Source organism: Coregonus clupeaformis, unplaced genomic scaffold (assembly GCF_020615455.1).
Source record: "Coregonus clupeaformis isolate EN_2021a unplaced genomic scaffold, ASM2061545v1 scaf2607, whole genome shotgun sequence".
Lineage (NCBI taxonomy): Eukaryota > Metazoa > Chordata > Actinopteri > Salmoniformes > Salmonidae > Coregonus > Coregonus clupeaformis.
Window position 1 is genome coordinate 1 of NW_025536061.1, and position 70,288 is coordinate 70,288.

General features: G+C 41.6%; 2 protein-coding genes and 1 long non-coding RNA gene across 4 annotated transcripts; 2 read left to right on the forward strand and 1 right to left on the reverse strand.

The window, feature by feature from the left end:
• Positions 1-9,043: 9,043 nt before the first annotated feature.
• On the reverse strand, positions 9,044-20,817 carry LOC121566108. Of its 2 annotated transcripts, XR_006000789.2 has the most exons (6): positions 20,727-20,817; positions 20,369-20,425; positions 10,043-10,111; positions 9,536-9,602; positions 9,315-9,452; positions 9,044-9,229 (listed from the first exon to the last, which is right to left on the reverse strand). It is a non-coding gene; the product is annotated as an uncharacterized LOC121566108 (long non-coding RNA). The 2 variants fall into 2 exon arrangements; XR_006000790.2 differs by lacking the exon at positions 9,536-9,602.
• LOC121566106 (myosin heavy chain, fast skeletal muscle-like) lies at positions 9,380-32,129 on the forward strand. The gene is made up of 39 exons (XM_045219672.1): positions 9,380-9,610; positions 9,956-10,102; positions 12,893-13,049; positions 13,273-13,300; positions 13,572-13,680; positions 13,847-13,939; positions 14,098-14,158; positions 14,291-14,389; positions 15,629-15,732; positions 16,049-16,187; positions 16,595-16,713; positions 16,883-17,032; positions 17,127-17,297; positions 18,917-19,220; positions 19,580-19,644; positions 19,736-19,823; positions 19,910-20,027; positions 20,179-20,302; positions 20,738-20,874; positions 21,320-21,575; positions 21,771-22,013; positions 22,363-22,539; positions 22,636-22,781; positions 22,950-23,040; positions 24,856-25,245; positions 25,367-25,493; positions 25,684-25,802; positions 26,367-26,563; positions 26,702-26,885; positions 27,002-27,167; positions 27,416-27,540; positions 27,702-28,010; positions 28,213-28,416; positions 28,574-28,699; positions 28,838-29,008; positions 30,314-30,418; positions 30,515-30,610; positions 31,059-31,190; positions 32,013-32,129. The coding sequence occupies exons 1-39, from the start codon at positions 9,395-9,397 to the stop codon at positions 32,031-32,033; spliced, it is 5,814 nt and encodes a 1,937-aa protein (XP_045075607.1). The 5' UTR covers positions 9,380-9,394; the 3' UTR covers positions 32,034-32,129.
• An 11,032-nt stretch (positions 32,130-43,161) lies between these two features.
• Positions 43,162-68,379, forward strand: LOC121562429 (myosin heavy chain, fast skeletal muscle-like). Its single transcript, XM_045219671.1, has 41 exons — positions 43,162-43,177; positions 43,726-43,771; positions 43,903-44,130; positions 44,484-44,630; positions 45,958-46,114; positions 46,338-46,365; positions 46,636-46,744; positions 46,902-46,994; positions 47,153-47,213; positions 47,364-47,462; positions 50,327-50,430; positions 50,715-50,853; positions 52,391-52,509; positions 52,661-52,810; positions 52,905-53,075; positions 54,883-55,186; positions 56,860-56,924; positions 57,018-57,105; positions 57,222-57,339; positions 57,712-57,835; positions 58,276-58,412; positions 58,712-58,967; positions 59,180-59,422; positions 59,772-59,948; positions 60,045-60,190; positions 60,359-60,449; positions 60,777-61,166; positions 61,288-61,414; positions 61,594-61,712; positions 62,148-62,344; positions 62,475-62,658; positions 62,765-62,930; positions 63,100-63,224; positions 63,392-63,700; positions 63,922-64,125; positions 64,283-64,408; positions 64,502-64,672; positions 66,956-67,060; positions 67,157-67,252; positions 67,698-67,829; positions 68,263-68,379. Exons 3-41 carry the CDS (start codon positions 43,915-43,917, stop codon positions 68,281-68,283), a joined length of 5,814 nt encoding a protein of 1,937 aa, XP_045075606.1. The 5' UTR covers positions 43,162-43,177; positions 43,726-43,771; positions 43,903-43,914; the 3' UTR covers positions 68,284-68,379.
• The last annotated feature ends 1,909 nt before the right edge of the window (positions 68,380-70,288 follow it).

The following is a 70,288-nucleotide window of genomic DNA, read 5'->3' on the forward strand; positions in this document are numbered from 1 at the left end:
AGATACCTGTATGGTAACACAACATAGACACTAAGATACCTGTATGGTAACACAACATAGATAATAAAATACCTGTATGGTAACACAACATAGACACTAAGATACCTGCATGGTAACACAACATAGACACTAAGATACCTGTATGGTAACACAACATAGACAATAAGATACCTGTATGGTAACACAACACACAACATAGACAATAAGATACCTGTTTGGAAACATAACATAGACACTAAGATACCTGTATAGTAACACAACACACAATATAGACAATAAGATACCTATATGGTAACACAACATAGACACTAAGATACCTGTATGGTAACACAACATAGACAATAAGATACCTGTATGGTAACACAACATAGATACATGTATGGTAACACAACATAGACACTAAGATACCTGTATGGTAACACAACATAGACACTAAGATACCTGTATGGTAACACAACATAGACAATAAGATACCTGTATGGTAACACAACACACAACATAGACAATAAGATACCTGTATGGAAACACAACATAGACACTAAGATACCTGTATAGTAACACAACACACAATATAGACAATAAGATACCTGTATGGTAACACAACATAGACACTAAGATACCTGTATGGTAACACAACATAGACAATAAGATACCTGTATGGTAACACAACATAGATACCTGTATGGTAACACAACATAGACACTAAGATACCTGTATGGTAACACAACATAGACACTAAGATACCTGTATAGTAACACAACACACAATATAGACACTAAGATACCTGTATGGTAACACAACATAGACACTAAGATACCTGTATGGAAACACAACATAGACACTAAGATACCTGTATGGTAACACATCATAGACAATAAGATACCTGTATGGTAACACAACATAGACACTAAGATACCTGTATGGTAACACAACATAGACACTAAGATACCTGTATGGTAACACAACATAGATACCTGTATGGTAACACAACATAGACACTAAGATACCTGTATGGTAACACAACATAGATACCTGTATGGTAACACAACATAGACACTAAGATACCTGTATGGTAACACAACACAAAACATAGACAATAAGATACCTGTATGGTAACACAACATAGACAATAAGATACCTGTATGGTAACACAACATAGACAACAAGATACCTCTATGATAACACAACATAGACACTAAGATACCTGTATGGTAACACAACATAGACACTAAGATACCTGTATGGTAACACAACATAGACACTAAGATACCTGTATGGTAACACAACACAGACAATAAGATACCTGTATGGTAACACAACATAGACAATAAGATACCTGTATGGTAACACAACATAGACAATAAGATACCTGTATGGTAACACAACATAGACAATAAGATACCTGTATGGTAACACAACATAGATACCTGTATGGTAACACAACATAGACACTAAGATACCTGTATGGTAACACAACACACAACATAGACAATAAGATACCTGTATGGTAACACAACATAGACACTAAGATACCTGTATGGTAACACAACATAGACAATAAGATACCTGTATGGTAACACAACATAGACACTAAAATACCTGCATGGTAACACAACATAGACACTAAGATACCTGTATGGTAACACAACATAGACAATAAGATACCTGTATGGTAACACAACATAGATACCTGTATGGTAACACAACATAGACACTAAGATACCTGTATGGTAACACAACATAGACAATAAGATACCTGTATGGTAACACAACATAGATACCTGTATGGTAACACAACATAGACACTAAGATACCTGTATGGTAACACAACACACAACATAGACAATAAGATACATGTATGGTAACACAACATAGACAATAAGATACCTGTATGGTAACACAACATAGACAATAAGATACCTCTATGGTAACACAACATAGATACCTGTATGGTAACACAACATAGACACTAAGATACCTGTATGGTAACACAACATAGACACTAAGATACCTGTATGGTAACACAAAATAGACACTAAGATACCTGTATGGTAACACAACACAGACAATAAGATACCTGTATGGTAACACAACATAGACAATAAGATACCTGTATGGTAACACAACATAGACAATAAGATACCTGTATGGTAACACAACATAGACAATAAGATACCTGTATGGTAACACAACATAGATACCTGTATGGTAACACAACATAGACACTAAGTTACCTGTATGGTAACACAACACACAACATAGACAATAAGATACCTGTATGGTAACACAACATAGACACTAAGATACCTGTATGGTAACACAACATAGACACTAAGATACCTGTATGGTAACACAACATAGACACTAAGATACCTTTATGGTAACACAACATAGACACTAAGATACCTGTATGTTAACACAACATAGACACTAAGATACCTGTATGGTAACACAACATAGACACTAAGATACCTGTATGGTATCACAACACAACATGATTTGATTCTGGACCAGTCGACCTCCGATATCCTCTGGAGCAGCAGGTTCCCTGTGGTTTTCTACTCTGATCCTGCACTCTGGCTCAATCATGGGATGGGGCAGCCTCTTCTCCCAGCAAATGTTTTGCAAAACCACCATGGCTTAGATAACGGTGCAGGTCCTTTTGAGTGTCATCCTTGTAGGCAGTGGAACCTAGGGCCCTATTCAATTTGTATTGCTGAAGCATTACAGATTGACAAATAGAAATTCAAAGGTAATTTCCTATTGAGCCAACATAAGCAGAGAACTATATATTCCAGAGAACTCGGATCCGTAGCCACTCCGATAATAATAAGAGTATGTAAGAAATCTAGAGTGGACTTGCTTTCTAATTATTGGTGTCCATTGCAAAATGATTGAAGATGTGTTCTGTTGCATGACCTAATGAACATGACCTACCTCATGGGCCTTATTTAGGTCAGTGCTATCCGGGATCCTTGGGACTTCCCTAACCTAAACCCTGACCTTGACCCCTACCGTAACCCTGACCTTGACCCCTATCCTAAACCCTAACCCTGACCTTGACCCCTATCCTAAACCTGACCTTGACCCCTACCCTTACCCTGACCTTAAAGGGATACTTCAGGATTTGGGCTATGAAGCCCTTCATCTACTTCCCCAGAGTCAGATGACTCATGGATACCATTTATATGTATCTGCATCCAGTATAAAGGAATTAGAGTTTCGCAAGACAATGCTAACTAGCATTAGCACAATGACTGGATATCTATGGTATCTACTAGCATGCCATTTATTGCAAATCTCCAACAACTGTAGTATAACTATTCTCCAATAGAAGGCACTAAATGCCAAGATTAGAAGGAGCTACATGAGGGGCGTTTTTTTGCCTGCCACTGCAAAGTTGGCTGAAACAGATCCTGGGGGGGAATCGGAGGAGCCTAATTCATTGGGGAATCGGAGGAGCCTAAAGCATTGGGGAATCGGAGGAGCCTAAAGCATTGGGGAATCGGAGGAGCCTAAAGCATTGGGGAATCGGAGGAGCCTAATTCATTGGGGAATCGGAGGAGCCTAAAGCATTGGGGAATCGGAGGAGCCTAAAGCATTGGGGAATCGGAGGAGCCTAAAGCATTGCCAAAACAAACAGTTAATAATAACCACAGTTAACCTCTCCACCCTCATCATCTGTGAGTCAGCATGTAGTGAGGGCTTTCCCTGACAGTTGGTTGGCTAGCATATTTATAGACAACGTGTGAGTGTTTTAGGAAACGGGGATCACGGCTGTACTCAGCAAGGGCTTCCCCTGGGCTGGCTGGCAGGAAGTAGATATGGACTACCATGGTGTGTGTGTATGTGTGTGCTCCTTATGAAACAGGCAGGGGATCACTGCAGTAGATATTTGTATGTAGAAGGAATTGCAAGGATTTTTCCCCCAAAATGTTTAGGTCTTAATTAGCATGAGCAGTGCAACGTTGTAATAATAATAATAATTTATTAATAATAATGTATTAAACTTCTATAGCGCTTTTCATAACATAAATAGGCTAGGTCAACCAATGCATCATCATGTGTAGCTTAGCTATAGTTAGCTAGGTCAACCAATACATCATCATGAGTAGCTTAGCAGTAGCTAGCTAGGTTAACCTATACATCATCATAAGTAGCTTAGCAATATCTAGCTAGGTTAACCAATAGAGGCCAAGTCTTTGAGTGCATGCATCCTTCAAAAATGGAGACGGACAGTTCATGGCTTGATCAGAGGAAGGTTGTCAGAGAGATGGTTGATGAAGATGGAGTCTAGTGATGATCTTGTAGAGGGTTACACTGGGAACCAGCCTGTGTTGTGGAGCCACTGGAATTCTCCTCCTTCACAATGTAATGCACCCACTTGGGTGATTCCTCAGCAGCTCTGGGCTCAGCACCAAGAATTTCTCACAGAGGGTGGTTTGGTCGTTGCGTAGGGGTGCTTGCAATAATTCAATAATATATTATGCCACAAGCAATAACAAGCCTTATTCCAGTTTAGAAAAAAAGCATTTCATGTATTCGTTAATGTTACACTTATCCACATTTACCAGAGGGTTCAAATTGCAATGAGTTGGAGGCTGGATAGCTTTGTCAGCATAGGCCTACCAAACACATAACAGAGGCTTCACACTTTTATGAGAAGGCTATAAATATAATCTACAGTGGTGATAGAGATTGGTGGGGTCATCTAATGTTTTGGGTTGTCACTTGTCCTTTCTCTTCCAAAAGGCTTGGCTAGGACGAGTCTCCTGCTCCCCCAGAGACGCTTGTGTTCCAACAGCTGCAGCTGAAGGGAGGGTGTGGGATTCCCAGTTTTATTGATGTTCTCTGTTATGGACTTCACTTTTCTTGTCCTTGACTGTGTCTTTCTGCAACCTCTGTGGTTTTACATTTGAAAGTCTAAAAATAAAGCTGTCCAAAAAAAAGCAGGTATTTGACCGGTCCGTTGAATAATGGCCATGGAATAAGTCTGTTAAAATGGCAGGAGATCTGCCAATAAAGCAAAGCCAAATTACCTTAGATATGTTGCTGTGGAAGCTGCATGTATTTCTGACACACCCGTTTCTGAACATGGCCATATTAGACTTGTAAATGATCTGTTGCTTTGGTTCGCTTCTTGTAACTTTGCCATGGACTGTATGGGATCAAATTTTAGTTTCAAGAACAGCTCAGCAGATATGAAGCAATGCCAGAGGGTCATAAAGCATTCCCAAATAACTTTAGGGTGCGTGTATTTCTGATACCCAGTTTTGGATCATGGCCATGGTTGGAGGTCACTGAAAGGGGGTAATAATTTTAATAATTTGGACTACTTGTTTGTCCGATCTGTAAACCTTGCTGAAAAACACAACAGCTGCCCATTTGATACAAGTGTTTAGCCCTCAATTAACTTCACACTGCATGCTGAAAAGTGAAGACCTCATACCTATACTGTAGAACACAGAGAGATCCGATACAGGCCAGCACATTATTCTGACCTTATGAGTCGACCATGAGGTCCTCACATTGCTGACACCGTAATAGATTTACAGCAAGATATGTGACCTGGAAAATAAGATCTGAATTAACCGAGCCAAGATTGGTTGTTTTGTGGATCCATGCCACAGCATCTGACATTTCATTTCCAGATTTAGATTTTTACTGGCTGTGACATTTTAATGGCTTGAATCATGGGGGGGAATGCTGACTAGAGCCAAGGCCTGGGGTGTCTCATCCAAACTCCTGTCTGTGGTGATAAAACTACATTGCGAGCACAGACTGAGTCATTTTTAAGCACCCTTAAAATGTATTGGATCAAGAGTTACTATTCGATTCCCCGATGGGCCCAAAACAGTTTGATAATGACAGTTACTCAACTGCTTAATGACATCTGACAGTTAATAACAGTATATCAGGGGCCTGCAACTCGTTATGGACGGCCCATCCACATGGTTTGCAGGCTCTTGTTCCATCCCAGCACTAACACAGCGGCTTCAGCAAAATCAACTTGTTGTAAAGGGTCATCCCACTGGGCACATCACATCATTTCAACGTGGATAATTAGGTAATATTTGGTTGAGATGTTGATCAATGATATTACAACCTATATTCACCCACTCAAAAAGACAGCCAAAAGAAAGTTCAAATGTTTGTTTATTCCCCGGAGGGTAACTTCTGCCCAGAGAAAGTTTGGAACTTATGCCGGGTGTACACGACAGGTCATATATCATGCAAGATCTTTGCACATTAAAATAACTTAATGTCATAAACATTTAGTCTGCATGGTGTTAATGTTCTCTCCACCCACAAACACGGCAAGTAAATATCTCATCTAATAACAGTGGCATCTGTGCCAGAATTAGGTTCTGTTGGCAGATATACCAAACAATAAACCTTGGCTACGGTGAAGATGAGAGCACAGTCCAAGAAATGAAAACGCCTTGATGGGGTCCTTCCGGATGGTCAGCCCCCTAGCTCAACTAGTGCATCCAGTAGCTTCCCCCTTTGGGGCTTCTTGTAGGGGAGACCAGGGTTGGTTGTCTCACGGGTTTGTTGTCACAGTGCTAATTATTCCCAATCTAAATGGCGCTGTGTAATATTTTTAAGGTTAAAATGTTTGAATTCTCAGAGCTTTAGTAGCATTAAGATCATCTTGAGAACCTCTTTAGTAGCTGAGGTGTTTCCCAGAGCCTTCGTTAGTAACGTGTCTCTTAAAAACCTTTGCACATCTAGGAGTGATCCAGACCACTCGTAGAGCAGCCAAAGTGCATCGTTATTCACAGATCTCTGCTGAACATAGAATCAAGAAGTTTGGGCTATCTGTCTGACTGTGACTGCCGATTACTTCATAACAAAGTTGACTACAATTACAAAGTTGCCAAGGAATTTTCAATTGTTACAAACAAGTGCAGGATAAAATGATCATATTGAAATAAGTGTCATGTTCAATCAATTGAGGTCTATTTTGCGACCAGGCTACTATCTGTAATTTTTGCCTCTGTGTTTCATGATGTGCAACAGCATGTGTGCAAATGATGTTCCCAATCTGTGATTTAGTGCATTATTATAGGGTAAGCATAGTAAGTCGCCTCAATTGCCTATTAGCAGCCACAGGTGATAATATCTCTCTAGGAGCTGATCCGTCGTCAGTATTGTGGAATAATTATAATGTTAAGGTAAGATTTGAATGGAGAAAGCAGATCCTATAAGTATTGACAAATGGTCTAACGATGCACTTAGCGAACGCTTTCTCTACGTGCTTGTTTGAGAAAGGTTGGCTCGTAAATAACGATGCATCTGGTACGGTCATCGTAATGCTTAAGTTACATCGCAACTGGGAAACGAGGCCCTGATAAATTCATGTCAGCATGACAAAACATTGATGTGAGGGGAATTTATGTTTCTTTGTAAATGTTTGAACTATTACATTTTTTTTACATTTTAGTCATTTAGCACACGCTCTTATCCAGAGCGACTTACAGTTAGTGAATACATTTGTTTTTTTATACTGGCCCCCCGTTGGAATCGAACCCACAACCCTGGCGTTGCAAACGCCATGCTCTATCAACTGAGCTACATCCCTGCTGGCCATTCCCTCCCCTACCCTGGACGACACTGGCCCAATTGTGCGCCGCCCATGAGTCTCCCGGTCGCGGCCGGCTGCGACAGAGCCTGGATTCGAACCAGGATCTCTAGTGGCACAGTTAGCACTGCGATGCAGTGCCTTAGACCACTGCGCCACTCAGGAGTACGGGAGTATCCATGAATTCTGTTTGTTGAAAAGAGGAAAGGGAGCGCTATATTTCAAACCTATTTTCTGACTTCCTAGGTCAAGCCATGGGGGGTATACAGTAATGTATAGAGTATACCCCCAGTATACATTAAATGCCAAGATCAAAATGTAATATGCTTTCTTAAAGACAAAAATTCTGAATTTTGTTAGGAATATTGTTCATCAAAGAAAGACTTGGCTATTGCTAAGATTCTGTTTGCTCTATTGCATCACTTCCTCTTACCAAAATAATAACCCCACACTGTGTGACATCAGACCCTGTGATGGGGCTGGTTGTCACAACTGGACAGAGTTTGTTTGATGGCTCATAACTCCATGTTGGAATAATATATGAGGATAAAAAGGGTCCCCATTTCAACTCAGGACATTGGTTTCCTCATAATATAATAAGAGTCTTACCAGATATACTGGTGATGAGAAATACACACCAGAGTAAAAAGTGCCAACCAACCTCGATCTCCCCTACTAATGTGCTGGGTGGACACTGCACCCCAAACACACAGGGTGTATTCAGGTGGTGAAAATGTAATGTAAATGTAAAGGAATCTGTTACTTTATTTTAACTATTCCCAATTAATTTTATATTACTTTTATAGTAATGACATCTCTCATTGATGTAAATTCAGTGAAATTCAATTCAGAGACAAACATGACATTAAAAAGTCATGTAATGGGAGTGTGGTGCTCCTGGAAGTGGGAGGCGCTAGTGAGACAGACACACAGAGGTCTCTCATCCAATTCATTTCCTTTCCCAGAGTGGTCCATAATTAACTTTTGCTTGGTTGGCACTTCCAACCAGATATAAGGAGGCTGAAGCCCCAGCATCCATAAGTCAGATACCTTCTTCCTCTGTGGTAAGACCTCTCCACCTCCTTAGATTTTTACATTTGTCTCATCTTTGCACTCAGCATCTGAGGCAGTAGCTATCTGCACTGTTTGAATTGACTTCTGCATGTCTCTTGTAAGATTTGACAATATGCAATCAAGTGGCATTGATTTAAAAAAAAAAATGTTATGTGTTTTTCTTTAACTGTGTATTACTTCAAATCTGTAACTTCCTTTTATGTCCAAAAGTAGTGCTCCTGCACTTAGTTAAGGGAGTGGTCTAGAATGTAACTGGGTTTTCAGGGGTATGTATTTCAATTCTTGACAGAATGTGTAGTAAAGTGAGTTGCCACTAGGAAAATATAAGTTATCAGTTGCACATGTAGTTGAATTTGACATGGCTGTAATAATTATTTAGTTAAATGTTTTTTAGCCGTTCGGTGGCTAAATGATAAGGCTTTAGTCTTGTGTGTTTTCACAACATTCCATTTGCTACGTTCCAGACATTATTATGAGCCGTCCTCCCCTCAGCAGCCTCAACTCCTTTAGACTTGTGCGTTTTCACAACACCTTATGTTTCACAGGGTCCTCCAAGAAGTACACATTCATCTGTAGAAGGGGGAAAAAGAAGGTGAGACATGGTTTGAGTCTTCACATAAAAAGTGATGAGAATATTCTGAGAGATACCGCTCACCTAACTCTGTTGACTGGGGAGGAAGCACCACAGAGTCAATCATGTTTCTTGTTTCATCTGTTTGCTAGTGATCCGTCACCATGAGTACGGACGCTGAGATGCAAATCTACGGCAAGGCTGCCATATACCTCCGTAAGCCTGAGAGGGAGAGGATTGAGGCACAAACCGCACCCTTTGATTCAAAGAACTCCTGCTATGTGACAGACAAGGCGGAGCTGTACCTTAAGGGTCTGGTCACTGCCAGGGCCGATGGGAAGTGTACTGTAACAATCACCAAACCTGACGGCACTAAGGAGGTAAGAGATTAAAAGTATTCAAGATCAAGTTCTTGTAATTACTCTATTTCATGACAAATCATCAAAATGATCAAAAACATTTCAATAGACAACATGAAATCAGTAACAACAGATAGATTAATGATTTCTTTGTTTTTGTAAGCAGAATATAACCTTCAAACACATTTTAATGTTGCTATTTAAAAAAGGAATGGCATTTTTTTTATATTGGCTAGTCAAGTATGTCAGTGGGCGATAACAAAGCAGTGGATTAAATGGGGGATTGAACTGTAATGTTAATGAGCAAAAAGCATTCAGTCATGTCCACTTTGATCTGTATGTAATCTAGATTTCTGACTGTTTCAGGAAGGAAAAGAATTCAAAGATGCAGACATCTTCGAGATGAACCCCCCTAAGTACGACAAGATTGAGGACATGGCCATGATGACCTACCTGAATGAAGCCTCTGTGTTGTATAACCTCAAAGAGCGTTATGCAGCATGGATGATCTATGTAAGAAACCTGCACATACAAACATACAACCACATACATAATAAACAAACAAATACAGTACTACCATACAGTGGTCCCAAAATATTCACACCCTTGATAAAGATTAGAAAAAATGACTCTATAAAATAAATAATTCAAATACTGAGCTATATTGTGTGCTTACAAATGGGGAAATTATAGTATTTTATATTAATACAATTGCTCCGAGAACGAGATTTTTATTTTTCTCAAAAAGGTAATTATTGACACCCCTGTTTTCAATACCTTTCAATACATCAACTTGCAAGGATAAAGGCACTGAGCCTTTTTCAAAAAATATTTTATGAGTTGGAGAAAACATTGGGAGTAATCTTAGACCATTCCTTCATACAGAAACATTCCAGATCCTTGATATCCTTCATCTGCACATACAGTGGGGAAAAAAAGTATTTAGTCAGCCACCAATTGTGCAAGTTCTCCCACTTAAAAAGATGAGAGAGGCCTGTAATTTTCATCATAGGTACATGTCAACTATGACAGACAAAATGATAATTTTTTTTCGAGAAAATCACATTGTAGGATTTTTAATGAATTTATTTGCAAATTATAGTGGAAAATAAGTATTTGGTCAATAACGAAAGTTTCTCAATACTTTGTTATATACCTTTTGTTGGCAATGACACAGGTCAAACGTTTTCTGTAAGTCTTCACAAGGTTTTCACACACTGTTGCTGGTATTTTGGCCCATTCCTCCATGCAGATCTCCTCTAGAGCAGTGATGTTTTGGGGCTGTCGCTGGGCAACACAGACTTTCAACTCCCTCCAAAGATTTTCTATGGGGTTGAGATCTGGAGACTGGCTAGGCCACTCCAGGACCTTGAAATGCTTCTTACGAAGCCACTCCTTCGTTGCCCGGGCGGTGTGTTTGGGATCATTGTCATGCTGAAAGACCCAGCCACGTTTCATCTTCAATGCCCTTGCTGATGGAAGGAGGTTTTCACAAAAAATCTCACGATACATGGCCCCATTCATTCTTTCCTTTACACGGATCAGTCGTCCTGGTCCCTTTGCAGAAAAACAGCCCCAAAGCATGATGTTTCCACCCCCATGCTTCACAGTAGGTATGGTGTTCTTTGGATGCAACTCAGCATTCTTTGTCCTCCAAACACGACGAGTTGAGTTTTTACCAAAAAGTTATATTTTGGTTTCATCTGACCATATGACATTCTCCCAATCCTCTTCTGGATCATCCAAATGCACTCTAGCAAACTTCAGACGGGCCTGGACATGTACTGGCTTAAGCAGGGGGACACGTCTCGCACTGCAGGATTTGAGTCCCTGGCGGCGTAGTGTGTTACTGATGGTAGACTTTGGTCCCAGCTCTCTGCAGGTCATTTACTAGGTCCCCCCGTGTGGTTCTGGGATTTTTGCTCACCGTTCACGTGATCATTTTGACCCCACAGGGTGAGATCTTGCGTGGAGCCCCAGATCGAGGGAGATTATCAGTGGTCTTGTATGTCTTCCATTTCCTAATAATTGCTCCCACAGTTGATTTCTTCAAACCAAGCTGCTTACCTATTGCAGATTCAGTCTTCCCAGCCTGGTGCAGGTCTACAATTTTGTTTCTGGTGTCCTTTGACAGCTCTTTGGTCTTGGCCATAGTGGAGTTTGGAGTGTGACTGTTTGAGGTAGTGGACAGTTGTCTTTTATACTGATAACAAGTTCAAACAGGTGCCATTAATACAGGTAACGAGTGGAGGACAGAGGAGCCTCTTAAAGAAGAAGTTACAGGTCTGTGAGAGCCAGAAATCTTGCTTGTTTGTAGGTGACCAAATACTTATTTTCCACCATAATTTGCAAATAAAATCATAAAAAATCCTACAATGTGATTTTCTGGATTTTTTTTCTCTCAATTTGTCTGTCATAGTTGATGTGTACCTATGATGAAAATTACAGGCCTCTCTCATCTTTTTAAGTGGGAGAACTTGCACAATTGGTGGCTGACTAAATACTTTTTCCCCCCACTGTATAAACTGCCCTCTTCAATTCAAACCACAGGTTTTCAGTGAGGTTCAAGTCCGGAGACTTAGATCGCCTTTGCAAAAGTTTGATTTTGTGGCCAATTAACCATTTCATTGTGGTTTCTGATGTGAATGTGGGGTTATTGTCTTGCTGGAAGATCTACTTGTGGCCAAGTTTCAGCCTCCTGGCAGAGGCAACCAGGTTTTTGGCTAAAATATTCTGGTACTGGGTAAAGTTCATGATGCCTTTGACCTTAACAAGGGCCCCAGGACCAACGGAAGCAAAGCAGTGCCATAACATCAACGATTCACCACCATATTTTACAGTAGGGATGGGGTTCTTTTCTGCTCATGCATTCTAATTTCAGCGCCAAACCCATCACTGGTTGGCTTACCCAAAGAGCTCTATTTTCATGTCATCCCCAAAAAAAATTGTTTGCTAAACGGCATTGGAACTTGGATTTGAACCAGTGCTTTGGTCAGATAACATGAAAATAGAGCTCAATAATGTTGATCCCTATCTTTTTGAGAGAAAAAAATATTACCTGTTAAAATATTAATTTATTTCAAGCAGTTGTATTAGTATAAAATAATATAATTTTCCAGTTTTAGTGAGCATACAATATAGCTCAGTAAAGTGACTCCACTGTAAATGAACGGTAGAAACCAAAACATATCCATACAGTAGACCCACATCAGTATACCAAAGTACACCCACATCCTCACATAAATCCAGGTAAAAGTTCATCTGACTTCGTTAATCCCCTAATTTAATGATGCTTTCATCCAGACCTACTCTGGGCTCTTCTGTGCCACTGTGAACCCCTACAAGTGGCTCCCCGTGTACGACGCAGAGGTTGTCAACGCCTACAGAGGGAAGAAGAGGATGGAGGCTCCACCCCATATCTTCTCCGTCTCTGACAACGCCTTTCAGTTCATGATGATTGGTACGAGCTCTCATGGATGGATGGATGGATGGAAGTTAAAATGTTATGTAGAGAGATATCTACTGTTTTCTAGTCTAGCTTAGAACAGTTTGCTGGGAATATCTGATTTCACTAGCCTTGAATGGGAAATGTTCCAAATTGAAATGAATGATGATGCTATGAATGCAATAATGTCCCCATAATGTTGCTTGAGTATAATAAGGAATATGTTTTTTGGTTACAGATAAGGAGAACCAGTCTGTCCTGATTACGTAAGTGGTTTACTAAAATTTCATTCTGATGAACTATTTCTATTGTAATACGTTGGGTCACTTGGGTGTGATGAAAATACATGACATTATGAATGGATTATGACACTAGGCTATGCGTAATAATGAGTCGATGAGAAGGAGTATTTATTGAAGATTTACTTATGTTAGGAAACAGGTCAACAGTGTATTTTCCTATGCTATTTCTTAGTGAAAGCAAATCTGACACTCAAACATGTAACTAAACTCCCTCTTTCTCTGTCATATAAACCAGTGGAGAATCCGGTGCAGGAAAGACTGTCAACACCAAGCGTGTCATCCAGTACTTTGCTACCATTGCAGTGTCTGGTGGCAAGAAGGAAGCAGACCCCAACAAAATGCAGGTAGGTTGTGCTCATGTTTTCCTTTTTAACACATTTCAGTTTGGTTGGCTGTGCAAACTTTTTTTTCAGTGGTGAATCCTGTTTCAAGAAAAGGGTTCAAGCAATTGAGAAAAACAAACGTTAAAATTCTACCCGTTTTTGAGCAACTTGTGTTTGTCTCAATCAGGGGTCTCTTGAGGATCAGATCATTGCAGCTAACCCTCTGCTGGAGTCTTACGGTAATGCCAAAACAGTGAGGAACGACAACTCGTCTCGCTTTGTAAGTATGAAGGGCATACTGTGGAAGTGACCTTATATTGGACAAATGTAATTCAGTAGTTCCCTACTGTTATGCAGATGTATGAAATTATTTTGATCACTCTGTTAGGATTTTGATTTATTTGTTGACCTATTTCTAACCCCCATGCACTTCTATAGGGTAAATTCATCAGGATTCACTTCCAAGGTGGTAAACTGGCTAAAGCTGACATTGAGACCTGTGAGTTGGTTTTTGATTGTTTCTCAATGCTTTCCTAAATTCACACAGATTATTTTAAAGAGATTATCAAAATTAAATGTATCTCATGTTCTCTCTCTCGCTCTCTCTCCTTTTGCTCTCTTTCTCCCTCAGACCTGCTAGAGAAGTCCAGAGTGTCCTTCCAGCTGCCCGATGAGAGAGGCTACCACATCTTCTTCCAGATGATGACAGGCCACAAACCTGAGCTAGTTGGTACGAAAAGAAGAGGTTTATGGGAAATTCTTCCCACCCCCATCTGTGGAATTTATAAAAAATATTAATAGTCCACATGAATGGCAGTCGGTGCCATTTAAGATGAGGGAGGACAATCATTGTTTTTATGAGCATGGCCTTATTTATATTACAGCATATTGGATGACTGTCATTCATATTCCATTCACCCAGCTCAATGTAACATCGATAGGTTTAGGCTACTACATGATACTCTAATGTTCCCTATACCCACCATGAGGTTGCTACAACCTAGCCTATGAATGAAAGTTTAAAACGTAAGTGCACAGGTCGAGAGAAATTTGAGTAATCAAGGTGACAGACATTGACACATCCAATACCGCCCTGCACAATCTTGCCTGCATCTAGCTGATCTAGTGTAATCATTAGTTCAACAGTTGCAAACGAGAGTTTAATTTTGGACAAATGCAGGTAGGCTATGTTTATCCCCGTTTCGTTCAGTTTGCTTCCGTTTAAGAAACGTTTTTCAACAGAATCGGCAGAATGAATACACCCTAATCACACGCAAACACAGCTCACCTTCATATAGGGGTGCGCTGAGTAGTTGGACAAAATGAGTATTGTAATGGATATGGGCAATTTTCTGGATACGATTATGATCTGAGTATTTTTTCGAATTATCCGTGATCGGAATTTTTTTTATTTTCGGGTACCAGCAAGCATCTTTCTCATGTCAGTCAGTCACAGGGTTTCTAAACCATACTGTACTGTCTTTGAGTCAGTAATGTGCGGTCTAAATAACTCAACTGGCTAGTTCGCCTGTCTGTAAAGAGAAGGGCGAGCTGTACATTGATCCTGCTGCTCTGATTGGATAGAGTGAAGCTGTGGTTCTCCATACTCTCGCTTCATCATTTCTCCCGATCACTTTTCGTCGCATGTTTAAATTTACTGAGGAGGATGGTCCTCCCCTTCCTCCTCTGAGGAGCCTCCACTGGTCCATACATTTGAAACTATTACAATGATTGTATCCAAGGTAACAAGGCATCTAGACATGGGTCAGGTCTTTGGGAAATATCTATCAAGTAATGCACTGTGATCACACTAGTCCACAAGTCTCAGTCCCCTCTTTTGATGCTATTTATTATATACTACATGTATCCTTGAGTCCATCTATTGAGTAAAGGAGGGAGAGATACTGTAAAGGTAGGACAGCAGAATTCTAAGAGATTTAACTGACAAGCTGTTCTCTGTTGTCCACAGAAATGGCGCTCATCACCACCAACCCCTACGACTTCCCCATGTGCAGCCAGGGTCAGATCACTGTGGCCAGCATCAATGACAATGAAGAGCTGGATGCCACAGACGTGAGTCAAACAAAGGGTTAACCAAACTCTAGATAGGGAATGGGTAGGACCACCATACACACTGTGCAATTCCAACTTGGTAAATGTTTTATGTTAGTTAGGCATATGCCTCAAGGCACTCTTCATGACTTCACATTTTGCCATTTAAAACGTCCACAAGAGAGCATAACTAAGTGCCCTGTGGAACTGTGTAAAACTATTTTTGTGTTTTCATCTACTATCCATCCCATTCGATCTGGAGTGAGCACAGAACTGCAGTGTAACTGACCAAACTACCGTTCAGTTCATCACTGCTGTACTTCCTCTTTAATACCAGGATGCCATTACAGTCCTGGGCTTCACTAATGAAGAGAAGGTTGGCATCTACAAGCTGACAGGAGCTGTACTGCACCATGGCAACTTGAAATTCAAGCAGAAGCAGCGTGAGGAGCAGGCCGAGCCAGACGGCACAGAGGGTGAGTCCCACTCATAGATATACAATATGTAAAGCATTAGTCCCATTCCCAGTCCCACTCATAGATATACAATATGTAAAGCATTAGTCCCATTCCCAGTCCCACTCATAGATATACAATATGTAAAGCATTAGTCCCATTCCCAGTCCCACTCATAGATATACAATATGTAAAGCATTAGTCCCATTCCCAAACATAGAAATAGAACACGTAAGACAGACAGTGACACATGAAAGTCAGGCAGGAGATCATTTCTAGAGAACAAATTCCAAGCTCCAGAAATTATGGATGTGGGTGAATCAAAACCTAACTCACAATGAAGTTAGCCAAACTATTTTGTCAGTGTGACATCAGAAACAAGTGATCTTGTGTCCCTTAGTCTGTTGTTGTTGGTTCTCTCTCTCCAGTGTCAGATAAAATTGCCTACCTGCTGGGCCTGAACTCAGCTGAGATGTTGAAGGCTCTGTGCTACCCCAGAGTGAAGGTCGGCAACGAGTATGTGACCAAGGGACAGACTGTGCCTCAGGTAAGGCGGCCAAACACAGCATCTACCATTCTCTGTGGACCGGAATTATTTTGGGAAAGAGTGCATTGCTTTGTTTTAAATAGTGCTTTTGTTTTTCCCAAGCTCGTATCACCATATCACTAGACATGGTCAATATCTCCTGTATTAATTTGAGGTATTATCATTGCAGGTTAATAACTCAGTCAGCGCTCTGGCCAAGTCTATCTATGAGAGGATGTTCTTGTGGATGGTCATCCGTATCAACGAGATGTTGGACACCAAGAATCCAAGGCAGTTCTATATCGGTGTGCTCGATATTGCCGGGTTTGAGATCTTTGATGTGAGTATGAGACCAGAACAAAACAATTAGATGTGATTGAGATGGATTACAGCCTGGTATGATGAAATTATCCCTTTGAAAACTCCATCAACAGTACAACAGCATGGAGCAGCTGTGCATCAACTTCACCAATGAGAAACTGCAACAGTTTTTCAACCACACCATGTTCGTCCTGGAGCAAGAGGAGTACAAGAAGGAGGGAATCGTCTGGGCCTTCATTGACTTCGGCATGGACTTGGCTGCCTGCATTGAGCTTATTGAGAAGGTAAACTGTCTGTGAGGATTATAATGGACTGTAACAGCAAAGCTCATATGGAGCTCTGTGTGAAATATTATCACAGTGGTACAACGTACAGTAGCGGTGCTTGGGTCAAAATCACTGGGGAAGCCAAACCAGTCAAAAAGATCCATATTACAACCTACAATATGTGTTGTGATAATTGCGTTGTTTGCTCTATAACCTGTTAGTTCATATGCCTTGCCACCGTGATATCTAGGCCTAAAGGCCGAGACAATAAGAAGACACAGTGGCAGAATAAATTCAACCACACCTTTCTCAAAATCGGATAGCAACATCTATCCGGTGGAGTCCACAAAGCATATTGCATGTAACAAAGAGTTACATGACCTACAGCATGATCAATCAAGTTAATGTTTCTGACATTTTCAGACTACAAAACAACTATTGATTTAGAACCATGGAGAGTTACCGCAAGTCGCAAAGAAAACAGGAGCTGCCTCCACTATTCCAACCCCATCTCAACTTCAACATTTCAACATCATCAAATCACCTATGCTTAGTCTAATACAGTGACAACCAAAAGATTCCAAAAACTATTTTAGTCCAATCAACGTAAGCTAAATATCATGTGGCTGTCCATGGTACTAATTTATGTGTGTGTAAGTAGAAAAAACATGTTGACTCACCCTACTTGAAGAGAAACTCCAATGCCATCCTCCTCTCTTTCATGTTGCTGAAACGGTCTATGACTCTGTCATACATTACGCACTGTAAATGTTTGTTGTCCTAGGCTACCTGGCTAAAAGCCTTGCTCACTATTCTAACTTCCTTTCCTGGTCAACGATTAGCTAGTTACCATTAGCCTACTACATCTAGCTACATATTGAACTTCCATACTCTCAGGCCAAAAGCACAATGTAGGAATTTATGGTTAGGTGATAATCGCTGTTAGAATCATTGGCCAGTACAGAGAATTAAGTAAAACTACAAGTACAAATCCCAATCTCCGTCCAAGGTTAATTTAGGAAAGGGCCAATTTTAGCTAACTAGCAATGTAACAATTGATTTTTTTTTTTCTGTCAATAATGTTTGGCTGATGTGATGTGATTGGTGTGAAGCCAAATCCAAACTAGCTTCACTTGACACTTTTGTTTTGGTGCACCAGAACCATTCACAGATTAGCTCACTCAGTTTAGCTCAACTCTGATTCGCTGTTATTGTATAAAAAATATATCAAGGGAGGCCAAATGCTTGCTGGCTTCCCTTGCATTCAATGCTACAATATCATACTATTTTTGACCAGACAGCATCAGATAGAAGGACTACACATACAGAGACAGAGGGGCGCAGTTTAGCTCGCTCGGATGCTTTACCTGGTGAGATACATTCAGCCTCTTGCTAAGAGAGACAAAGTATTTAAAATAATGTATGTCCATTTTTGGGGGAAGCCTGGCCTCCCTTGGCACCCATGAATGTATGCCACTGACAAATTATCTGACTGTTGAGAACTCAATATGTTTCCTATTATGTGTCCCTAAATTAATATAATCCTTTAATAGCATGTTGACTAAAGGAATAAATGTGAATAAATGTGATCCTAAATGTAAATATCATTAATTTGATATACATCTCTTTTCGTAAAGCCATTGGGCATCTTCTCCATCCTTGAAGAGGAGTGCATGTTCCCCAAGTCTTCAGACACTACCTTCAAGGACAAGCTGTACGCCCAGCATCTTGGGAAAACAAATGCGTTTGAGAAGCCCAAGCCTGCCAAAGGCAAGGCAGAGGCCCACTTCTCCCTGGTGCACTACGCCGGTACTGTGGACTACAACATCACTGGCTGGCTGGAGAAGAACAAGGATCCCCTGAACGACTCAGTTTGTCAGCTGTACCAGAAGTCCTCAGTCAAAATTCTGGCTGCCCTGTATCCTCCTCCCCCACCTGAGGGTAAGACAAGCATCACATCAAAATATTTAATTAAGCACCAGTTATAACTCAGACCAAATGTTCTTTAAAGTCTTTGAATGTATTCCAATTTCTCAGGGTGTTTTCACCGGGTTAATTTATTCATACACTTGGTTAATTCAAACAAACAATAGGTGTTATTTTACATAATCTCATTGGCAGCATTTGCCTCTAGATAAGTGTGTAGTTAACCAGAGATTATCTGGTTTATAATTAGTGTGCTTGCTGAAGACAAGTCCACTCTAGATTTTCTTACATACTCTTATTATTATTCTATTTATTCCACCCGCTCTAGGAAATGTACTTTTCTAGTTATCTTTAACTTTTCCCCATTTTAACAGATAAAGCCAAGAAAGGAGGAAAGAAGAAGGGTGGTTCCATGCAGACTGTGTCCTCCCAGTTCAGGGTGAGCTTTTGAAATGTGTATTCAGTCCTTCAAAGGGTGCCTTGATTATCATAAATTATGTCTGAGAAAATGGTTTGTAACCCTCTTACAGGAGAACTTACATAAGCTGATGACCAACTTGAGGAGCACTCATCCTCACTTTGTGCGCTGCCTGATCCCCAACGAGTCAAAGACTCCAGGTACAATAAATATTATCAGTGACTTTAACAATCTCAATCTTTAACCTGTTTATGTGTATTAAAAGAGACTTGGTTTGTTTTACCAGGTCTGATGGAGAACTTCCTGGTTATTCACCAGCTCAGGTGTAATGGTGTACTGGAGGGTATCAGAATCTGCAGAAAGGGCTTCCCCAGCAGAATCATCTATGCTGACTTCAAGCAGAGGTACACACACACACACACACACACACACATGCACACACACACACAATATTCTGCTCCAAGGGATTCCCCAGCATCAGAATTGGCTTTCCTTTTTCGAAATATGACCAACATATTACAACTTGACATATGTTAAAAATGACTCCTCATTCAGGTACAAAGTACTGAATGCCAGTGTCATCCCCGAGGGCCAGTTCATGGACAACAAGAAGGCTTCTGAGAAGCTGCTTGGTTCCATTGATGTGAATCATGAAGATTACAAGTTTGGACACACCAAGGTCAGTCAAATACGCCAGCAAAAGCTGACAACAAAACACAACTTCAATGATAATTTAAACCCTTACCATATAAAATCTCTCCAGTTGATCTATCCATCCTTTTGTTCTTTCTTCTTCATTTAACTAAAGTAAAAGGTGGAAAACCATTGTAGTGTTTTTTACTTCAACGTCATACAAGTATAGAAGAGAAACTAAACTCATTATCATGTGCATTGTGTCAGAGTGGTATGGCTGCAGTTATCTGTATCTGTGGACATTATTAATCTACAACTGTACAATAACTAACAACTTAAACATCCTATCCCATGGTTAGTTTGTAACCATTGCAAAGTTTGTTGTCAAATCAATCTAGTGGTGATGTTCCCCTCTTTTGATTCAACCCTTTCTATCTGTCACCATCTGTGGTTCCATTGGCCATGCTAACCTGTGTCTCAGGTGTTCTTCAAAGCCGGTCTTCTGGGTGTCCTGGAGGAGATGAGAGATGAGAAACTGGCCTCTCTGGTCGGCATGGTCCAGGCTCTCAGCCGTGGATTCCTCATGAGGAGAGAGTTTAGCAAGATGATGGCAAGGAGGTGAGGAATAGTGGACATCTTGGCAAAGCTTTCTGTCAACCACCTGTATCTAATGTATTATGATGCTGTATATGCTGTGAGTTGTTCAAAATGAGAAAGTGCTTTTGGTTAATTCATTTATAAAGTCAAAAAATGGATGTAGCAAATAAGGATTATATCTTTATAGCTTCAGTTTGGGGTTTGGCTGTTCAATTGTCATTTCAATGTGTGGTATTTACCCATTCATTCTTGAAGAATATAAAATGCCTCATGTGCTTAGCATGACCTGTCAGTCCTTGCATCTAGACCGCTGTCTGTGAATTTAAGAGGGTTTACACTTCCCTAGCCCCATTCCTCAGCTGTAAACAAACAGTGACAGGGTGTTCCGTTTTGTTGTTCTTTGAATCCCAGAATGTAGCTTTAAGCATGTCACTCACCATGCCACCCTATCCTTTCTGTTGACCAGAGAATCCGTTTACGCCATCCAGTACAACATCCGCTCATTCATGAATGTGAAAACCTGGCCATGGATGAAGTTGTACTTCAAGATCAAGCCCCTGCTGCAGAGCGCAGAGACTGAGAAGGAGCTGGCCAACATGAAGGAGAACTATGATAAGATGACGACAGACCTGGCCAAGGCTCTGGCCACGAAGAAGCAAATGGAGGAGAAGTTGGTGGCCCTGACGCAGGAGAAGAATGACCTGGCACTTCAAGTTGCATCTGTGAGTGAAAAACACCTCATATGGGCATATTTACACACACATGAATGCACACACATATGAAGACACTGTGAAGTATGTGGCTAACTCACACATTGTTATTGTCCATGTTACGTATTTCATTAATTTCTATTGATTTGCTCTGACCTTGAATATACAAAGTGAGGCCGCTGATTTTTTCTCGTGTTCTGAAACCAGGAAGGAGACAGTCTGAACGATGCTGAGGAAAGGTGCGAGGGGCTCATCAAGAGCAAGATCCAGCTGGAGGCCAAACTCAAAGAGACGACTGAGAGGCTGGAGGATGAGGAGGAGATCAATGCTGAGTTGACTGCCAAGAAGAGGAAGCTGGAGGATGAGTGCTCTGAGCTGAAGAAGGACATTGATGACCTGGAGCTCACCCTGGCCAAAGTGGAGAAGGAGAAGCACGCCACTGAAAACAAGGTCTAGTTTCTTACCATAGACAGTCTAACCAAACAATAATCCAAACAATAATCAACTCAAAACATAGCTTAACAGAAATGGAATTCAATTTGTATTGTGGGTGCAGGAAAAGTTAAGACACAAAATAGTTGAATTTCAGTTGCGGGGTACTCCCCACATTCATTGCATGTTCTGCTCCCTACTAATTTATGACTTCCATTCAGTACACTGGCATAGTGTACACTGCCATCTAGTGTTGAATCTATAATACAGTACTTGTTGACACATTTCTAATCTAAATGAATGCAATATATAACAAACTAAATCTCCCCTTTATGGTGAAGTATAATTATGTTGTGACCATTTTCAGGTTAAAAACCTGACAGAGGAGATGGCATCTATGGATGAGAGTGTTGCCAAGCTGACCAAGGAGAAGAAAGCCCTCCAAGAGGCCCACCAGCAGACACTGGACGACCTGCAGGCAGAGGAGGACAAAGTCAACACTCTGACCAAGGCCAAGACCAAGCTGGAACAGCAAGTGGACGACGTGAGTGGAGTTTGACATTTTGGCCATGATAGAATTTAAGATGATATTATCTTCAGTTGTTTAGATTTTAACAATATATTTGTTTTTATCTTATAGCTTGAGGGTTCTCTGGAGCAAGAGAAGAAGCTCCGTATGGACCTAGAGAGATCCAAGAGAAAGCTGGAGGGAGATCTGAAACTGGCCCAGGAGTCCATAATGGACCTGGAGAATGACAAGCAGCAAGCTGATGAGAAAATCAAGAAGTAAACACAAACAAATGACTACAGTATCAGCTGCTATAATGGTTGTTCTTGATTAATTATGAATTAGCATTTGCATGTCATTCTTAAAAGCAATGTGAATGGTATTGTACTCCCTTTACACTAACAAACCTAAACCAACTCTGCAATCAACGTGTTTGTGTTTTTTAGGAAGGAGTTTGAGACCACCCAGCTCCTCAGCAAGATTGAGGATGAACAGTCTCTGGGAGCTCAGCTGCAGAAGAAGATCAAGGAACTCCAGGTACAGTACAGGATATACGCTCCAGTAAAGAAAAGCACACACCTGAATCATTTCCTGAAAAACACTTTCTGGTAGCAGACAGTTTTCCTGGTGGCTTCTAATGGCTCAATAGGTTGGAAGATGGTGATTCTTGTTGGTGCTTCTCACCATTGTGGTTTTGGTTCCTGCATGGGACACTGTCTACTGAATATATTAGTGTAACTGACTTTGTATTAACACATACAGTGAGGAAAAAAAGTATTTGATCTCCAGCTGATTTTGTACGTTTGCCACTGACAAAGACATGATCAGTCTATAATTTGAATGGTAGGTTTATTTGAACAGTGAGAGACAGAATAACAACAAAAAAATCCTGAAAAACGCATGTCAAAAATGTTATAAATTTATTTTCATTTTAATGAGGGAAATAAGTATTTGACCCCTCTGCAAAACAGACGTTTCTTGTAGTTGGCCACCAGGTTTGCACACATCTCAGGAGGGATTTTGTCCCACTCCTCTTTGCAGATCTTTTCCAAGTCATTAAGGTTTCGAGGCTGACGTTTGGCAACTCGAACCTTCAGCTCCCTCCACAGATTTTCTATGGGATTAAGGTCTGGAGACTGGCTAGGCCACTCCAGGACCTTAATGTGCTTCTTCTTGAGCCACTCCTTTGTTGCCTTGGCCGTGTGTTTTGGGTCATTGTCATGCTGGAATACCCATCCACGACCCATTTTCAATGCCCTGGCTGAGGGAAGGCGGTTCTCACCCAAGATTTGACGGTACATGGCCCCGTCCATCGTTCCTTTGATGCAGTGAAGTTGTCCTGTCCCCTTAGCAGAAAAACACACCCAGAGCATATATGTTTCCACCTCCATGTTTGATGGTGTGGATGGTGTTCTTGGGGTCATAGGCAGCATTCCTCCTCCTCCAAACACAGCGAGTTGAGTTGATGCCAAAGAGCTCGATTTTGGTCTCATCTGACCACAACACTTTCACCCAGTTCTCCTCTGAATCATTCAGATGTTCATTGGCAAACTTCAGATGGGCCTGTAAATGTGCTTTCTTGAGCAGGGGGACCTTGCTGGCGCTGCAGGATTTCAGTCCTTCATGGCGTAGTGTGTTACCAATTGTTTTCTTGGTGACATGGTCCCAGCTGCCTTGAGAGCATTGACAAGATCCTCCCGCGTAGTTCTGGGCTGATTCCTCACCGTTCTCATGGTCATTGCAACTCCACGAGGTGAGATCTTGCATGGAGCTCCAGGACGAGGGAGATTGACAGTTCTTTTGTGTTTCTTCCATTTGTAAAAAATCGCACCAACTGTTGTCACCTTCTCACCAAGCTGCTTGGCGATGGTCTTGTAGCCCATTCCAGCCTTGTGTAGGTCTACAATCTTGTCCCTGACATCCTTGGAGAGCTCTTTGGTCTTGGCCATGGTGGAGAGTTTGGAATCTGATTGATTGATTGCTTCTGTGGACAGGTGTCTTTTATACAGGTAACAAGCTGAGATTAGGAGCACTCCCTTTAAGAGTGTGCTCCTAATCTCAGCTTGTTACCTGTATAAAAGACACCTGGGAGCCAGAAATCTTTCTGATTGAGAGGGGGTCAAATCTGGATTTTTTTGTTGTTATTCTGTCTCTCACTGTTCAAATAAACCAACCATTAAAATTATAGACTGATAATTTCTTTGTCAGTGGGCAAACGTACAAAATCAGCAGGGGATCAAATACTTTTTTCCCTCACTGTATATGCAAAATATACTATTATTATTTTGTGAGGTTCATTTGTTTCAACTGTATTGTAGTGTTCATCCCCCCTGCTCCTGCCCCCTGTTCTAGGCCCGTATTGAGGAGCTGGAGGAGGAAATTGAGGCTGAGCGTGCTGCCAGGGCTAAGGTTGAGAAGCAGAGGGCCGATCTCTCCAGGGAACTTGAGGAGATCAGCGAGAGGCTGGAGGAGGCCGGAGGCGCCACTGCTTCTCAGATTGAGATGAACAAGAAGCGTGAGGCTGAGTTCCAGAAGCTGCGTCGTGATCTTGAAGAGTCCACCCTGCAGCACGAGGCCACAGCCGCCGCTCTACGAAAGAAGCAGGCCGACAGTGTGGCTGAGCTCGGGGAGCAGATCGACAACCTGCAGCGCGTCAAGCAGAAGCTGGAGAAGGAGAAGAGCGAGTACAAGATGGAGATTGATGACCTCTCCAGCAACATGGAGGCCGTCGCCAAGGCTAAGGTGAGTAGTGATGTTTTGGTCAAGCAGTGTTGAGGAGGGTCAACTACATTACCATTCAACTGAACTGAGGTTGACAGGAGTCCCATATCTAAAGTAATGATTGCACATGTTTCACTAACAGGGCAATCTAGAGAAGATGTGCCGTACTCTTGAGGACCAGCTGAGCGAGCTCAAGACTAAGAATGATGAGAATGTTCGCCAGGTCAACGACATCAGCGGACAGAGGGCCAGACTCCTGACAGAAAATGGTACCATCAACAATTAACTACAACCCAATGCTTTCCTTCAGTAAAACACAATAACATGTGTTGGGGGCTGTATCCACATAATTTCTACTGTACTATTCACCACCTAACATTGCCCTACGATACCTCCATATACATTTTCAATCTTAGAGAACAGAGACCCTATTAACTAGATATCCCTCTATCCCTGCAGGAGAGTTTGGCCGCCAGCTGGAGGAGAAGGAAGCCCTGGTGTCTCAGCTGACCAGAGGAAAACAGGCCTTCACCCAGCAGGTGGAGGAGCTGAAGAGGGCGATTGAGGAGGAGGTCAAGGTAAAATGGACTCCACTGTCCATAGAGTTTAGAGCAATATCTTCATATAGATGGTGACTACGGCACCCTCAGAGACCCCTACCGTCTCTCCACCCTCAGAGACTCATACTGTCTCTCCACCCTCAGAGACTCCTACTGTCTCTCCACCCTCAGAGACTCCTACTGTCTCTCCACCCTCAGAGACTCCTACTGTCTCTCCACCCTCAGAGACTCTTACTGTCTCTCCACCCTCAGAGACTCCTACTGTCTCTCCACCCTCAGAGACTCCTACTGTCTCTCCACCCTCAGAGACTCCTACTGTCTCTCCACCCTCAGAGACTCCTACTGTCTCTCCACCCTCAGAGACTCCTACTGTCTCTCCACCCTCAGAGACTCCTACTGTCTCTCCACCCTCAGAGACTCCTACTGTCTCTCCACCCTCAGAGACTCCTACTGTCTCTCCACCCTCAGAGACTCCTGATGTCTTTCCACCTTCAGAGACTCCTACTGTCTCTCTACCCTCTGTCTTCTACTGTCATTTGTTTGACTATCTCTCTAATCTCTCTTTGTCTTTCTCTTTCGCAGGCTAAAAACGCACTGGCCCATGGTGTCCAGTCTGCCCGTCATGACTGTGACCTCCTGAGGGAGCAGTTTGAGGAGGAGCAGGAGGCCAAGGCAGAGCTGCAACGCGGCATGTCCAAGGCCAACAGTGAGGTGGCTCAGTGGAGGACTAAGTATGAAACTGATGCCATCCAGCGCACAGAGGAGCTGGAGGAGGCCAAGTGAGTCGCACGCAACAGCAAACACTAAATATAGGTTGTGGATGTTGAGGGTGGTAGGGGGGTTCTGAGAAAATGTTACGTCAATATATATTGTAACATATGTCTCAAACCGAAAAACCACCCTCTGTTGTCCAACAGGAAGAAGCTGGCCCAACGTCTGCAGGAGGCTGAGGAGACCATTGAGGCGACCAACTCCAAGTGTGCCTCCCTGGAGAAGACCAAGCAGAGGCTGCAGGGAGAGGTGGAGGACCTCATGATTGACGTTGAGAGAGCCAACGCATTGGCCGCCAACCTCGACAAGAAGCAGAGGAACTTTGACAAGGTAAAATGAAAACCTAATTTTCTGCTACATAATCAATTGTAGTTTAATTGTAGCATGTTTCTGATTTAAATCTCTTCATCTATGACTTCTAATGAAAATCCCATGTATTTCCCTAGGTTCTGGCAGAGTGGAAGCAGAAGTATGAGGAGGGTCAGGCAGAGCTGGAAGGAGCTCAGAAGGAGGCTCGCTCTATGAGCACTGAACTCTTCAAGATGAAGAACTCCTACGAGGAGGCTCTGGATCATTTGGAGACTCTAAAGAGAGAGAACAAGAACCTGCAACGTGAGCATTTAATCGCTGTACCTTTTATCAACCCAAGGAAGTGGAGGGCAATTAGGTTTGCAAGACCACATGAAGTGTTGTTAATTAACTGTTATCATGATTCAATGTCAACTTCAGTACATTGGTGATATCCACTGAAAATCTCCCAAGTCTAAACTGCTCCTGTGTGTGTGTGTGTGTGTGTGTGTGTGTGTGTGTGTGTGTGTGTGTGTGTGTGTGTGTGTGTGTGTGTGTGTGTGTGTGTGCAGAGGAGATCTCTGACCTGACTGAGCAGATCGGAGAGACTGGCAAGAGCATCCATGAGCTGGAGAAGGCCAAGAAGACAGTGGAGACAGAGAAGTCTGAGATCCAGACCGCTCTGGAGGAGGCTGAGGTACAAACTACAGCTGTTTGATGGGAAAAGCAGTGTTACACTAGCCAATGCCAGCTACAGTCTAATGCTCCCTGTATTGGTGTTTATTGTTGTCATATATATTTAATTCCTACATCCAAATGTATTGAACACAATTGGCCTGACTGCTTCTGTTTGTCCAGGGCACACTGGAGCACGAGGAATCCAAGATTCTGCGTGTGCAGCTGGAGCTCAACCAGATCAAGGGTGAGGTGGACAGGAAGATTGCTGAGAAGGACGAGGAGATGGAGCAGATCAAGAGGAACAGCCAGAGGGTGGTTGACTCCATGCAGAGCACCCTGGACTCTGAGGTCAGGAGCAGAAATGATGCCCTGAGGGTGAAGAAGAAGATGGAGGGAGACCTGAATGAGATGGAGATCCAGCTGAGCCACTCCAACAGGCAGGCCGCTGAGGCCCAGAAACAGCTGAGGAACGTCCAGGGACAGCTCAAGGTAAAGGGACTGGGACATTAAGTTCAAAACCTAAACATGGCTAGGGATTTGTTTGTGAATCTGAGAAATTAAAAAGAGTGGTTTATGTACTAAAGGTAACGATACTGGGGAAATTCGTACCAATTTACATTTCTATCACTGATCGATCCTATCGCCCCTACTTCCACAAGTCCTAATGAACATATGTCATTGTGAACCCCAGGATGCCCAATTGCACCTTGATGACGCTGTTCGTGTCGCAGAGGACATGAAGGAACAGGCAGCCATGGTGGAGCGCAGAAACGGTCTGATGGTGGCTGAAATCGAGGAGCTGAGAGTTGCTCTGGAGCAGACAGAGAGAGGCCGCAAAGTGGCTGAGACTGAGCTGGTAGACGCCAGCGAGCGTGTTGGACTGCTGCACTCCCAGGTATGGGTCAAAAGCCATTTCCAATGGAACTCAACCAAGCATACAGTTTAAACACACCTGGAAATTGACAGTGCTTACTTTAGATTTTCATAATTTCAGCCTTGTGACTTGTAAGTTCTCTTGAGAGTTTAAAAAATGGTCCTATTTCATCCTTCAGAACACCAGCCTTCTGAACACCAAGAAGAAGTTGGAGACTGACCTGGTGCAGGTGCAGGGAGAGGTGGACGATATTGTCCAGGAGGCCAGGAATGCAGAGGAGAAGGCCAAGAAGGCCATCACTGACGTGAGTTCTTTAATTACATCGACTTAATTTGTCCCCAAGTGCCAATGGTAGCTGGGCTGGTTAAGAACAACAAAGATCTTAGAGGGGCGTTATGATTGGTGCCAATTGGTGCATAAATGAAACAAACTACTTTTCCAGGCGGCCATGATGGCTGAGGAGCTGAAGAAGGAGCAGGACACCAGCTCTCACCTGGAGAGGATGAAGAAGAACCTGGAGGTCACAGTCAAGGACCTGCAGCACCGCCTGGATGAGGCTGAGAATCTGGCCATGAAGGGAGGCAAGAAGCAGCTCCAGAAACTGGAGTCCAGGGTGAGTTAACAGCAGGGTGGATTATGGTGGATTGAAAGACAGATTGCTGGAAATGTATTTGATCATATAAAAATACATAATAGCCTCCATGCAGGTTTACTGTTACTTCTGTAGTGCATGGCATGACTAATCAAGTCTCGGGCCCTGGGAAATGTTAAGTCCCCCTTCTTGGCATTAGAGAAAATGTTGCAGTTTTAAAGCTAATTTCCTGCAATTCTACACATTTTGCCTTTTTAAATGTTAAATGATGGTGCATTTATGATCATAACAAAACACATTATAATAATTTTACACTTATTTAGTGGAGTTGAGCCAAGACCTTCAAATAAATACAAATGTATTACTCTAGTTGCTTCGTTCAGTCTTGTACAGTTGTCGCAGCAGACTTCTTCTAAACTGCCATTTCATTAGTAGTAAGAAAACAAATATAAATTTACAATACACATCAACACACAATATAATGTACATTCATCCACTTTATCTCATAGTAATCATTTGTTACATCTAGTTACATTTGTTTCATTTCTCTCTATAGCGACATGTCTCATTCACAGGCCGTTGCTAGGGAAGCTAGCGTTGCTATGCAGGTTTACCAGCCAGCAGGCTAACGGCTGAATTGGTTTGTAGGCTAGCGGATTTTAATAAGTTCATAAAACCTGAAAACACAACATAACATCTTAACAAACATATGTACATACTCCAGAAACATTACCGTATCTAATATAGTGCTTTTCCGGTCGCTTACCTTCAAAATAAAGATACAGTATACCAATGTTTTTATGTCGGTGCTTCTGTCTTGCTGTTGGCTCACTTTGAAAACTTCTCTCAACTGTCATAGCGCGAGCCTCCCATAATAGAAGAAATCTCATAACATTAAAACATGCGAGTGGCGTCCTCTAGTGGCCATACTGGTGCTGCACTATAAACTGCTAAACTCATGACAAAATGGATAAATAGTCATATTACAAATACAAGAAGAATTGAGTTGTGAGCCTCCCAGACCCGTTGTGCATCTAATAGTTAAGAACATAAATTGTGGATTAATAATATGTACTGCATTGCACTCTCTAAACTTTTTCCACAGATCCCTGGTTGTTTAATCTGTTCTTGCTAGAAATATTCATCAACACATTTAAATGTAAATTCCCCTTTGGGAACCACTGACCTAGATAATGAAAAGTTGTTGTTATTATTACAGACCCCTTCAATTAAAATGTTGAAAGTACATAGGATCAGATAACAATTGTGCCTCCTTGAGGTCTGATTTCACCACCTCAAACAAATACGTTTATTTCTTCCACAAAGGTGCGTGAGCTCGAGACTGAGGTGGAGGCCGAGCAGAGAAGAGGTGTAGACGCAGTCAAGGGAGTCCGCAAGTATGAGCGCAGAGTCAAGGAGCTCACTTACCAGGTAAGAGAAAGTGCCTTCTTCACACATTTGACAGTAACACAGAGAGGTTTGTGTATAAAACTATACTGACATTGATTATTTGATATTCTCCCACAGACTGAGGAGGATAAGAAGAACGTTAGCAGACTTCAGGACCTGGTAGATAAGCTGCAGTTGAAAGTGAAGGCCTACAAGAGGCATTCTGAGGAAGCGGTGAGTCACAGACTTAGTCCAATACTGTGAAAGCATACAATCGAAAATGTATTTTCTCCCTACAAAACGTAATGTCCATACATTTTAGTTGAAGTGTTGCTACAGAACATCAGTCAACAATGACTCAATTGATATTACAAGTCATTACTGAATAAATTATACACATTTCTGAGTGCCTCCTATGCCTATGTGTTACTAACTTAAAGGAGAGGGGGTTGAATAATAATTTCCTGGTCTAGTGGTGGTGCTGGAGGCAGCGGTTTGATCCCCTGTTCCTCCACTCACTTTCTCTGCTGTATTATCCATCTCCCTATATACATTGCTATCCTAAATCTGCTAATATTTGTTTTGTTGAAAATACCTTTAAAAATGTATATTTTAATTTGCTACCTGAAGCTTCAAAGTGTAAATGCTGATGTTCTGCTCTCCCGCTCTTTTCCTCACCCAGGAGGAAGCAGCCAATAGCCATATGTCTAAGTTCAGGAAGGTGCAGCATGAGCTGGAGGAGGCTGAGGAGCGTGCTGACATCGCTGAGACTCAGGTCAACAAGCTCAGAGCCAAGACCCGTGACACTGGAAAGGTACAGAACTACTGCTAAACCTATACCAGACTCATGTTCAAATATGACCACATCAACACCACCTATGATTCAGTCTTCACAGAGGGCAATACTGACCTTTTACACTCAAATGTAAGATCTTTAAGAAGCACATTTCAGGTAGGGCAAAATAATCTAATAAAATGAATTCCATTACTTCAAAATTGAAATCCAAGCTGAGCATTAAATGCTTGATCCATTATATTCTTTCCAAGTCTATCCATCTATTTATCATGTTCATTATTATTACTGATCCATTATATTCTATCCAAGTCTATCCATATATTTATCATGTTCATTATTATTACTGATCCATTATATTCTATCCAAGTCTATCCATATATTTATCATGTTCATTATTATTACTGATCCATTATATTCTATCCAAGTCTATCCATATATTTATCATGTTCATTATTATTACTGATCCATTATATTCTGTCCAAGTCTATCCATCTATTTATCATGTTCATTATTATTACTGATCCATTATATTATATCCAAGTCTATCCATATATTTACCATGTTCATTATTATTACTGATCCATTATATTCTATCCAAGTCTATCCATATATTTATCATGTTCATTATTATTACTGATCCATTATATTCTATCCAAGTCTATCCATATATTTATCATGTTCATTATTATTACTGATCCATTATATTCTATCCAAGTCTATCCATATATTTATCATGTTCATTATTATTACTGATCCATTATATTCTATCCAAGTCTATCCATATATTTATCATGTTCATTATTATTACTGATCCATTATATTCTTTCTATCTTCTTACAGGGCAAAGAAGTTGCTGAATAAACAAGACCAAGTCTTATCATTTTCCTGTGTTGCATAAAATATGATTTTCATGGTGAAATGTTGAGCATTAATTAAAAACATGTTGACCTACATACACTTCCTTTGTGACTGTGGACTTATTATTCAGCAAACAGCTTTTTCATACCATAAACATATTGTACTTAAAATAATGGGATTCCAACAGCAAAAGTGATCACCCGGACAAAGCAGTCAGATTTTTCGGTAAACAGCTGAGGGATGAGGCTGGAGAAATGTAACCACTCTCAAATTCTCAGACTGAGCTTTGGATGCAAGGACTGCAAGCTTGTTCTTGCTATATTGAATTCAATGTAGTTCAGCCAGCCTCAGCATTTAAGCTGCTGCTTTTCTCAAGTTAATGCTGGTAGATAATTACTTTAGTGTGTAAATATCAGACACCAGCTAAATATGCATGTCAATTTCGAGCCTTACCCCCAGCCGTTTACGGTGTGATGTCTGACAGCACAAGGATAGTCAAAGGCTGAAAGAGACTGAGTTAACTGATATATCGACAGAAAAGTCAGTGAAAAGGTACTTTACGTAATCAGCATTTGTTCATCTAAATAAGTCAATGAGAGCAAATAGTCCTAGTATGAACTTTTTAAATTACCATGGACATTTTACATCACAATACCAGCTTTGCCATTCTATGTGCAGCCATCAGTTCACCAGTCAAACTGCCAAGGTCAAAGGTTCCAAGACCATTCTAGTCATTCTATTTCTATGGTCATTACACCGTCATAGGACACCACAACACACATATGTTGGTCCTGCGTGTAACATTTGATCTCTTAACAGACTAAAAGGTTACATCAACAGTTCTATCCACATGCCATTGAATAGATGTCCATTAGTACCTGTATCTTGTTGAAGTACTGCCCAGCCTCGAAGGGCACTGTGTTGTAGGTGGAGATCCCAATAACAGGTTTCTCTGTATTGTTCTTGGCTCTGTAGAAGGCCAGGGCATTCTCTCCTGGAACCACCTGTATGGTAACACAACATATACAATAAGATACCTGTATGGTAACACAACATAGACAATAAGACACCTGTATGGTAACACAACATAGACACTAAGATACCTGTATGGTAACACAACATAGACAATAAGATACCTGTATGGTAACACAACATAGACACTAAGATACCTGTATGGTAACACAACATAGACACTAAGATACCTGTATGGTAACACAACATAGACACTAAGATACCTGTATGGTAACACAACATAGACACTAAGATACCTGTATGGTAACACAACATAGACACTAAGATACCTGTATGGTAACACAACATAGACAATAAGATACCTGTATGGTAACACAACACACAACATGATTTGATTCTGGACCAGTCGACCTCCGATATCCTCTGGAGCAGCAGGTTCCCTGTGGTTTTCTACTCCGACCCTGCACTCAATCATGGGATGGGGCAGCCTCCTCTCCTCGCAAATGTTTAGCAAAACCACTGTGGCATCGCTAACAGTGCAGGTCATTTTGAGTGTCATCCTTGTGGGCAGTGGAACCTAGGGCTCCATTCAATTTGTATCGCTGAAGCATTACAGATTGACAAATAGAAATTCAAAGGTAATTTCCAATTGAGCCGACATATGCAGAGAACTATATATTCCAGAGAACTCGGATCCGTAGCCACTCCGATAATAATAAGAGTATGTAAGAAATCTAGAGTGGTCTTGCCTTCTAATTATTGTTTTCCATTGCAGAATGATTGAAGGTGTGTTCTGTTGCATGACCTAATGAACATGACCTACCTCATGGGCCTTATTTAGGTCAGTGCTATCCGGGATCCTTGGGACTTCCCTAACCTAAACCCTGACCTTGACCCCTACCCTAACCCTGACCTTGACCCCTACACTAACCCTGACCTTGACCCCTACCCTTACCCTGACCTTAAAGGGATACTTCAGGACTTTGGCTATGAAGACCTTTATCTACTTCCCCAGAGTCAGATGACTCATGGATACCATTTATATGTCTCTGCATCCAGCATAAAGGAAGTTAGAGTTTCCAAGCCAATGCTAACTAGCGTTAGCGCAATGACTGGAAGTCTATGGTATCTACAAGCATGCAATTTATTGCAGATCTCCAAACAACTGTAGTATAACTACTCTCCAATAGAGGGCACTAAATGCCAAGATTAGAAGGAGCTACATGAGGGGCATTTTTTTTGCCTGCCAATGCAAAGTTTCTGGAGGTGCCTGAAAGAGATCCTGGAGGGGAATCGGAGGAGCCTAAAGCATTGGGGAATCGGAGGAGCCTAAAGCATTGGGGAATCGGAGGAGCCTAAAGCATTGGGGAATCGGAGGAGTCCTAAAGTATTGGGGAATCGGAGGAGCCTAAATCATTGGGGAATTGGAGGAACCTAAAGCATTGGGGAATCGGAGGAGCCTCAATCATTGGGGAATCAGAGAAGCCTAAAGCATTGGGGAATCGGAGGAGACTAAAGCAATGGGGAATCGGAGGAGACTAAAGCATTGGGGAATCAGAGGAGACTAAAGCATTGCCAAAACAAACAGTTAATATTAACCACAGTTAACCTCTCCACCCTGACCGTCTGCGAGTCAGCATGTAGTGAGGGCTTTCCCTAACAGTTGGTTGGCTAGCATATTTATAGACAACATGTGTGAGTGTTTTAAGAAACGGGGATCACGGCTGTACTGAGCAAGGGCTTCCCCTGGGCTGGCTGGCAGGAAGTATTTATGGAATACCGTGGGGTGTGTGTATGTGTGTGTGTGTGTATGTGTGTGCTCTTTAAAAAACATGAGTAGCTTACCTAGAGCTAGCTAGGTCAACCAATACATCATAATGAGTAGCTTATCTATAGCTAGCTAGGTCAACTAATATATCATCATGAGTAACTTAGCTGTAGCTAGCTAGGTCAACCAATGCATCATCATGAGTAGCTTAGCTATAGCTAGCTAGGTCAACCAATACATCATCATGAGTAGCTTAGCTATAGCTAGCTAGGTCAACCAATACTTCATCGTTAGTAGCTTAGCTATAGCTAGCAAGGTCACCAATACATCATCATGAGTAGCTTAGCTATAGCTGGCTAGGTCAACCAATACTTCATCATGAGTAGCTTAGCTATAGCTAGCTAGGTCAACCAATACATCATCATGAGTAGCTTAGCTATAACTAGCAAGGTCATCAATACATAATCATGAGTAGCTTAGCTATAGCTGGCTAGGTCAACCAATACATCATAATGAGTAGCTTAGCAATGGCTAGCTAGGTCAGCCAATACATAATCATAAGTAGCTTAGCAATATCTAGCTAGGTCAACCAATAGATGTCAAGTCTTTGCGTGATTGCATCCTTCAAAGATGGAGAGGGACAGTTCTTGGCTTGATCAGAGGAAGGTTGTCAGAGAGATGGTTGATGAAGATGGAGTCTAGTGACGATCTGGTATAGGGTTACTCTGGGAACCAGCCTGTGTTGTGGAGCCACTGGAATTATCCTCCTTCACAATGTGTAGCACCCACTTGGGTGATTCCTCAGCAGCTCTGGGCGCCAGAAAGCTCTCCACATATACAGTTCAGAGTAGTAGCCAGTCATCCTCACTGAACCCTCTGCCTCAGCACTGTATTCCTACTGTATCTCCTATTCCTCTCAAGCTTCAGGTGACTCCTCAAATGATCAGGAACCAGGAGCCAGGTGAAACAAGAAGATGGTACTGTTTCCTGCATCAGTCAAAACCACCAGATATATGCAATAAAAACTAAATGTTAACAAAAATAAAAAAGTGTGATAAAAAACAACAATAAAAACCCTTGAACATATCTAAATATGTACATATTTACAGAGCTCGTACCATTATGCAATTAAAAGAGAACATGTATATTTAATGATATGCATAACATTACTCAGTGTTTAAATTAATTCATCAGTGATGACTACACCATTCATCACAGATAGGGAAGATACTTATATGGTTTCCCCTAAGTATCTTTGCTAACACCCTGCAGTCAGGTTCACACACCACTTGATAGCTACTAACTAGATTAATCAAAACACAGGGACCTACCTACAGTGAGGAAAAAAAGTATTTGATCTCCTGCTGATTTTGTATGTTTGCCCACTGACAAAGAAATGATCAGTCTATAATATTAATAGTAGGTTTATTTGAACAGTGAGAGACAGAATGACAACAAAAAAATCCAGAAGAACGCATGTAAAATATGTTATAAATTGACTTGCATTTAAATGAGGGAAATAAGTATTTGACCCCTCTGCAAAACATGACTTAGTACTTGGTGGCAAAACCCTTGTTGGCAATCACAGAGGTCAGACGTTTCTTGTAGTTGGCCACCAGGTTTGCACACATCTCAGGAGGGATTTTGTCCCACTCCTCTTTGCAGATCTTCTCCAAGTCATTAAGGTTTCAAGGCTGACGTTTGGCAACTCGAATCTTCAGCTCTTTCCACAGATTTTCTATGGGATTAAGGTCTGGAGACTGGCTAGGCCACTCCAGGACCTTAATGTGCTTCTTCTTGAGCCACTCCTTTGTTGCCTTGGCTGTGTGTTTTGGGTCATTGTCATGCTGGAATACCCATCCACGACCCATTTTCAATGCCCTGGCTGAGGGAAGGAGGTTCTCACCCAAGATTTGACGGTACATGGCCCCGTCCATCGTCCCTTTGATGCGGTGAAGTTGTCCTGTCCCCTTAGCAGAAAAACACACCCAAAGCATAATGTTTCCACCTCCATGTTTGACGGTGGGGATGGTGTTCTTGGGGTCATAGGCAGCATTCCTCCTCCTCCAAACACGGCGAGTTGAGTTGATGCCAAAGAGCTCGATTTTGGTCTCATTTGACCACAACACTTTCACCCAGTTCTCTGAATCATTCAGATGTTCATTGGAAAACTTCAGACAAGCATGGATATGTGCTTTCTTGAGCAGGGGGACCTTGCGGGCGCTGCAGGATTTCAGTCCTTCACAGCGTAGTGTGTTACCAATTGTTTTCTTGGTGACTATGGTCCCAGCTGCCTTGAGATCATTGACAAGATCCTCCCGTGTAGTTCTGGGCTGATTCCTCACCGTTCTCATGATCATTGCAACTCCACGAGGTGAGATCTTGCATGGAGCCCCAGGACGAGGGAGATTGACAGTTCTTTTGTGTTTCTTCCATTTGCGAATAATCGCACCAACTGTTGTCAACTTCTCACCAAGCTGCTTGGCGATGGTCTTGTAGCCCATTCCAGCCTTGTGTAGGTCTACAATCTTGTCAATGACATCCTTGGAGAGCTCTTTGGTCTTGGCCATGGTGGAGAGTTTGGAATCTGATTGATTGATTGCTTCTGTGGACAGGTGTCTTTTATACAGGTAACACGCTGAGATTAGGAGCACTCCCTTTAAGAGTGTGCTCCTAATCTCAGCTCGTTACCTCTATAAAAGACACCTGGGAGCCAGAAATCTTTCTGATTGAGAGGGGGTCAAATACTTATTTCCCTCATTAAAATGCAAATCAATGTATAACATTTTGACATGCGTTTTTCTGGATATTTTGTTGTTGTTATTCTGTCTCTCACTGTTCAAATAAACCTACCATTAAAATTATAGACTGATCATTTCTTTGTCAGTGGGCAAACTTACAAAATCAGCAGGGGATCAAATACTTTTTCCCCTCACTGTAGCTCTGTAAACAACGGATTCTGCAAATGTGATGATGGTTAGAAGGCGGTGCATATATAAATTATGTAAGATAATATTTTTAATACATTAACATTGGTGTATTAAAAGGACCAGAGAATGTGTGATTAAGTGGCAGCACAAGGAATTTCTCCCAGAGGGTGGTTTGGTCATTGCGTAGGGGTGTTTGCAATAATTCAATAATATATTATTTCACAAGCAATAACAAGCCCATACCCGTTTAGAAAAAAAGCTTTTCATGTATTCAGTAATGTTACACTTATCCACATTTACCAGAGGGTTCAAATTGCAATGAGTTGGAGGCTGGATAGCTTTGTCAGCATTGGCCTACCAAACTCATAACAGAGGCTTTACACTTTTATTACAAGGCTATAAATATAATCTACAGTGGTGGGAGAGGTTGGAATGAAGGCCAAACAGTCAGTCAAAACAGACTAGATACATGGTGTCAGAAGGCAGTTTTTGGAGCAGTGAGCAATTAATTACCCACTCTGTAAGCTTACATTAGTTGCAGGCTAGACGGGACACAGCTTATGTCAAATTGACGTCAAAAGTTTAAATATTTTGCATTTTAGCTAACCCTAACCCTTTTCCTAACCTTAACCTAATTCTCCTAACCTGCAGCGTAAGTTCTCCTAACCTGCTACATAAGTTCCTCCTAACCTGCTGCGTAAATTCTCCTGACCTGCTACGAAAAGTCCATTCTGACATACAGCAGCATACCATCTAGTCAAAACCAAAGAGAAAGGTCCTGCCCCAGGGACATGGAGTGCCAGGGGAAGTTGATCAGACACATTGGTCCCACACTGATGTCACTTCAATGTTGTGATTTTGAACAGATTTAGCGTTCAACATGTAAAAATGAAGTGGATTATGAACAGGTTCTGAAAGAGGAAGCATTAACTACTTGAGAAAGGAAGGTTAGATAGAAAGTCACAGTCTGAATGCCACATGAATGTAGCTATTAGAAAGCTATTAGGGTGATTCTAGAACAGAAAAATACCATGATTTTGTTTGTTTCTACAACATTTAATCCATTTGTATCTTAAAGCATAATTGAGAAATAAATAATTTAAGTTGGAACATCTGTGACGTTCAACGACCCTGTTAAAAATCAAGTATGTGGTTCTCGTTAACGGCTGAACAGAACATGACGTTTGTTGTTTTCCTCCATACAAGTTCATTTGCTAAGTTTCATTGAAATTGTTGTCATATTGGCTTAGATGTGATGGTAGAAAGATTTAATTGAACATTGAGCATTGATCAATGCCTACTTAAGAAGCCGGTGGGCGCCGGCTTCTTAATGTTTTGTTACACTGTGCCTAATGAACACAACCCTGATTCCAATACAAAAGGTTGAGTACAACATTATTTAGATGATTGCGATACTAAAGTTGAATGTTATTACGACTGTTTGACATATTGTGACTTTTTGGTACACGGCCCTGTCCATGGGATAAATTGCAGGAGTATAAAGCAGAGGCTCCTATCATCAGTCTTCAGTCATCCCAGATATAACAGCTGCCATAGAGGTCAAGGCTATTACCAAAACAGCAGTTAAACTGGACAACCTTCTATTCAACTCATTCACAGGCAGACAGGAACACTCAATTTTTCCCATGATTTAAATCAGTCTTCCAATAGAGCGACTGCATGTGAAGTGTTTCACTTCTAAACATTGATCATTGGCGGGGTCATCTAGTGGATTGGGCTGTCACTTGTCCTTTCTCTTCCAAAAGGCTTGGCTAGGACGAGTCCCCTGCTCCCCCAGAGACGCTTGTGTTCCAACAGCTGCAGCTGAAGGGAGGGTGTGGGATTCCCAGTTTTATTGATGTTCTCTGTTATGGACTTCACTTTTCTTGTCCTTGACTGTGTCTTCCTGCAATTTCTGTTGGTTTTACATTTGAAAGTCTAAAAATAAAGCGGTTGCAAAAAAAGCAGGTATTTGACTGGTCTGTTTAATGGCCTATATCAGGTATAAGTCTGTTTCGTATATGGTCATATCCTCTGGTGCACAGCTAAAATGGCATCAGATCTGCCAATAAATCAAAGCCAAATTACTTTAGATATTTTGCTGTGGAAGCTGCATGTATTTCTGACACACCTGTTTCTAAACCTGACCATATTGGGCTTGTAAATGATCTGTTGCTTTGGTTCGCTTCATGTAACTCTGTCATGGACTGTTTGGGATCACATTTTAGTTTCAAGAACAGCTCAGCAGATATCATAAAGCAATCCCAGGGGGTCATAAAGAATTCCCAAATAACTTTAGGGTGCGTGTATTTCTGACACCCAGTTTCGGATCATGGCCATGGTTGGAGGTCACTGAAAGTGGAAAGTCACTGAATAATTTGGACTCCTAATTTGCCGAAGATCTGTGAACCTTGCTGAAAAACACAACAGCTGCCCATTTGATACAAGTGTTTAGCCCTCAATTAACTTCACACTGCATGCTGAAAAGTACCTATACTGTAGAACACAGAGAGATCCGATACAGGCCAGCACATTATTCTGACCTTATTAGTCGACCATGAGGTCCTCACATTACTGACACCGTAATAGATCTGACATTTCATATCCAGATTTTTACTGGCTGTGACATTTTAATGGATTGAATCATGGGGGGAAAAATGCTGACTTGAGCCAAGGCGCTGAGGTGTCTCAGTCAAACTCCTGTCTGTGGTGATAAAACTACTTTGCAAGCACAGACTGATCGTTTAAAGCACCCTTAAAATGTATTGGATCAAGAGTTACTATTCGATTCCCCCATGGACCCATATGTACAATAACAGTTTTATAATGACAGTTTACTCAACTGCTTAATGACATCTGACAGTTAATAACAGTATATCAGAGGGGCCTGCAACTCTTGTTCTGGCCAGCCCATCCAAATGGTTTGCAGGTTCTTGTTCCATCCCAGCATTAACATAGCGGCTTCAGCTAAATCAACTTGTTGTGAAGGGTCATCCCACTGGGCACATCACATAATTTCAACGTGGATAATTAGGTAATATTTGATTGAGATGTTGATCAATGATTTTACAACCTAAATTCACCCACTCAAAAAGACAGCCAAAAGATAGCTGAATTTCCAATGCGTTATCATTATGCTTTCAAACATCTAAAAGCAGAACCAAATTCCAATAAAAAACAATGTCAGATTTTTTGTTTAATGTCACCCAAATGTCCATGACTGCACTTTCAAGTAAAGTTTAAATGTTTGTTTATTTCCCGGAGGGTAACTTCTGCCCAGAGCAAGTTTGGAGCTTATGCCAGGTGTACACGACAGGTCATATATCATGCAAGGTCTTTGCATATTAAAATAACTTAATGTCATAAACATTTAGTCTGCATGGTGTTAATGTTCTCTCCACCCACAAACACGTCAAGTAAATATCTCTTCTAATAACAGTGGCATCGGTGCCAGAATTAGGCTGTGTTGGCAGATATATCAAACAACAAACCTTGGCTGCAGTGAAGATGAGAGCACAGTCCAAGAAATGAAAAGGCCTTGATGGGGTCCTTCCAGATGGTCAGCCCCCTGCTCAACTAGTGTATCCAGTAGCTCCCCCCTTTGGGGCTTCTTGTAGGGGAGACCAGGGTTGGTTGTCTCACGGGTTGGTTGTCAGAGCTCTAATTATTCCCAATGTAAATGGTGCTGTGTAATATTTTTAAGGTTAAAATGTGTGAATTCTCAGAGCTTTAGTAGCATTAAGATCATCTTGAGAACCTCTTTAGTAGCTGAGGTGTTTCCCAGAGCCTTCGTTAGTAACGTGTCTCTTAAAAACCTTCGCACAACTAGGAGTGATCCAGACCACTCGTAGAGCAGCCAAAGTGCATCGTTATTCACAGATCTCTGCTAAACATAGAATCAAGAAGTTTGGGCTATCTGTCTGACTGTGACTGCCGATTACTTCATAACAAAGTTGACTACAAATACAAAGTTGCCAAGGAATTTTCAATTGTTACAAACAAGTGCAGGATAAAATGATAGGCTATTTCAATCATATTGAAATAAGTGTCATGTTCAATCAATTGAGGTCTATTTTGCGACCAGGCTACTATCTGTCATTTTTGCCTCTGTGTTTCATGATGTGCAGCAGCATGTGTGCAAATGATGTTCCCAATCTGTGATTTAGTGCATAATTATAGGGTAAGCATAGTAAGTCGCCTCAATTGCCTATTAGCAGCCACAGGTGATAATATCTCTCTAGGAGCTGATCCATCGTCAGCTTTGTGGAAAAATTATAATGTTAAGGTAAGATTTGAATGGAGAAAGCAGATCCGAGAGCAGCGCTACTTTTCTTTCGATTCTATCAGTATTTGTAAGGGTTGGTGTGAGGTGTGACCCAGGTGTGATAGACAGTAGGCAGAGATGGTGAAACAAGGATCTTTACTGGTGGTCCCAAAACCAGGATACAAAATAACGGACTTGTCAGTAAAAGATACGAGGCCCTGATAAATTCATGTCAGCATGACAAAACATTGATGTGAGGGGAATTTATGTTTCTTTGTAAATGTTTGAACTATGGGAGTATCCATGAATTCTGTTTGTTGAAAAGAGGAAAGGGAGAGCTATATTTCATAATATAATAAGAGTCTTACAAGATATACTGGTGATGAGAAATACACACCAGAGTAAAAAGTGCCAACCAACCCCAATCTCCCCTACTAATGTGCTGGGTGGACACTGCACCCCAAACACACAGGGTGAATTCAGGTGGTGAAAATGTAATGTAAATGTAAAGGAATCTGTTACTTTATTTTAACTGTTCCCTATTAATTTTATATCAGTTTTATTCAAGCCAGCTCAGCTGCTAAGCGGTTTACTTCAGAGTGTAATAAAAGTTTGAGGCAGCTATATCGCTGTCAGCAATATGAGTGGATAAGATGGTTGAAATACTGGTATGGTGGTATGTAAGTCAGAAGAATCCTACTGGACCGTTTTAGCCAACTGAAATGTGAGACAAATAAAAGCGCCTCCAGAATTCAATAGATCATACTGTAGATTAACACATTAGATTTAACAATTTTATAAGCTGTTATTGAAAGCCTAAATGTTTCCGTTCTAGCTTTAAATATTTATTTCATTTGAAAACTATTTTAGTGGTAGTGGGTAAACATGGACTCACTCCATTACAGTATATAAGGTTCAGTAGAAGTAACATTGGGATGAATCAAACTTTTGATATTGTCATAATTATTAGTAATGGCATCTCTCATTTACCTAAATTCAGAGACACATATGACATTAAACAGTCATGTAATGGGAGTGTGGTGCTCCTGGAAGTGGGAGGTGCTAGTGAGACAGACACATAGAGGTCTCTCATCCAATTCATTTCCTTTCCCAGAGTGGTCCATAATTAACATTTGCTTGGTTGGCACTTCCAACCAGATATAAGGAGGCTGGGGCCCCAGCATCCATAAGTCAGATACCTTCTTCCTCTGTGGTAAGACCTCTCCACCTCCTTAGATTTTTACATTTGTCTCATCTTTGCACTCAGCATCTGAGGCAGTAGCTATCTGCACTGTTTGAATTGACTTCTGCATGTCTCTTGTAAGATTTGACAATATGCAATCAAGTGGCATTGGTTTAAAAAAATGTTTTAAATGTGTTTTTCTTTAACTGTGTATTACTTCAAATCTGTAACTTCCTTTTTATGCCAAAAGTGGTGCTCCTGCACTTGTTTGTAAATTGAGGGGGTGGTCTAGAATGTAACTGTGTTTTCAGGGGTATTTATTTCAATTCTTGACAGAATGTGTATTAAAGTGAGATGCCACTAGGAAAATATAAGTTATCAGTTGCACCTGTAGTTGAATTTGACATGGCTGTAATTATTATTTAGTTAAATGTTTTTTAGCTGTTCGGGGGCTAAATGATAAGGCTTTAGACTTGTGCGTTTTCACAACATTCCATTTATTATTACGAGCCGTCCTCCCCTCAGCAGCCTCAACTGCTTTAAACTTGTGTGTTTTCACAACACCTTATGTTTCACAGGGTCCTCCAAGAAGTACACATTCATCTGTAGAAGGGGAAAAAGAAGGTGAGACATGGTTTGAGTCTTCACATAAAAAGCGATGAGAATATTCTGAGAGATACCGCTCATCTAACTCTGTTGACTGGGGAGGAAGCACCACAGAGTCAATCATGTTTCTTGTTTCATCTCTTTCCTAGTGATCTGTCACCATGAGTACGGACGCTGAGATGCAAATCTACGGCAAGGCTGCCATATACCTCCGTAAGCCTGAGAGGGAGAGGATTGAGGCACAAACCGCACCCTTTGATTCAAAGAACTCCTGCTATGTGGCAGACAAGGCGGAGCTGTACCTTAAGGGTCTGGTCACTGCCAGGGCCGATGGGAAGTGTACTGTGACAGTCACCAAACCTGACGGCACTAAGGAGGTAAGCCTGATCTGAAAAGTATTCAAGTTCAAGTTCTTGTAATTACTCTATTTCATTACAAATCATCAAAATGATCAAAAACATTTCAATAGACAACATGAAATCAGTAACAACAGATAGATTAATGATTTCTTTGTTTTTGTAAGCAGAATATAACCTTCAAACACATCATTTTGAATGTTGCTATTTAAAAAAGGCATGGCATTTTTTTTATATTGGCTAGTCAAGTATGTCAGTGGGCGATAACAAAGAAGTGGATTAAATGGGGGATTGAACTGTAATGTTAATGAGCAAAAAGCATTCAGTCACGTCCACTTTGATCTGCGTGTAATCTAGATTTCTGACTGTTTCAGGAAGGAAAAGAGTTCAAAGATGCAGACATCTACGAGATGAATCCCCCTAAGTATGACAAGATTGAGGACATGGCCATGATGACCTACCTGAATGAAGCCTCTGTGTTGTATAACCTCAAAGAGCGTTATGCAGCATGGATGATCTATGTAAGAAACCTGCACATACAAACATACAACCACATACATAATAAATACACAAATACAGTACTACCATACAGTGGTCCCAAAATATTCACACCCTTAATAAAGATGAGAAAAAATGACTGTATAAAATAAATAATTCAAATACTGAGCTATATTGTATACTTAAAAACTGGGAAATTATAGTATTTTATATTAATACAATTGCTCCGAGAACGAGATTTGTATTTATTTTTCTCAAAAAGGTAAGGGTCAAAATTATTGACACCCCTGTTTGCAATACCTTTCAATACCTTGCAAGGATAATGGCCTTTTTCAAAAAATATTTTATGAGTTGGAGAACACATTGGGAGGAATCTTAGACAATTCCTTCATACAGAATCATTCCAGATCCTTGATATCCTTCGTCTGCACATATAAACTGCCCTCTACAATTCAAACCACAGTTTTTCAGTGGGGTTCATGTCCGGAGACTGAGATGGCCTTTGCAAAAAATTTATTTTGTGGCAAATTAACCATTTCATTGTGGATTTTGATGTGAAGGTGGGGTTATTGTCTTGCTGGAAGATCCACTTGTGGCCAAGTTTCAGCCTCCTGGCAGAGGCAACCAGGTTTTGGGCTAAAATATTCTGGTACTGGGTAATGTTCATGATGCCTTTGACCTTAACAAGGGCCCCAGGACCAACGGAAGCAAAGCAGTGCCATAACATCAAAGATCCACCATGATATTTTACAGTAGGGATGGGGTTCTTTTCTGCTTATGCATTCTAATTTCAGCGCCAAACCCACCACTGGTTGGCTTACCCAAAGAGCTTTATTTTCATGTCATCCAACAAATGTAAATGCCTGGAGTTTGCTAAACGGCATTGGAACTTGGATTTGAACCAGTGCTTTGGTCGGATGACATGAAAATAGACTTCAATAATGTTGACCCCTATCTTTTTGAGAAAATAAAATATTACCTGTTAAAAAATTTATTAATTTCAAGCAGTTGTATTAGTATAAAATAATATAATTTTCCAGTTTTTGTGAGCATACAATATAGCTCAGTAAAGTGACCCCACTGTAAATGAACGGTAGAAACCAAAACATATCAATACAGTAGACTCACATCAGTATACCCACATCATTTTACATTTTAGTCATTTAGCAGACGCTCTTATCCAGAGTGACTTACAGTTAGTGAGTGCATACATTTTTCATACTGCCCCCCCGTGGGAATCGAACCCACAACCCTGGCGTTGCAAGCGCCATGCTCTACCAACTGAGCTACAGGAGGCCACACATAAATCTGACTTCGTTAATCCCCTAATTTAATGATGCTTTCATCCAGACCTACTCTGGGCTCTTCTGTGCCACGGTGAACCCCTACAAGTGGCTCCCCGTGTACGACGCCGAGGTTGTCAATGCCTACAGAGGGAAGAAGAGGATGGAGGCTCCACCCCATATCTTCTCCGTCTCTGACAACGCCTTTCAGTTCATGATGATTGGTACGAGCTATCATGGATGGATGGATGGATGGAAGTTAAAATGTTATGTAGAGAGATATCTACTGTTTTCTAGTCTAGCTTAGAACAGTTTGCTGGGAATATCTGATTTCACTAGCTTTGAATGGGAAATGTTCCAAATTGAAATTCGTGATGATGCTATGAATGCAATAATGTCCCCATAATGTTGCTTGAGTATGATAAGGAATATGTTTTTTGGTTACAGATAAGGAGAACCAGTCTGTCCTGATTACGTAAGTGGTTTACTAAAATTTCATTCTGATGAACTATTTCTATTGTAATACGTTGGGTCACTTGGGTGTGATGAAAATACATGACATTATGAATGGATTATGACACTAGGCTAGGCGTAATAATGAGTTGATAAATGGGAATATTTGTAAATATTTACTTATGTTAGGAAACAGGTCAACAGTGTATTTTTCTATGCTATTTCTTAGTGAAAGTCAATCTGACACTCAAACATGTAACTAAAACCCCTCTTTCTCTGTCATATAAACCAGTGGAGAATCCGGTGCAGGAAAGACTGTCAACACCAAGCGTGTCATCCAGTACTTCGCTACCATTGCAGTGTCTGGTGGCAAGAAGGAAGCAGACCCCAACAAAATGCAGGTAGGTTGTGCTCATGCTTTCCTTTTTAACACATTTCAGTTTGGTAAACTTTTTTCCCAGTGGTGAATCCTGTTTCAAGAAAAGGTTTCAAGCAATCGAGAAAAACAAACGTAAAAATTTTACCAGTTTTTGAGCAACTTGTGTTTGTCTCAATCAGGGGTCTCTTGAGGATCAGATCATTGCAGCTAACCCTCTGCTGGAGTCTTACGGTAATGCCAAGACAGTGAGGAACGACAACTCGTCTCGCTTTGTAAGTATGAAGGGCATACTGTGGAAGTGACCTTATATTGGAAAAATGTAATTCAGTAGTTCCCTACTGTTATGCAGATGTAGGATCTTATTTTGATCACTCTGTTAGGATTTAGATTTATTTGTTGACCTATTTCTAACCCCCATGCACTTCTATAGGGTAAATTCATCAGGATTCACTTCCAAGGTGGTAAACTGGCTAAAGCTGACATTGAAACCTGTGAGTTGGTTTTGATTGTTTCTCAATGCTTTCCTAAATTCACACAGATTATTTTTTGGAGATCATCAAATTTAAATGTATCTCATGTTCTCTCTCTCACTCTCTCTCTCTCTCTCTCTCTCTCTCTCTCTCTCTCTCTTTCTCCCTCAGACCTTCTGGAGAAGTCCAGAGTGTCCTTCCAGCTGCCAGATGAGAGAGGCTACCACATCTTCTTCCAGATGATGACAGGCCACAAACCTGAGCTAGTTGGTACGAAAAGTAGAGGTTCATGGGAAATTCTTCCCACCCCCATCTGTGGAACTTATAAAAAATATTCATAGTCCACACCAATGGCAGTTGGTGCCGTTTAAGATGAGGGAGGACAATCATTGTTTTTATGAGCATGGCCTTATTTCTATTACAGCATATTGGATGACTGTCATTCATATTCCATTCACCCAGCTCAATGTCACATCGATAGGTTTAGGCTACTACATGATACTCTAATGTTCCCTAACCCACCATGAGGTTGCTACAACCTAGCCTATGAATGAAAGTTTAAAACGTAAGTGCACAGGTCGAGAGAAATTTGAGTAATCAAGGTGACAGACATTGACACATCCAATACCGCCCTGCACAATATTGCCTGCATCTAGCTGATCTAGTGTAATCATTAGTTCAACAGTTGCAAACAATAGTTTCTATTGGACAAATGCAGGTAGGCTATGTTTATCCCCGTTTCGTTCAGTTTGCTTCCGTTTAAGAAAAGTTTTTCAACAGAATTGGCAGAATGAATACACCCATGATCACACGCCAACACAGTTCACCTTCATATAGGGATGCGCCGAGTAGTCGGACAAAATGAGTATTTTAATGGATATGGGCAAATTTCTGGATCCGATTAAGATCCAATAATTTTTTGTAATTATCTGTGATCGGAAAACAAGTTATTTTCGGGTGCCAGCAAGCATCTTTCTCATGTCAGTCAGTCACAGAGTTTCTAAACTATACTGTACTGTCTTTGAGTCAGTAATGTGCAGTCAACTGGCTAGTTTGCCTGTCTGTAAAGAGAAGGACTGTACATTGATCCTGCTGCTCTGATTGGCTAGATCACCCGATCACTTGCCTGCTATTATGATAAATCACATGGCAAGGATGTTTCATATCAAGCTATCAATGTGCATAATAGTGTGAGGCAAGGGTAGGGAAGAATATGAAACTAATGCGCATTCTGACTGAGTGCTGCAAGTTGAGGACACACACACAGACCCACTCCTCTGCAAGCTGCTCCTAAAATGCAGCTTTTTTGCAGTGAGAACGTGCAGGGAGGTATTTTGCCATCTATTTAAGTATATTAAAACACTTCAGTTTTTTTCCGATCACCATCCGATCCGACTATCAACTGTTAATTTACGGATACGTTTACAAATACAAGTATGGCCATGTTGGCATACCCCTACTTTAACAGCAGCCACATACAAACAGCATGAGCCCTTTGATCGTTGGATAATTCCTTCTTGCATCTATGCTCTCACCTTTTCCCTGCTTGTGGACTTCAGTGCACAACACATCAACTGTCTGTGACCAGGTGAAAAAACCTTTCCAAGCCAAACCTAAATATCATAACCGCTACACACAGCCTACATCGTTGTCACCATATTAGCTAAGGTCAAGTCAACATAGCTACTAGAACTAACGTGTTAGTAAACCCGCTACAATCATGCAGTACATTGTACTGTTAGCAAGCGGTTTAGCAGTTACACCGGTGGGCCCCGGTGGCAATAAATTCATGAAACAAATCGCTTACCTTGACATGGAATTGTTTCAGTATTGGATAGCCATAGCCAGCTAGGTAACATAGCATCCCTCTCTGTTTTAGCAGGGTGTCTGAGTAGGCTAAACTAGCTAGCTACATTCAGCTATGTAAGTGAAAGTGAAAAAAATAAGAAATATAGCTAGCGCTCCCTCTCTCTTGCTTCTCCTTCATTTTTGAAGAAATGAATTTGTTCAAAACTGTTCAACTATTGTGTTTCTCTCTTTGAATCAACTACTCACCACATTTTATACACTGCAGTGCTATCTAGCTATAGCTTATGCTTTCAGTACTAGATTCATTCTCTGATCCATTGATTGGGTGGACAACATGTCAGTTCATGCTGCAAGAGCTCTGATAGATTGGCGGAAGTCCTCCGGAAGTTGTCATAATGACTGTGTAAGTCTATGGAAGGGGGTGAGAACCACGAGCCTCCTAGGTTTTGTATTGAAGTCAATGTACCCAGAGGAGGACGGAAACTAGCTGTCCTCCGGCTACACCATGGTGCTACCTTACAGAGTGCTGTTAGGGCTACTGTAGACCTTCATTGCAAAACGCTGTGTTTTAATCAATTATTTGGTGACGTGAATATATTTAGTATAGTTTTACCTAAAAACAATAACTTTTTAATGTTCAACTATTTTTATTTTTCTGAAATTTACTGAGGAGGATGGTCCTCCTGTCACGCCCTGACTCAGGGGACGCTTATATGTTGAGTCAGGGTGTGTATATTCCTTGTTGTGCTTTGTCTATGTTTGTGTTCTAGTATGTATAGTTCTATGTTGGCCGGTGTGGTTCCCAATCAGAGGCAGCTGTCGCTCGTTGTCTCTGATTGGGGACCATACTTAGGCAGCCTATGGGCACTATTGAGTTGTGGGATCTTGTTCCGGTTAAGGTTTGTTGTGTCTACCTTAGGACGTCACGTTTCGTTTCTTGTTTTGTCGTTGTGTTTATTAAGTTGAATAAACATGTACGTATATCACGCTGCGCCTTGGTCTGTCCCGTCATTCAACGAACGTGACACCTCCCCTTCCTCCTCTGAGGAGCCTCCACTGGTTCACACATTTGAAACTATTACAATGATTGTATCCAAGGTAACAAGGCATCTAGACATGGGTCCGGTCTTTGGGAAATATCTATCAACTAATGCATTGTGATCACACTAGTCCACAAGTCTCAGTCCCCTCTTTTGATGCTATTTATTATATACTACATGTATCCTTGAGTCCATCTATTGAGTAAAGGAGGGAGAGATACTGTAAAGGTAGGACAGCAAAATTCTAAGAGATTTAACTGACAAGCTGTTCTCTGTTGTCCATAGAAATGGCGCTCATCACCACCAACCCCTACGACTTCCCCATGTGCAGCCAGGGTCAGATCACTGTGGCCAGCATCAATGACAATGAAGAGCTGGATGCCACAGACGTGAGTCAAACAAAGGGTTAACCAAATGGGTAGGACCACCGTACACACTGAATGCACTGTGCAATTCCAACTTGGTAGCAGTTGGCACTCTTCATGACTTCACATTTCACATTTAAGACGTCCACAAGAGAGCGTAACTAAGTGCCCTGTGGAACTGTGTAAAACTATTTTTGTGTTTTCATCTACTATCCATCCCATTCGATCTGGAGTGAGGACAGAACTGTAGTGTAACTGGCCAAACTACTGTTCAGTTCATCACTGTTGTACTTCCTCTTTAATGCCAGGATGCCATTACAGTCCTGGGCTTCACTAATGAAGAGAAGGTTGGCATCTACAAGCTGACAGGAGCTGTACTGCACCATGGCAACTTGAAATTCAAGCAGAAGCAGCGTGAGGAGCAGGCCGAGCCAGACGGCACAGAGGGTGAGTCCCACTCATAGATATACAATATGTAAAGAATTAGTCCCATTCCCAGTCCCACTCATAGATATACAATATGTAAAGAATTAGTCCCATTCCCAGTCCCACTCATAGATATACAATATGTAAAGCATTAGTCTCATTCCCAGTCCCACTCATAGATATACAATATGTAAAGCATTAGTCCCATTCCCAGTCCCACTCATAGATATACAATATGTAAAGCATTAGTCTCATTCCCAGTCCCACTCATATATATACAATATGTAAAGCATTAGTCCCATTCCCAGTCCCACTCATAGATATACAATATGTAAAGCATTAGTCTCATTCCCAGTCCCACTCATAGATATACAATATGTAAAGCATTAGTCCCATTCCCAGTCCCACTCATTGATATGCAATATGTAAAGCATTAGTCTCATTCCCAGTCCCACTCATAGATATACAATATGTAAAGCATTAGTCCCATTCCCAGTCCCACTCATAGATATATAATATGTAAAGCATTAGTCCCATTCCCAGTCCCACTCATAGATATGCAATATGTAAAGCATTAGTCCCATTCCCAGTCCCACTCATAGATATATAATATGTAAAGCATTAGTCTCATTCCCAGTCCCACTCATAGATATACAATATGTAAAGCATTAGTCCCATTCCCAGTCCCACTCATTGATATGCAATATGTAAAGCATTAGTCTCATTCCCAGTCCCACTCATAGATATACAATATGTGAATCATTAGTCCCATTCCCAGTCCCACTCATAGATATACAATATGTAAACCATTAGTCCCATTCTTAGTCCCACTCATAGATATACAATATGTAAAGCATTAGTCCCATTCCCAGTCCCACTCATAGATATACAATATGTAAAGCATTAGTCCCATTCCCAGTCCCACTCATAGATATACAATATGTAAAGCATTAGTCCCATTCCCAGTCCCACTCATAGATATACAATATGTAAAGCACTAGTCCCATTCCCAGTCCCACTCATAGATATACAATATGTACAGCATTAGTCCCATTCCCAGTCCCACTCATAGATATGCAATATGTAAAGCATTAGTCCCATTCCCAGTCCCACTCATAGATATACAATATGTACAGCACTAGTCCCATTCCCAGTCCCACTCATAGATATACAATATGTACAGCATTAGTCCCATTCCCAGTCCCACTCATAGATATACAATATGTAAAGCATTAGTCCCATTCTTAGTCCCACTCATAGATATACAATATGTAAAGCATTAGTCCCATTCCCAGTCCCAAACATAGAAATACAATATGTAAAGCATTAGTCCCATTCCCAGTCCCAAACAGAAATAGAACACTTAAGACAGACAGTGACACATGAAAGTCAGGCAGGAGATCATTTCTAGAGAACAAATTCCAACCTCCAGAAATGATGGATGTGGGTAAATCAAAACCTAACCCACAAAGAAGTTAGCCAAACTATTTTGTCAGTGTGACATCAGAAACAAGCCATCTTGTGTGCCTGAGTCTGTTGTTGTTGGTTCTCTCTCCAGTGTCAGATAAAATTGCCTACCTGCTGGGCCTGAACTCAGCTGAGATGTTGAAGGCTCTGTGCTACCCCAGAGTGAAGGTTGGCAACGAGTATGTGACCAAGGGACAGACTGTGCCTCAGGTAAGGCGGCCAAACACAGCATCTACCATTTTCTGAGCACTGGAATTATTTTGGGGACAAGTGCATACTTTTGTTTTTCCCAAGCTCGTATCACCTTATCACAAGACATGGTCAGTATCTCATGTATTAATTTGAGGTATTATCATTGCAGGTTAATAACTCAGTCAGCGCTCTGGCCAAGTCTATCTATGAGAGGATGTTCTTGTGGATGGTCATCCGTATCAACGAGATGTTGGACACCAAGAATCCAAGGCAGTTCTATATCGGTGTGCTCGATATTGCCGGGTTTGAGATCTTTGATGTGAGTATGAGACCAGAACAAGACAATTAGTTGTGATTGAGATGGATTACAGCCTTGTATGATGAAATGATCCCTTTTAAAACTCCATCAACAGTACAACAGCATGGAGCAGCTGTGCATCAACTTCACCAATGAGAAACTGCAACAGTTTTTCAACCACACCATGTTCGTCCTGGAGCAAGAGGAGTACAAGAAGGAGGGAATCGTCTGGGCCTTCATTGACTTCGGCATGGACTTGGCTGCCTGCATTGAGCTTATTGAGAAGGTAAGCGGTCTGTGAGGATTATAATGGACTGTAACAGCAAAGCTCATATGGAGCTCTGTGTGAAATATTATCACAGTGGTAGAACGTACAGTAGTGGTGCTTGGGTAAAAATCACTGGGGAAGCCAAACCAGGGGGAAAAAATCCATATTACAACCTACAATATGTGTTGTGATAATTGCGTTGTTTGCTCTATGACCTGTTAGTTCATATGCCTTGCCACCGTGATATATAGGCCTAAAGGCCGAGACAATAAGAAGACACAGTGGCAGAATAAATTCAACCACACCTTTGTTTCATCCCAAAACCGGAGAGCAACCTCTGTCTGGTGAAGTCCACCAAGCATATTGCCTGTAACAAACAGTTACATGACCTACAGTATGATCAATCAAGTTCATGTTTCCGACATTTTTGGACTACTAAACAGCTATTGATTTAGAACTACAGAGAGTTACCGCAAGTCACAAAGAAAACAGGAGCTGCCTCCCTCCACTATTCCAACCCCATCTCAACTTCAACATTTCAACATCATCAAATCACCTATGCTTAGTCTAATACATTGGCAACTTAAAGATACCAAAAACAATTTAGTCCAAAATCTAAATATCATGTGGCTGTCCATGGTACTAATTTATGTGTGTGTTAGTGGAAAAAACATGTTGACTCACCCTACTTGACGAGAAACTCCAATGCCATCCTCCTCTCTTTCATGTTGCTGAAACGGTCTATGACTCTGTCATATATTACGCACTGTAAATGTTTGTTGTCCTAGGCTACCTGGCTAAAAGCCTTGCTCACTAGCCTAAATTCCTTTCCTGGGCAACGATTAGCTAGTTACCATTAGCATACTACATCTATCTACATATTGAATCTTCCATACTCTCAGGCCAGAGGTGCAATGTATGAATTTATGGTTGGATCAGAATCGCTATTAGAATCATTGACCAGTACGGAGATTTAAGTAAAACTATAAATCCAAATCCCTATCTCCACCAATTTTAGCTAGCTAGCTATCCACCGGAGCCCAACAACACAACAATTACATTTTTGTTTTTCTGTCAATGACGTTTGGCTTGATGTGATGCGATTGGAGTGAAACCAAATCCAAACTAGCTTCACTTGACACTTTTGTTTTGGTGCACCAGAACCATTCACAGATTAGCTCATTCAGTTTAGCTCAACTCTGATTCGCTGTTATTGTATTAAAAAAAATATCAAGGGAGGCCAAATGCTCGCTGGCTTCCCTTGCATTCAATGCTACAATATCATACTATTTTTGACCAGACAGCATCAGATAGAAGGGCTACACATACAGAGACAGAGGGGAGCAGTTTAGCTCGGAGGCTTTACCTGGTGAGATACATTCCAGCCTCTTGCTAAGAGAGACGAAAGATACATCATTTTATATGTTTTTAAAAAATGGGGGGTGGCATCCATGATGCATTTGGAAAGTATTCAGACCCCTTTACTTATTCCATTTTGTTATGTTACTGCCTTCTTCTAAAATTGATTAAATATATCATTTCCTCATCAATCTACACACAATACCCCAAAATGACAAAGTGAAAAAAGGTTTTCTGAAAAAAATGAATTTTTATTTTATTTTATTTTTAACTGATATACCTTATTTACATACTTTCCGAATGCACTGTATGCCACTGACAAGTTATCTGACTGTTGAGAACTCAATCTGTTTCCTATTATGTGCTCTTAAATGAATATAATCCTATAATAGCATTTTTACTGAAGGAATAAATGTGATCCTAAATGGAAATATCACTAATTTGATATTCATCTCTTTTCGTAAAGCCATTGGGAATCTTCTCCATCCTTGAAGAGGAGTGCATGTTCCCCAAGTCTTCAGACACTACCTTCAAGGACAAGCTGTACGCCCAGCATCTTGGCAAAACAAATGCGTTTGAGAAGCCCAAGCCTGCCAAAGGCAAGGCAGAGGCCCACTTCTCCCTGGTGCACTACGCTGGTACTGTGGACTACAACATCACTGGCTGGCTGGAGAAGAACAAGGATCCCCTGAACGACTCAGTTTGTCAGCTGTACCAGAAGTCCTCAGTCAAAATTCTGGCTGCCCTGTATCCTGCTCCCCCACCTGAGGGTAAGACTAGCATCACGTCAAAATATTTAATTAAGCACCAGTTATAACTCAGACCAAATGTTCTTTAAAGTCTTTGAATGTATCCCAATTTCTCAAGGTGTTTTCACCGGGGTAATTTATTCATACACTTGGTTAATTTAATTATACAATAGGTGTTATTTTACATAATCTCATTGGCAGCATTTGCCTCTAGATACAGTGAGGGAAAAAAGTATTTTGTTCCACTCCTCTTTGCAGATCTTCTCCAAGTCATTAAGGTTTCGAGGTTGATGTTTGGCAACTCGAACCTTCAGCTCCCTCCGCAGATTTTCTATGGGATTAAGGTCTGGAGACTGGCTAGGCCACTCCAGGACCTTAATGTGCTTCTTCTTGAGCCACTCCTTTGTTGCCTTGGCCGTGTGTTTTGGGTCATTGTCATGCTGGAATACCCATCCACAACCCATTTTCAATGCCCTGGCTGAGGGAAGGAGGTTCTCACCCAAGATTTGACGGTACATGGCCCCGTCCATCGTCCCTTTGATGCGGTGAAGTTGTCCTGTCCCCTTAGCAGAAAAACACCCCCAAAGCATAATGTTTCCACCTCCATGTTTGACGGTGGGGATGGTGTTCTTGGGGTCATAGGCAGCATTCCTCCTCCTCCAAACACGACGAGTTGAGTTGATGCCAAAGAGCTCGATTTTGGTCTCATCTGACCACCACTTTCACCCAGTTCTCCTCTGAATCATTCAGATGTTCATTGGCAAACTTCAAATGATCCTGTATATGTGCTTTCTTGAGAAGGGGGACCTTGCGGGCGCTGCAGGATTTCAGTCCTTCACGGCGTAGTGTGTTACCAATTGTTTTCTTGTTGACTATGGTCCCAGCTGCCTTGAGATCATTGACAAGATCCTCCCGTGTAGTTCTGGGCTGATTCCTCACCGTTCTCATGATCATTGCAACTCCACGAGGTGAGATCTTGCATGGAGCCCCAGGCCGAGGGATATTGACAGTTATTTTGTGTTTTTCCATTTGCGAATAATCACACCAACTGTTGTCACCTTCTCACCTAGCTGCTTGGCGATGGTCTTGTAGCCCATTCCAGCCTTGTGTAGGTCTACAATCTTGTCCCTGACATCCTTGGAGAGCTCTTTGGTCTTGGCCATGGTGGAGAGTTTGGAATCTGATTGATTGATTGCTTCTGTGGACAGGTGTCTTTTATACAGGTAACAAACTGAGATTAGGAGCACTCCCTTTAAGAGTGTGCTCCTAATCTCAGCTCGTTACCTGTATAAAAGACACCTGGGAGCCAGAAATCTTTCTGATTGAGAGGGGGTCAAATACTTATTTCCCTCATTAAAATGCTAATCAATTTATAACATTTTTGACATGCGTTTTTCTGGATTTTTTTGTTGTTATTCTGTCTCTCACTGTTCAAATAAACCTACCATTAAAATTATAGACTGATCAGGTCTTTGTCAGTGGGCAAACGTACAAAATCAGCAGGGGATCAAATACTTTTTTCCCTCACTGTAAGTGTGAAGTTAACCAGAGATTATCTGGTTTATAATTAGTGTGCTTGCTGAAGACAAGACCACTCTAGATTTCTTACATACTCTTATTATTATTCTATTTATTCCACCCGCTCTAGGAAATGTACTTTTCTAGTTATCTTTAACTTTTCCCCAATTTAACAGATAAAGCCAAGAAAGGAGGCAAAAAGAAGGGTGGTTCCATGCAGACTGTATCCTCCCAGTTCAGGGTGAGCTTTTGAAATGTATATATTCAGTCATTCAAAAGGTGCATTAAATATCATAAATGATGTCTGAGAAAATGGTTTGTAACACTCTTACAGGAGAACTTACATAAGCTGATGACCAACTTGAGGAGCACTCATCCTCACTTTGTGCGCTGTCTGATCCCCAACGAGTCAAAGACTCCAGGTACAAGAAATATTGAGTTAAATATGTCATCTTATCAGTACAGTATCAGTGACTTTAACAATCTCAATCTTTAACCTGTTTATGAGTATTAAATGAGACTTGGTTTGTTTTACCAGGTCTGATGGAGAACTTCCTGGTTATTCACCAGCTCAGGTGTAATGGTGTACTGGAGGGTATCAGGATCTGCAGAAAGGGCTTCCCCAGCAGAATTATCTATGCTGACTTCAAGCAGAGGTACACACGCGCAAGCACAAACACACACACAGAAAGATCTGCTCCAACGGAATCCCCAGCATCAGAATAGGCTTACATTTTAATTTGTTATTTAACCTTTATTTAACTAGGCAAGTCAGTTAAGAACAAAATCTTATTTACAATGACGGCCTACCCCGGCCAAACCCGGACGACGCTGGACCAATTGTGCACCGCCCTATGCGACTCCCAATCACGTCCGGTTGTCATACAGCCTGGAACCGAACCAGGGTCTGTAGTGACGCCTCTAGCACTGAGATGCAGTGCCTTAGACCGCTGCGCGACTCGGGAGCGTTATACATAATTATAACCAACCTACAACTTGACATATGTTAAACATTTATCCTCATTCAGGTACAAAGTACTGAATGCCAGTGTCATCCCTGAGGGCCAGTTCATGGACAACAAGAAGGCTTCTGAGAAGCTGCTTGGGTCCATTGATGTGAATCACGAAGATTACAAGTTTGGACACACCAAGGTCAGTCAAATACCCCCAGCAAAAGCTGACAACAAAACACAACTTCAATAATAATTTAAACCCTTACCATATAAAATCTCTCCAGTTGATCTATCCATCCTTTTGTTCTTTCTTCTTCATTTAACTAAAGTAAAAGGTGGAAAAACATTGTAGTGTTTTTTACTTCAACGTCATAGAAGTATAAAAGAGAAACTAAACTCATTATCATGTGCATTGTGTTAGAGTGGTATGGCTGCAGTTATCTGTATCTGTGGACATTATTAATATACAACTGTACAATAACTAACAACTTAGAAACATCCTATCCCATGGTTTGTTTGTAACCATTGCAAAGTTAATGTTGTCAAATCAATCTAGTGGAGTTGTTCCCCTCTTTTGATTCAACCCTTTCTATCTGTCACCATCTGTGGTTCCATTGACCATGCTAACCTGTGTTTCAGGTGTTCTTCAAAGCCGGTCTTCTGGGTGTCCTGGAGGAGATGAGAGATGAGAAGCTGGCCACTCTGGTCGGCATGGTCCAGGCTCTCAGCCGTGGATTCCTCATGAGGAGAGAGTTCACCAAGATGATGGAGAGGAGGTGAGGAATAGTGGACATCCTGGCAAAAGCTTTCTGTCAACCACCTGTATCTAATGCATTATGATAACATAATGTATTAATTCTTGAAGAATATAAAATGAATCATGAGCTTAGCATGACCTGTCAGTCTTTGCATCTAGAGAGCTATCTATGAATTTAAGAGCGGTTACATTTCCCTAGCCCCGTTCCTCAGCTGTATACAAAAAGTATAGGGGACCCCGTTTTGTTGTTCTTTGAATCCGAGAATGTAGCTTTAAGCATGTCACTCACCATGCCACCCTATCCTTTCTGTCGACCAGAGATTCCATTTTCACCATCCAGTACAACGTCCGCTCATTCATGAATGTGAAAACCTGGCCATGGATGAAGTTGTACTTCAAGATCAAGCCCCTGCTGCAGAGCGCTGAGACTGAGAAGGAGCTGGCCAACATGAAGGAGAACTATGAGAAGATGACGGCAGACCTGGCGAAGGCTCTGGCCACGAAGAAGCAAATGGAGGAGAAGTTGGTGTCCCTGACGCAGGAGAAGAATGACCTGGCACTTCAAGTTGCATCTGTGAGTGAAAGACGACCATCATAAGGGCACATTTACACACACATGAATACACAGATGAACACACACACCTATGAATTATGTGGCTGTGTTTATTAAAATATGCTCTATTTATTTCATGAATTTCTATTGGTTTAATCTGACCTCTTTGACTAAAGTGTATATTTTGATACACAAAGTGAGGCCTCTGATTTGTCCTCGTGTTCTGACACCAGGAAGGAGACAGTCTGAACGATGCTGAGGAAAGGTGCGAGGGGCTCATCAAGAGCAAGATCCAGCTGGAGGCCAAACTCAAAGAGACGACCGAGAGGCTGGAGGATGAGGAGGAGATCAATGCTGAGTTGACTGCCAAGAAGAGGAAGCTGGAGGATGAGTGCTCTGAGCTGAAGAAGGACATTGATGACCTGGAGCTCACCCTGGCCAAAGTGGAGAAGGAGAAGCACGCCACTGAAAACAAGGTCTAGTGTCTTACCATAGACAGTCTAACCAAACAATAATCCAAACAATAATCAACTCAAAACATAGCTTAACAGAAATGGAATTCAAGTTGTATTGTGGGTGAAGGAAAAATTAAGACACAAAATAGTGGAATTTCAGTTGCGGGGTACTCCCCACATTCATTGCATGTTCTGCTCCCTACTCATTTATGACTTCCATTCAGTACACTGGCATGGTGTACACTGCCATCTAGTGTTGAATCTATAATACAGTACTTGTTGACACATTTCTAATCTAAATGAATGCAATATATAACAAACTAAATCTCCCCTTTATGGTGAAGTATAATTATGTTGTGACCATTTTCAGGTTAAAAACCTGACAGAGGAGATGGCATCTATGGATGAGAGTGTTGCCAAGCTGACCAAGGAGAAGAAAGCCCTCCAAGAGGCCCACCAGCAGACACTGGACGACCTGCAGGCAGAGGAGGACAAAGTCAACACTCTGACCAAGGCCAAGACCAAGCTGGAACAGCAAGTGGACGACGTGAGTGGAGTTCGACATTTTAACCATGATAGTGTGTAAGATTATATTATCTTCAGTTGTTTAGATTTGAACAATATATGTATTTTTATCTTATAGCTTGAGGGTTCTCTGGAGCAAGAGAAGAAGCTCCGTATGGACCTAGAGAGATCCAAGAGAAAGCTGGAGGGAGATCTGAAACTGGCCCAGGAGTCCATAATGGACCTGGAGAATGACAAGCAGCAAGCTGATGAGAAAATCAAGAAGTAAACACAAAAAATGACTACAGTATCAGCTGCAATAATGGTTGTTCTTGACTTATTATGAATTAGCATTTGCATGTGATTCTTAAAAGCAACGTGAATGGTATTATACTCCCTTTACACTAACAAACCTAAACCAACTCTGCAATTAACCTTTTTTCTGTTTTTTAGGAAGGAGTTTGAGACCACTCAGCTCCTCAGCAAGATTGAGGATGAGCAGTCTCTGGGAGCTCAGCTGCAGAAGAAGATCAAGGAACTCCAGGTACAGTACAGGATATACGCTCCAGTACAGAAAAGCACACACCTGAATCATTTCCTGAAAACAACTGACACTTTTTCTGGTAGCCGACAGTTTTCCTGGTGGCTTCTAATGGCTCAACAGGTTGGAAGATGGTGATTCTTGTTGGTGCTTCTTACCATTGTGGTTTTGGTTCCTGCATGGGACACTGTCTACTGAATATATTAGTGTAACCGGCTTTGTATTAACACATTTCTGCAAAATATACCTACTATTATTACTTTATAGGAGGTTCAATTGTTTCAACTGTATTGTAGTGTTCATCCCCCCTACTCATGCCCCCTGTTCTAGGCCCGTATTGAGGAGCTGGAGGAGGAAATTGAGGCTGAGCGTGCTGCCAGGGCTAAGGTTGAGAAGCAGAGGGCCGATCTCTCCAGGGAACTTGAGGAGATCAGCGAGAGGCTGGAGGAGGCCGGAGGCGCCACTGCTGCTCAGATTGAGATGAACAAGAAGCGTGAGGCTGAGTTCCAGAAGCTGCGTCGTGATCTTGAAGAGTCCACCCTGCAGCACGAGGCCACAGCCGCCACTCTGCGAAAGAAGCAGGCTGACAGTGTGGCTGAGCTCGGGGAGCAGATCGACAACCTGCAGCGCGTCAAGCAGAAGCTGGAGAAGGAGAAGAGCGAATACAAGATGGAGATTGATGACCTCTCTAGCAACATGGAGGCCGTCGCCAAGGCTAAGGTGAGTAGTGATGTTTTGGTCAAGCAGTGTTGAGGAGGGTCAACTACATTACCATTCAAATGAACTGAGGTTGACAGGAGTCCCATATATATAGTAATGATGGAACATGTTTCACTAACAGGGCAATCTGGAGAAGATGTGCCGTACTCTTGAGGACCAGCTGAGCGAGCTCAAGACTAAGAATGATGAGAATGTTCGCCAGGTCAATGACATCACCGGACAGAGGGCAAGACTCCTGACAGAAAATGGTACCATCAACAATGAACTTCAACCCAATGCTTTCCTTCAGTAGAACACAATAACGTGTTGGGGGCTGTATCCACATAGTTTTTACTGTACTATTCACCACCTAACATTGCCCTACGATACCATTTTCAATCTTAGAGAACAGAGACCCTATTAACTAGATATCCCTCTATCCCTGCAGGAGAGTTTGGCCGCCAGCTGGAGGAGAAGGAAGCCCTGGTGTCTCAGCTGACCAGAGGAAAACAGGCCTTCACCCAGCAGGTGGAGGAGATGAAGAGGGCGATTGAGGAAGAGGTCAAGGTAAAAAAAACAAAATGGACTGCACCGACCACAGAGTTTAGAGACATATCTTCATATAGATGGTGACTACGGCACCCTCAGAGACTCCTACTGTCTCTCCACCCTCAGAGACTCCTACTCTCTCTCCACTAGATTACTGTCTCTCCACCCTCAGAGACTAGTCTCACCCTCAGAGACTCCTACTGTCTCTCCACCCTCAGAGACTCCTACTGTCTCTCCAGCCACCCTCAGAGACTCCTACTGTCTCTCCACCCTCAGAGACTCCTACTGTCTCTCCACCCTAGAACAACTCCTACTGTCTCTCCACCCTCAGAGACTCCTATGTCTCTACTCAGAGACCTACTGTCTCTCCCCTAGTACTGTCTCTCCACCCTCTGTCTTCTACTGTAATTTGTTTGACTATCTCTCTAATATCTCTGTCTTTCTCTTTCACAGGCTAAAAATGCACTGGCCCATGGTGTCCAGTCTGCACGTCATGACTGTGACCTCCTGAGGGAGCAGTTTGAAGAGGAGCAGGAGGCCAAGGCAGAGCTGCAACGCGGCATGTCAAAGGCTAACAGCGAGGTGGCTCAGTGGAGGACTAAGTATGAAACTGATGCCATCCAGCGCACAGAGGAGCTGGAAGAGGCCAAGTGAGTCACATGCAACAGCAAACACTCAAATATAGGGTGTGGATGTTGAGGGTGGTAGGGGGGCTCTGAGAAAATGTTACGTCAATATATATTGTAACATTTGTTTCAAAACTACAAAACCACCTAACAGGAAAAAGCTGGCCCAACGTCTGCAGGAGGCTGAGGAGACAATTGAGGCGACCAACTCCAAGTGTGCCTCCCTGGAGAAGACCAAGCAGAGGCTGCAGGGAGAGGTGGAGGACCTCATGATTGACGTTGAGAGAGCCAACGCATTGGCCGCCAACCTCGACAAGAAGCAGAGGAACTTTGACAAGGTAAACATTTTCTGCTACATAATCAATTGTAGTATAATTGTAGCATGTTTCTGATTTAAATCTCTTCATCTATGACTTATAATGATAATCCCATGTATTTCCCTAGGTTCTGGCAGAGTGGAAGCAGAAGTATGAGGAGGGTCAGGCAGAGCTGGAAGGAGCTCAGAAGGAGGCTCGCTCTATGAGCACTGAACTCTTCAAGATGAAGAACTCCTACGAGGAGGCTCTGGATCATCTGGAGACTCTAAAGAGAGAGAACAAGAACCTGCAACGTGAGCATTTCACAGCAGCTCTTATTGGCTCATGTTTGATTAGACAAGATGTAATGTATAGGGTGTTAATTAATTAACTGTTATCATGATTAAATGTCAACTTCAGTACATTGGCGATATCCACTGAAAATCTCCCAAGTCTAAACTTTTCCTGTGTGTGTGTGTGCAGAGGAGATCTCTGACCTGACTGAGCAGATCGGAGAGACTGGCAAGAGCATCCATGAGCTGGAGAAGGCCAAGAAGACCGTGGAGACAGAGAAGTCTGAGATCCAGACCGCTCTGGAGGAGGCTGAGGTACAAACTACAGCTGTTTGATGGGAAAAGCAGTGTTACACTAGCAATGCCAGCTACAGTCTAATGCTCCCTGTATTGGTGTTTATTGTTGTCATATATATATTTAATTCCTTGTAGACATCCAAATATATTGAACACAATACACATTACTTATTTTCTTTGTCCAGGGCACACTGGAGCACGAGGAATCCAAGATTCTGCGTGTGCAGCTGGAGCTGAACCAGATCAAGGGTGAGGTGGACAGGAAGATCGCTGAGAAGGACGAGGAGATGGAGCAGATCAAGAGGAACAGCCAGAGGATGACTGACTCCATGCAGAGCACCTTGGACTCTGAGGTCAGGAGCAGGAATGACGCCCTGAGGGTAAAGAAGAAGATGGAGGGAGACCTGAACGAGATGGAGATCCAGCTGAGCCACTCCAACAGGCAGGCCGCTGAGGCCCAGAAACAGCTGAGGAACGTCCAGGGACAGCTCAAGGTAAAGGGACTCGGGACATCAGGTTCAAAAACCGAACATGGCTAGGGATTTGTTTGTGAATCTGTAGAAAATAATAGAACAGAGGAATTGAATAGAGTGGTTTATGTACTAAAGGTAGCCATACTGGGGAAATTCGTACCAACTTACATTTCTGTCACTGATCGATCCTATCGCCCCTACTTCCACAAGTCCTAATGAACATATGTCATTGTGAACCCCAGGATGCCCAATTGCACCTTGATGACGCTGTTCGTGTCGCAGAGGACATGAAGGAACAGGCAGCCATGGTGGAGCGCAGAAACGGTCTGATGGTGGCTGAAATCGAGGAGCTGAGAGTTGCTCTGGAGCAGACAGAGAGAGGCCGCAAAGTGGCTGAGACTGAGCTGGTAGACGCCAGCGAGCGTGTTGGACTGCTGCACTCCCAGGTATGGGTCAAAAGCCATTTCCAATGGAACTCAACCAAGCATACAGTTTAAACACATCTGGAATTTGACAGTGCTTGCTTTAGATTTTCATAATTTCAGCCTTGTGACTTGTAAGTTCTCTTGAGAGTCAAACAAATCGTCTTGTTTCATCTTTCAGAACACCAGCCTTCTGAACACCAAGAAGAAGTTGGAGACTGACCTGGTGCAGGTGCAGGGAGAGGTGGACGATATTGTCCAGGAGGCCAGGAATGCAGAGGAGAAGGCCAAGAAGGCCATCACTGACGTGAGTTCTTTAATTACATCAACTTGATTTGTCCCCAAGGGGCGTTATGATTGGTGCCAATTGGTGCATAAATTAAACAAACTACTTTTCCAGGCGGCCATGATGGCTGAGGAGCTGAAGAAGGAGCAGGACACCAGCTCTCACCTGGAGAGGATGAAGAAGAACCTGGAGGTCACAGTCAAGGACCTGCAGCACCGCCTGGATGAGGCTGAGAATCTGGCCATGAAGGGAGGCAAGAAGCAGCTCCAGAAACTGGAGTCCAGGGTGAGTTAACAGCAGGGTGGATTATGGTGGATTGAAAGACAGATTGCTGGAAATGCATTTGATCATAAAAATACACAGGAGCATTGTTTCATTCAGTGAAGCAAACTGGTGAGGGCCCAAAAAGGTGACACATTTTTTTTGCACTGAAACACGTAAATAAATCCCTGCTATTTGTTGCCTAGACTTTACAGCGAATGACACTGAAGTCCACAGAATAAACACTAATATTGCAGTTAGCCATGACATTCTTTATAATACAACGCTTGTGACCACACACACATCTAAATATTGCACTTGGGAAAAAAACATCTTAAAGTAGAAATATAATGAAATGAAACAGGCATTCAATTTTTTCTCTATTATAGTGGTTATGAATATAGTGGCCACTTTTAGTAGACATCGACCAAGTGCACAAGGCTACATGTGTGCAAAAATAACGTTCACTGAGTAAAACATCTAATAATCCCCCCTCACTCACACAAAACTGTTACAGTATGTCAAGTTCAACGCAACAAAAGCAATATCGTTGGGATACACTGCACGTTATTACATGGTACACTTTCTGCCAGTCCAGGGTGAGTTAACAGCAGGGTGGATTAGGGTGGATTAAAAGACAAATTGCTGAAAATGTATTTGATCATATAAAAATACACAGGAGCATTGTTTAATTACTTTTTCTCTCAATAACCCATATAGATCAGATTTTCCCCAACGTTTGTGTCGAGGACCCCTTTTGTGATAGTGAATTCATCAGGGACCCCCTCATAATATCCGAAGACATCTCTTACTTTAGAATGATAAAAATAGCCTCCATGCAGGTTTACTGTTACTTCTGTAGTGCATGGCATGACTAATCAAGTCTCGGGCCCTGGGAAATGTTAAGTCCCCCCTCTTGGCATTAGAGAGAAAATGTTGCAGTTTTAAAGCTAATTTCCTGCAATTCTATACATTTTGGCTTTTTAAATGTTAAATGATGGTGCATTTATGATCATAACAAAACAAATTATAATAATTGTACACTTATTTAGTGGAGTTGAGCCAAGATCTTCAAATAAATACAAATGTATTAATCGAGTTGCTTCGTTCAGGCTTGTACAGTTGTCTCAGCAGACTTCTTCTAAACTTTCATTTCATTAGTAGTAATAATACAAAAACAAATTCACAATAAATATCAACACACAATATAATGTACATTCATCCACTTTATCTCATAGTAATAATTTGTTACATCTAGTTACATTTGTTTCATTTCTCTCTATAGCGACATGTCGCATTCACCGGCCGTTGCTAGGGAAGCTAGCGTTGCTATGCAGGTTTACCAGCCAGCAGGCTAACGGCTGAATTAGTTTGTAGGCTAGCGGATTTTAATAAGTTCATAAAACCTGAAAACACAACGTAACATCTTAACAAACATATGTACATACTCCAGAAACATTACCGTCTCGAATATGGTGCTTCTCCAGTCGCTTACCTTCAAAATAAAGATATACCAATGTATATGAGTCAATCACCACCTTCCGGAGACATTTGAAACCCCACCTCTTTAAGGAATACCTGGGATAGGATAAAGTAATCCTTCTACCCCCCCAAAAAATAATCAAATAAAACAATTGTAAAGTGGTTATCCCACTGGCTATAGGGTGAATGCACCAATTTGTAAGTCGCTCTGGATAAGAGCGTCTGCTAAATGACGTAAATGTAAATGTAAATGTATTTATGTCGGTGCTTCTGTCTTGCTGTTGGCTCACTTTGCAAACTTCTCTCAACTGTCATAGCGCGAGCCTCCCATAATAGAAGAAATCTCATAACATTAAAACATGCGAGTGGCGTCCTCTAGTGGCCATACTGGTGCTGCACCATAAACTGCTAAACGCATGACAAAATGGATAAATAGTCATATTACAAATACAAGAAGAATTGAGGTGAGAGCCTCCCAGACCCGTTGTGCATCTAATAGTTAAGAACATAACTTGTGGATTAATAATATGTACTGTATTGCACTCTCTAAACTTTTTCCACAGATCCCTGGTTGTTTAATCTGTTCTTGCTAGAAATATTCATAAACACATTTAAATGTAAATTCCCCTTTGGGAACCACTGACCTAGATAATGAAAAGTTGTTGTTATTATTACAGACCCCTTCAATTAAATGTTTAGAAGTACATAGGGACAGATAACAATTGTGCCTCCTTGACTGGGTAGAACACTACACTTCTGTGTTACAAAGATTTGTTAAGTCTGATTTCACCACCTCAAACAAATACGTTTATTTCTTCCACAAAGGTGCGTGAGCTCGAGACTGAGGTGGAGGCCGAGCAGAGAAGAGGTGTAGACGCAGTCAAGGGAGTCCGCAAGTATGAGCGCAGAGTCAAGGAGCTCACTTACCAGGTAAGAGAAAGTGCCTTCTTCACACATTTGACAGTAACACAGAGAGGTTTGTGTATAAAACTATACTGACATTGATTATTTTATCTTCTCCCACAGACTGAGGAGGATAAGAAGAACGTTAGCAGACTTCAGGACCTGGTAGATAAGCTGCAGTTGAAAGTGAAGGCCTACAAGAGGCATTCTGAGGAAGCGGTGAGTGACAGACTTAGTCAAATACTCTGAAAGCATACATTTGAAAATGTATTTTCTCCCTACAAAACGTAATGTCCATACGGTTTAGTTGAAGTGTTGCTACAGCACATCAGTCAACAATTACTAAATTGATATTGCAAGTCATTACTGAAGAAATTATACACATTTCTGAGTGCCTCCTATGCCTATGTGTTACTAACTTAAAGGAGAGGGGGTTGAATAATAATTTGCTGGTCTAGTGGTAGTGCTGGAGGCAGCGGTTTGATCCCGTTCCTCCACTCACTTTCTCTGCTGTATCAACTATCTTCCCATATACGTTGCTATCCTAAATCGGTCTATATTTTTGTTGTTGAAAATACCTTTAAAAACATATTTTTTATTTGCTACCTGAAGCATCAAACTTTAAATGCTGATGTTTCGCTCTCCATCTCTTTTATTCACCCAGGAGGAAGCAGCCAATAGCCATATGTCTAAGTTCAGGAAGGTTCAGCATGAGCTGGAGGAGGCTGAGGAGCGTGCTGACATCGCTGAGACTCAGGTCAACAAGCTCAGAGCCAAGACCCGTGACACTGGAAAGGTACAGAACTGCTGCTAAACCTATACCTGACTCATGTTCAAATATGACCACATCAACACCACTTATGATTCAGTCTTCACAGAGGTCAATACTGACCTTTTACACTCACTCAACTGTATTTAAGACCTCTAAGAAGCACATTTCAGGTAGGGCAAAATAATCTAATAAGATCAATTCAGTTGGTACTTCAAAATTGAAAATCCAAGCTGAGCACTGAGCATTAAATGCTTGATCCATTATATTCTTTCTAAGTGTTCATCTATTTATCATGTTCATTATTATTACTGATCCATTATATTCTATCCAAGTCTATCCATATATTTATCATGTTCATTATTATTACTGATCCATTATATTCTATCCAAGTCTATCCATATATTTATCATGTTCATTATTATTACTGATCCATTATATTCTTCCTTTCTTATTACAGGGCAAAGAAGTTGCTGAATAAACAGGACCAAGTCTTATCATTTTCCTGTGTTGCATAAAATATGATTTTCATGGTGAAATGTTGAGCATTGATTAAAAACATGTAGACCTACATACACTTCCTTTGTGACTTTGGACTTATTACTTAGCAAACAGCTTTTTCATACCATAAAATTATTGTACTTTAAATAATGGAGCAATCTGGGATTCCAACAGCAAAAGTGGTCACCCGGACAAAGCAGTCCGTTTTTTTGGTGAACAGCTGAGTGATGAGGCTGGAGAAATGTAACCACTCTCAAATTCTCAGACTGAGCTATGGATGCAAGGACTGCAAGTTTGTTCTTGCTTTATTGAATTCAATGTAGTTCAGCCGGCCTCGGGATTTAAGCTGCTGAGTTAACCAGTAAAACTGCCAAGGTCAGAGGTTACAAGACCGTTCTAGTCATTCTATTTCTATGGTCATAACACCGTCATAGGACACCACAACACACATATATTAGTCCTGCATGTAACATTTGATCTCTTAACAGACTGAAAGGTTACATCAACACTTCTATCCACATGCCATTGACTAGATGTCCATTAGTACCTGTATCTTGTTGAAGTACTGCCCAGCCTCGAAGGGCACTGTGTTGTAGGTGGAGATCCCAATAACAGGTTTCTCTGTATTGTTCTTGGCTCTGTAGAAGGCCAGGGCATTCTCTCCTGGAACCACCTGTATGGTAACACAACACAGACACTAAGATACCTGTATGGTAACACAACATATATAATAAGAGTATGTAAGAAATCTAGAGTGGTCTTGCCTTCTAATTATTGTTTTCCATTGCAGAATGATTGAAGATGTGTTCTGTTGCATGACCTAATGAACATGACCTACCTCATGGGCCTTATTTAGGTCAGTGCTATCCGGGATCCTTGGGACTTCCCTAACCTAAACCCTGACCTTGACCCCTACCCTAACCCTGACCATGTCCCCTACACTAACTCTGACCTTAAAGGGATACTTCAGGACTTTGGCTATGAAGCCCTTTATCTACCTCCCCAGAGTCAGATGACTCATGTATACCATTTATATGTATCTGCATCCAGTATAAAGGAAGTTAGAGTTTCGCAAGACAATGCTAACTAGCATTAGCACAATGACTGGATGTCTATGGTATCTACTAGCATGCCATTTATTGCAAATCTCCAAACATCTGTAGTATAACTACTCTCCAATAGAGGGCACTAAAGGCTAAGGTTAGAAGAAGCTACATGAGGGGCCTTTTTGAACCTGCCACTGCAAAGTTTCTGGAGGTGCCTGAAAGAGATCCGGAGGAAGGGACAAAGGGGATCGGAGGAGCCTAAAGCATTGGGGAATCGGAGGAACCTAAAGCATTGGGGGTGGGCAGCAAAACAAACAGTTAATAATAACCACAGTTAACCTCTCCACCCTGACCATCTGTGAGTCAGAATGTAGTGAGGGCTTTCCCTGACAGTTGGTTGGCTAGCATATTTATAGACAACATATGTGAGTGTTTTAGGAAACAGGGATCACGGCTGTACTCAGCAAGGGCTTCCCCTGGGCTGGCTGGCAGGAAGTAGATATGGACTACCGTGGTTTGTGTGTGTATGTGTGTGCTCTTTAAGAAACAGGCAGGGGATCACCGCAGCAGATATTTGTATGTAGAAGGAAAAGCAAACAATGCAGCGTTGTAATAATAATAATAATTGATTAATACAAATAATTGATTAAACTTCTATAGCGCTTTTTATAACATAAATAGGTTAGGTCAGCCAACATATCATCATCAGTAGCTTAGCAATAGGTAGCTAGGTCAACCAATACATCATCATAAGTAGCTTAGCAATATCTAGCTAGGTCAACCAATAGAGGCCAAGTCTTTGAGTGCATGCATCCTTCAAAGATGGAGAGGGACAGTTCATGGCTTGATCAGAGGAAGGTGGTCGGAGAGATGGTTGATGAAGATGGAGTCTAGTGATGATCTTGTAGAGGGTTACTCTGGGAACCAGCCTGTGTTGTG

What these genes read in the sequence shown, in the direction of transcription:
- LOC121566106 (XM_045219672.1), top strand. Translation starts at nt 9,395, where the DNA reads ATGAGTACGGACGCTGAGATGCAAATCTACGGCAAGGCTGCCATATAC. An exon ending in GCATTGAGCTTATTGAGAAG is followed by an intron (nt 17,298 to 18,916) that starts GTAAACTGTCTG and finishes CTTTTCGTAAAG; the next exon opens with CCATTGGGCATCTTCTCCAT. An exon ending in TCCAGAAACTGGAGTCCAGG is followed by an intron (nt 29,009 to 30,313) that starts GTGAGTTAACAG and finishes TCTTCCACAAAG; the next exon opens with GTGCGTGAGCTCGAGACTGA.
- LOC121562429 (XM_045219671.1), top strand. Translation starts at nt 43,915, where the DNA reads ATGAGTACGGACGCTGAGATGCAAATCTACGGCAAGGCTGCCATATAC. An exon ending in CCGGGTTTGAGATCTTTGAT is followed by an intron (nt 52,811 to 52,904) that starts GTGAGTATGAGA and finishes CTCCATCAACAG; the next exon opens with TACAACAGCATGGAGCAGCT. An exon ending in TTGGACTGCTGCACTCCCAG is followed by an intron (nt 64,126 to 64,282) that starts GTATGGGTCAAA and finishes TTCATCTTTCAG; the next exon opens with AACACCAGCCTTCTGAACAC.